Genomic DNA, 72,089 nt, shown 5'->3' with positions numbered 1-72,089 from the left:
GATGAAATAAAATAATCTACTAAATACACAGTTTGTGTGTGTGTGTGTGTGTGTGTATAGATAGAAATATAGATATATATCTATAATACTCTATCATTTAAGGCATAGTGGGATTTATGATACAAAAGAGAGGAAATATGAGCATACAAGTGAGATTTATACTGATTGAGAGTTGACAGTTCAGGAGGCTATAGTATTTGAGGTAAAAATGACAGGATGGGTAGTATTTTGATATACAGAAATATGGGAAAGGGGCACATATAAGATTTTTTTTTTTTTTTTGGTAAAGTTGCTAGAATGCAGTATACTAGAAATGAGTTGACTTTCACAATGGGGATTTATTAACTTACAATGTACAATTCTTAGACCATGAAAATTTTCCAACTCAAGGCATCAACAGAATGATACCTGGACTCTGAAGACAGGCTGCCAACATCTGGAACACCTCTGTCTATGGAGGGGCACATAGTCAGCATGTTGGTCCTTCTTTCCCAGGTTTCAGTGCTTTCAGAACCTGACTTCAGTGGCTTCCTGTGTTTTCTCTGGGTCCTCTCTTACCTTCTCTGAGGTTTTTCTATGTGAGCTTCTCTTAATCTCATCTTTTAACTTATATGTTTTATCCTCTTATAAAGCACTCCAATCAGAGGATTAAGACCCATCTTGAGTGAGGTGGGTCACATCTCAATTAAAATTACCTAATCAAAAAGTTCCACCTACAATAAACCTACACTCACAGGAATTGATTAAAAGAACATGACCTTTTATGGAGTATGTAACAGTTTCAAACTACCACAGAAAGAGTGAAGTAAATTCTAGAAACAACTTAACCGAATGTACAAAAATAAATAAAAGAATTTGTTGACAATGGGTGGACTCAGGTGTTATGGGAATAAAGCTCATATAATTTATAAGCCACTTTAAAGAAAAGCAATACAAAATTGACAATAAAAATTAGGCATGAACTTGATTATTTATTTGGAATGAAAGAAAACATCTTGACAAATTACTGGAAGTTTGGAGATTCATGACTCTTTCTTCTGAGATCTCTTTAGACAATTTACCAGAAATGTTTGCATAGAAATTCTTCCTGATTATAATCTTACCTCCAGGTCTTCACATGGAACTCTACAACACTCAGCAACTTCAAGTAACCTAGGGAACCTGTGTAAATGAGGGGTGCTGGCACATCACATTCATTAGGCTCATGGTAAATCTGGCTGTGATTAGGCACACTAAGGTATTAGTGTAGAGAAGCAAGGAGGGGAAGGGCAGAAAGTATAGGGAGAGAGGGGTTATGTAAGATAAAACTGAAATGGAGGAAAATGGAGGTCAATCATGGGATGCTTTAAAGCCATCTAAGCTCTTTGGGCTTTATTCATTGAGGGAGTCAACAAGAGGTTTGAAGAACTTAATCCTGCATAGCCATACTTTCTTATACCAGAAAGCACCCAGAAATTGATTTTCAAGGATGCATCATTTTTCCTGGAGTTAAATTGAAGTGAAATATGCACTTACATAGGAATTGCTTGAACTTCACTCTAATATAATGTGTGATATATATTGTGAGATGACTTATGATGGGTTTCAAAATCTACCTTTAGTTCTCATAAAATTGTATTTCTCATTTTCATGCTCTTAAAAAACCAAAGGTATTCAGCCAAAAAAAAAAAAGAAATTGATAAAATTTTTTATATTCCTTATCTTTCTTTGAAAATGATTATTTCAGTGACAGGTTTAGGAAAATAACAGGATTAGCAAGAGAATTTTATGATGTATTGGGGATTGGATCATGTTCCCCACAGAAGGCATGCTCAGGTCCCAAGCCCTGATCCTTTGGTTGTGAGCCCATTTGTAAAAAGTAGCTTTGAAGAGGTTGTAAGTTAAGGAATGTCCAAACAGAATGAGGGTGGGCCTTGATCCAATATTAAAAAGCAAAGGAAATTGGATACAGTAAGAGAAGCCACACAGGGTGCAGCCTGAAGCTGCACTTCCCAATAGAACTGGGAAGAGAAAGGAAAAGATGCCTCCAAGGAATCCAAAGATTGTCAGCTAGCCAGAAGATTCCAATCCTGGGAGGAAGGAAGTCTTCTGGCCTCTGAGCTATGAGCCACATGAGGTAACCCATTGCATGATATTTGTTTTAGCAGGTAGAAAGCTAAAATAAAATGCTACTTTGATGGAGACTATGCCTTCATTGCTAAGCTTCAATTTATAAAAGCAGATACACTGAATAACAAAAGAAAAATGTCAAAATGCCAAGAATCATTTTCTTAATTAAAAATAAGAGTATTCCTATTGGGGGGGGGTGAGAAATATAGCTAAAGTTAAGCAAACTCTGCTTTGCCTCTTCCTTTCCCTGTTGTATTCTGCTTTTGCCCTATAGAAGGTAAATCTTGTAAGCCCCTACAAAATGACGTTTGAAATGCTTATGTAGCTTGGAAATTATTCTTTCAGGTGACCTTTTAGTGGAGAAGCATGGTATAGTTAGCTGCTGCCAAGTCTGATCAGGCATGGGTGTTCTGTGTTTATATATTCTATAAATCTAAGACCATTCCTTTTAAGATGAGTGGGTATATTGACAATCATATTGAGATGATTTCATGTGTTCACTGTCAGCATCAGTTTTGAATATACTCATTGGATAGCAAATAAATACCTTATTTTCCCCTTATTCCTCAGCTCATCTGAGGAACCACATCTTGTCCTATGTCCCTTTTCGTCTCTACTTCTTCCACATGGAGATACCCCAGCACCCCATGCTATATGCCCTGACTCTCAGAGTGTGGTCTTCACATCCCTGCATTGAGCCATCAGAAGAATTTGTTGAAATGCAATTCTCTGGACCCTGGACTCCATACTGGGGTCTGGGAATCTGCACTTTTCATAAGCTCCCCTGATGGTTCTTATGAGTCTCAAGTTTGAAAGACTGTACATCACTACAGCAATCAGCTGGAAGTCAGAAGATGCTATTTTACCTCACCAAAATGCTTCATTTTAGAGAAAATCTATAAAATGTGATTATATTTATAATATGATTTCTATGAAACATCTAACACTAATACTCTGTAATACTAACTTAGATTCTGGTAAACTCGCTTCTTCAGCGCTTCTCAGTTTCCCTTTCTATACCATTCCTTAGTTCAGTGGTTCTCAATGTGGGGGTCCCAGGACCAGCAATATCAGCATTATCTGGGAACTTAAAAAATATGTAATTTCTTAGATATCATCTGTTTTCTATGTAACCGGGACTGCTGGTAGAGCACAGCCCTCCAGATGATTCTGATGCAAGCTAAAGTTTGAGAAATACTGTCCTATTCAATTCTTTTCCTCCTCATTTTTTGTTGCCTACTGGTAGGAGATAATAGTGCCCATTAAATTAATTCACAATGGACTGTTAGCAATACTTGTATTTCAACAGAAAGTCTTGGTATAAGAGGAAGTGCTAAGCCCACTGAAATAAAGTACTAATAGGAACATTTATGTTATATTAAAATATATTGGGAGGAAAGTATTTTGATGAGGTAGGCTGAGAGTGTCAAGTAATTATGCACTTTATACTCAGTCTACAGATGAGGTCATCTCATTTCCTTTACCTATTCCTGCTTAAATCCCCTCCAAACACACCCATCTTTTATTACCCCATCCTAGCTCTCTTTTCTATAGAGAAAAAACTCAAGGATAAATTAACCCATGATGATGTGTGATTATTTTACTTACCATTAGGTAGCTTATGATTTCATTGGGGACTTCCAGAGATGATATATTAATCCCATATGTGGGAAAATTTAAGTAGCATGGTAGATGGATGAAATAGAAAGAGAATCTCTATGAGTTGTTCTCTCTCTCCTCATAATTCTACAACCTTTTTATTTTTCCAAAGCAGAGTTTAGATTTGTACCTGGAATATCTATCTATCTATCTATCTATCTATCTATCTATCTATCTATCTATCTATCTATCTATCTATCTATCTATCTATCTATCTATCTATCTATCTATCTATCTATCTATCTATTTATCTATATATCTATATATATATCTATCTATTTAAAAGGATTCGCAGGAAATTTGATTGCTGTCTTACCTTACTTGAAAGAGAGTTTAAGTACCAAATTTACTCTGAAATTTAGAAGGAATGTGTATTTAACCTCAATGTAAGGAAGACATTTCTAGGAGTTAAAGCTGTCTATCAGTATAACTTAAGCAGCCTAAGGTAGGTATAAAAAGCACATACTTTGGAAGCAAAGGTACCTTTGGCCGTACCTATTATTAGTTACATGATTTTGAACATGTTAGTAAATGCTCTAAGTCTTAGTTGTCTCAAAAAATGATAATAGTGTCTTCTTATAGAGTTTTTGTGAAGATGGAGTGTGATAATTGCAAAAAACTTAGCAACTATCCGTACAAAGTAAACATTGAGTAAAGTAACTGTTGTTTCCATAGTTCCAAGCAGGGGCTGAATCTTTCACAGATGTTATAGAGAGTAACATGGAAGAATTTCTACTGTCGATTCTAAATCTAGGAATCTTAAAGACTAGAAACTGTATGTATTCTGTAACTCTTCCACTTGCATGAAACCATTTTTAGGCAAATAATTAAATAGAGAAAATATAAGAAAGACTTCTTCAAACAAATTTTAAGATGCATTGCAACTAGCTTATTTTTCAGGGGTCTATAGCATAAATCCCAAATTCTCTAGTTAATAACATTTTTTTCCACTCTGAAACAATTCTATGTTTAGATCATACTTTTTTCAATGATATTTCAGTCTCTTAGAGCAAAACCTAGACATGGGTGTGCAGCCACACTCACACACACAGTCTATCTTGGTCTCTTATGCTACATCCCTTGAAGCTCTGGGAACACACTAGGTTGTCCTCAAGTGCTACAGGTCTCTGGAGAAGAATCGCCTTTTCATCGTTCTAGTCTGTTTCAATATAGCTTTCAGGGATATAGCTTTCTACTCCATTTTCTACCGGACTAGATGATGGATAAAAGTTTTTATCAATCTGACAAATTATTCCCTGCCATTATTCAAAGTATTTGACATCTACAGGGTTTTAGTTTGCTCGTTCTTTAATTTTAAAAAACCATCCATGAAGACTCGGCAATGTTCTAAAATCTCTGTAAAGAAGAGTCTTTCTCTGCTGTCCCCAGAAAATATGATTTTAATGAGAATGAACTAGTAAATGTATTTTGAAAGAGTGAGGAGAATAGTTTTCCTTTTATCTCATAAGCAAGGGCTATTTTCCAAATGAAACCAAATCTTAGACTTTAATCAAATTTTAAACTATTCCAGTGCCTTTGATTATGGAGTCCATATTTTGCTTAATTAGTCTCTGTGGATTTTTTGGCACAAGTGGTGCTACAATAGAAAAGGAAAACACCTTTCAGAAGTATACCCTCTACATTTATCATTTGTGACAATCTTTTGTGACTTCATTCCCTATCACATAGATGTTCTATTAATAATTTATTTATTTGACTATTGACTACATTTGCCCTCACGCTGATGAGATCTATTGCCAATAAAGTGGATTCCAGCTAAAGATATACGGAGTCAATGATCCTGGGTCCACAGTCTAATAAATGATGTGGGCATAGGCTAGTGACTGCTCAGTGCTGGTGACTTTGGAGGAAGTAAATTTATGAGAATCAATGACGTTAACTCAGGCTACGGCTTCTGGAACCTGAAGTTTGGAATCTACAGAACTTTGTTTATTATCAAACCACTCTGGTAAGGAAAATTGGAGTAATTACATGTTCTGCTTCGTGTAAGTATGTTTCAGTATTCTGAAACCCCCTTTTACATGAAATCCCAAGGGCTGTATGGAGTCAGGAAAAGAAAACTGAACTTAAATCCAAAAATCCTGGGCACAAAATCCTTTTCCTCCATGATTATTGATAACTTTTTTAAGATAAGAAGCTATTAGTTATATTGGGTTTTGTAGCAGTTAAAGTTCTAAGAGGAGAATTTTTTATATAAATTGTATATAATATATATATTATATATCTATATATCTATCTATATAGAGATATATGATATATATATATATGAAATAGTTGATTTTCTCATATCACTTTTACAGAACAGGAAATCAAGATACAGAGAATTTGAGTAACTTGTCCAAAGTCACACAGTATGTAAGGAGGAACTGGGATTCAAACTCAGGCAGTCTGGCTCCTGGGTTCATGTTCTTAACAATTACACATACAGTCTTAGTTTTTTAATATATATATTAATAAAGAAGATATTTTTGATATCTTAATTGTATTTAATGTATATATTAATAAAGAAGATGTTAATACCTTTGATACCAACAGACTGAGATTATTGTTGGTCCCAAATATAATGATGTCACATGTAAATATTATTAGGTATTAAGCATATATAAACATATATAAAACATATATAAACATATATAAAACAACTTAATATATAGAATTATGTAAAAGACAGGGGGAACTACTGTTTATTATAATTACCAAATCAGATATTCTAAATACAATCATCTCAGCACCTCTGTAAATTAAAGTCTATAATATCAATCTCATTTTACAGATGTAAATATGAAGTTCAGGGAGATAAAGTGATTTGCCAAACATTCCATGATTAGGGAGGGGTAGGGCTGAGATTCAACTCTACATCTTTCTGACTTGAGAATGCAAATTATTTTTATTCTTTCACATTGCCTTTAATAACCACATATAACATTTCTATCCTTTAGAAGTTAACAGTTTTAGTCATTTAAAGTACATACTGTTCTTAAAAAAATTATAGTAAACGGCATGCATATTATTAGAGAGGGATACATCCTCATTTTTCCCTTTAGAGTGAGTGAAATTTCTTCAGGAATAGTAGAATTATTGCCTAATATGGAACATTATAAAACATATATCTTAATTCAACTTAATATCTAAATTGATTTTTTGGCAATCACTGAAGAGAATATGATATATCTACAAAGTGCCTTCTCCATAAGTAGGCAATTGATTTCTGCAATTGTAAATATTGGTTGGTAACAAAACCTTTATCAGCTGCATTAAGTTATCTTGAAAGACTCTGTATTTGTTGATGCCCCATGCACAAGAGATTGCTCTCTTAGTAATTGTGAATGTATATGTAGGTAAAGACTCTAGTATAGGGAGGAAGGAGAAAAAACAGACTTGCTACAGAATTCAAATCCAATTTTGAGACTTAAAACAATTGAAATCTGGTTCTTCATAGAGCCATAGTTTCAAACCATGTTGAAAGGCTTAGGAGCCAATGGATATTTGAGATGCATTTTTGTATCGCACTAATTAATTTGTATAGAGTCAGTTGAAGTCATATGGGTAGTTTAACACAGCATGGCTCATTTGACAACATCAAATAACCCACTTGCCCCAAAAGACCTCAAATCAAGTCTTTAATCAGAGGACTACTTTAAAAGCACAGATATCTAGGAGCAGAGGGCTTTGAAATCTACTCTATCTCTTGTTAACATGGAGTATTTCACCAGGTTGATTATAACAACCTGGAACTTGAACTGGAAAGAGATAGTAGAATAAAACTAGTCAGAGTGGAAAAAACAGTATTTCAGACATATAACTTATAAAGCCATGGCAGTGACTAGCAATGTAGCCCAGGTCATGAGAATAGGGCATCATAAAGTATGTTTAAAATGACATTGGACTTGAGATGTACAAATACCCTAGGACTTGTCATTTTTTCTCATGGTGTTCCTAAAAGCAAAATGCCATTTTACTATAAGTGAACTTTTTTGCTTTGAATCATCTTAAACTCTCAAATGAGAGATAGTGTCTAACCCAGAGACAATGAGACAATCCCCAAACCAGGCAAACCTCAAATAGACCAAAACCAAAGAAAATTGAAGGGTCCATTCATCTTACATTCTCCCCAAATTCCAAACTCACTTTTAAACTACAGTTTGAAATCAGGCCAAATTGTATATACGTGCTTAAAGAGCATACAGAAAAAGTAAATTTTCCCAATGCCAGTGTAGAGCTGGTTTGGTTCCTTGCCTTAGACCTTTCTCATATTCTCCTGAAAGGTCTTAGCTATGTGGGAGAAAAGAACATCTTAAGAAAGATGCCACCTGGAATAAACTTTCCCCTTAAAATCAGGTCCATTACAGTATTTTGAAATTGAAAAGCTCAGATTAACATCCTCCTACTTGAAATTAGGGCTGGAGTTGTTAGAAGCAAGAGTCTAGAAGAACATTTAATTTCTCGAAAACAGCACTATGTCCCTAATTTTTTTTTAACCCCAAAGGATTAATAGCAAAGCCCATAATCAACCAGGAGCATGAAAATACTATTTGGTAAAGGTTATCACAGGGTATCAGTGAAATCTTGCCCACACAGTCTCCAAAACTTGCCACTGCAATTTTTTTACAGGCTAATTAGTTGGGATGTTTATCCCCTCTAGAACTTAGTTCTAGAGTTCTGAAATGGTACAGGAAAAAACACTAAGTTTATTTGATGTTCAATATAAAACAAAGAAATCACCCTGAATCTTACTTTGAAATTTTCTGTTATCCAACAAAGCTTACAAAACAGAATTATCCAATGTGTAACGTCATAGCTTAAAAACACATTTATGCTAGCCATGTAAATATAGCAGCAGTGTGTTACTTGTTAACATATATGTAATTTTCTGCAATTTGAAATTATTCCCTTTATTTTCCCAAGAAAAACTGAAGTCAGAAAAATGCCCTTCCTCCTTTACTTCTTATTCTACCCAGAAGCAGTTGAACCGGTTTTATCTGCAGCAGCAACTGAAATGAGTAGAACTCCTATATTATAAAATTGGAGTGCTCTACCACCAAATTGTTCATAGACCCCAAATTTCCAAAGATCACTAAAGCCAATAAATACTCAAATACCAAACCTATATCAATAAAATTTAGAAAACACAAGCATTGTCAAGCCATTATAAAGCTTAAATGCAATATTATCACTCTGCAATATTATTCCTCAATCAAAATTAATGTTTCCTGGTTATGATATGATACAGACCTATATTGATTTTCTAGCCTCAACCCATAGCAAAGAATTAGCATTATGGGTAAAAGGAAGTAGAAAGAAAGAAAAATTAGTATAGAAAAGAATAAAGTTTCTTTGTTTTGATCTCCAGATCATATTCATTGGTGTCAGTGGTCAGCATTCCACAATTTGTACTCTTAAATTTTAATCTATTATGACAATATGCTTCCTATATCTGGGAGGAAGCAACTTCCATATATAAAAAAACTTTGTCAGAGACTGCAAACAAGCACCCTTGGTTTCTTGCATATTGAGATTTTTGTACAGTAGTCTTTTGAACTTTATTCTTTATTCTCTTAACTTTCACCCTTACAGTATATTCGGCCATCCTCTTAGTTTCCACTTTCTGTGCCCAGAGGGATTTGAGAGAGGATCTGTCTCTGTTAGGAAGCTGCACATTGACTCTGGTATGAGACTACCTTGGCTATACACTGAATGATCTGGAACAAATTATGAAAACTTTTTAAGCTTCAGTTTCCTCATCTACTGAAAGTACATAATATGGTACGCTACCTCAAGGTAGGACTGTTAAGGATTAAATGAGAAAAAGCAACATGCTTAACACAGTGCCTACCACACGGAAGGTGCGTAGAAAAATATTTGTTGCAGAATAACAGAATATATTTTCAATAGTGGTCTTTCCAAACAAATCTGACTTTAAGTTTCCCTCTTGTGCTTCCTCAATCCCAGCAGGGGGTGCTGGGATCTTGAATGGAAAGCATCAATAAGAGAAATGGGCAGGGGAGATAACGTAGATGCCAAAACCTGGGAAAACGAGATGGAGTGAATTTAGAAATTTAGAAATGGAGATATCTAATATATAGCACAATAAAGGGGCATCTGCAAGTACTATGTCATAAGTTTATACATGATGCAAAAATTTCTTTTCATGGAATTTTCACACAGTTTCATGCTATACCCCAATATTTGATATTTGATCACATGCAATACTGTTAATGTCTGCATTTCCATATGTTTTGCTTGCCCAAATAATATTGGTAGTTATTTTAAATCAGGATCCTAACTTCCTCACTTCTTTCATAATTTGTACCTTCTCTATCTAGTAAAGTAGAAGAGACTTAGTATATTTCTTACTGATTAACTAATGGAGAAATCAGATATGATTGTTGTGGCTCTACAAATTGTGAAGATATATCTGAAACCTTGTGGTAAGAAGGTGGAAAAAAAGGAGATATAATATAGGAAATGTTGAATTCTATGAAAATCTTAGGTATAACTGTGAATTTAGAATAATTCTAACTTTTTTTCCTACTTTCAATCTAGTTTGGGTTATTCTTTTCTTTTTTTTTTTTTACTTTTTATGTATTTAATGAATTGAAGAGATTACTGGTTAAGCAAAAGAACAATCTGTCAGTCATTATTCATATAGAAGCAAACCTGGAATGGTATGTCTTTGAGTTCTCAAATCAAATGAAAATAACTGCTAGATTGACTTTTATTTTGTCTCATTTGTACCCTCTTCTCTTCTCCATTGATTCAAAGAATTGAGAGTTGCCTGCATTACTTATTATGTTTGTCGTGATTATGAGGGGAGATAGGGTCAATAGTGGGCCGGGAGTAGAAATCCCATAATAGCATCAAGCGAAAAAGAAATATTACCTTCATAGTGCCAAGAGGAAAAAAATGTAGTTACATATGTTTGGGTTATTCTTTAGATACTGCTATGGTGTCAATGCTATCTAAATAAAATCTTCTCAAGAAAGAATTGGACATGAAATGTACTCCATCAAAAAGATCAACATGTGCATTTTTAGTGTCTTTCCAATAGGCGAGACACATATACAAATCTATAGCTGTTTAAGGCAATGCTTATGAAATCTATTAGATCACATTTAGCAACGAGGTAAACTACTGCTTGGTTATGCGAACATATTATAACATTGCACGGTACACGGTTCTTAATTATTTCACTTGTGATTGTAGTTTAGAGTATTTATGAGTGATATTTACTCTTATTGTGAGAAATTCTTCTATTTTGATATTGTCTCTCTGCCCTTACTCACACAAAATGAGAAAAATTGATGTTTGTACAGTAAAGCTGGGACCCAAAATTTCAGTTTCATATCAGTGTTAAGCAGTTCTTTTTTAACAGATTTTTCAGTTCACTGTTGGTGAGTCCCAATTGACCTAGTACTTGTGTTCAACTATTTTGATAACCACCCACAAATACTTATTAATGTAAGAAAGGAGATAATTATTAGAAAGTTTTCAGAAAAAAGAAGCTTTTTAACTTAAAATCATGTTGACTATAGAAGTAATTTAATATATGCTCTTAGGATTTAAATACATATTCTGTAAATTATTTAATCCCTGTTTTTCTCAAAATGCTGTTTTACTTATAGCTTATCAACTATAGTTATTTCTTTAATTAATATAAAATATATTTACTAAACATTATCAGAGAGTATCAATTAAAACTATTATAATTGTAGCTGAGCTTTACTAAAACACTTTCTGTCAAACACTGTGCTAAATACTTTGTAGTAATTGTTTCATTTATTCCTGCATAAAATATGTAATACTGAAACAGTGATAAAACTAGATGGGGAAAAATTGGAGGACAGAATGGACAGAGAAGTCTTTGGAGATGTAAATAAGGAGGAAAGATGCAACAGGATAAGAAGAGATTTTGAGATCTGCCCAGAAGTAGAAAATCAACAGCTAACATCTGATAAGTTAAATGAGTGCCCCTCCCTCCAGGGTCCTGGAGAAGTTCAGTGTGTGTGTGTGTGTGTGTGTGTGTTGGGGGGAGCTCGGCAGGAGAATGATTCCTAGGCTTCCTAGAAAGTGGAAGTACAGATGGGCTGCTTCAATGATCACAACTCACACAATGAAAAGAAGGATGAAAATCTATCAAAAAGAGAAATGGTTGGTGAATCAAAAATGGTACTCAAATGGTTCTCCCAGCTGCTTCTGAGACTCAGCACAGCCATGGTGTCTGAAGAAGGATGAGAAGTTGTACAAAAAGCAAGTGCTCACTACGTATCGTTCACCAGGCCAGAAAAAGGAATAAGTATCAGTGGATGCAGATGAGGTACTTATACTTTGCAGAATAAGGTTACCCAGGAGTCCTCAATATTTCATGCAGTCTATGCATTTAATGCTTAATATTTATAAGCAAACTGTAATTTGTTAATTTAATTTCTTAATATTGCATTGGTATGAGTGCTTCTATTATAGTCTAGATATTCCTAGGAGTCTTGAGAAAAGAAAGCATACCCCTTGGCAAGAGTACATGGAACTAGTTATCATAGGAGATTAATGAAAAGTTGCCAAGATTAGGGTGTTATATATGCAATATAACATATTGTTAGAAGACATCTGTACATAATCCACTTGTAAAGAACCCAATTGGCTGTTCATTTTTAAATATTTAAACACTAAGAGATTAAAATAAATGAAGATCTTCCTCACTCTATTTTCTGTAGCTTTTAGGTCATACTCTTAAAAATATCAATTTTCTGTCTTCTAGATGTATATTTGTTGTCCTATATAACAAGAGTCCTGAAAACATAAAAAAAACTAAGTTTATTATTAAATAAGTCTCAATTGGATTTCATCTAATGCATATATATTCAAAAGTTAGTCTAAGCACCTAAAAATGGTTTTCTAACATTATCTTAACTGAAACAGTTGAAATACATAATAAAATATACTGGTTTTGTAAGATCAACTGTAAACTCAGGTCTTTTTACAATAAAAATAAGACAAATATAAAAATATTTTATTTACTAGTTTAGACAGCTAACATAGAGAATTTCATCTCCAGAAAGGTGGAATAGACATATTTCGTGATAGATATCCCTATTCCTCCTGCTAAGTACTGTCAAAATCTCTTGAAATTATGCATAAAACAAACATAAGAGGACTCTAAAAGATGGAGAGAAGAAGGCAGGAAATTTAGGGATATTGGAACTAAGAAACCAATGACATAGTGGTGAGTTCTCTTGGTTTTCTTTTTGCTTCATACATCCCAGATTGAATTCTGAAGAAGTCAACAACCAAGAAAACACCAATGGGCACAGATGAAAATATTCCCAAGAAAACTCCACTTTCTCTAGCTAAAGGATCAGGAAAGGAACAGCCTAGCAAGGCTGAAAAATTTTAAACAAACTGGTTTATTCTAGCAAAATACAACAGAAAAGGCTGTGGTCCCACTCCTACTCCACAAATGAAAATTGAGTGGGAGCCAAGACTCCATCCTTGCTGTATGGAACAAGTTATCCACCCCACTCCATCCCACCTGCCAGTCTAGTGGGAGAGAAGGCAACTTGGAAGCCAGGATTTTTATCCCCACAAGTCATTAAGGAGATCACTCACCCTCCCTGTAGCATCAGTGGAGATCACATGGGGAACCTGGAATTCCACCTCCACCCAGCATAAAGAGATGCCCTTACCTTTCTCTGCTGGGTGGCATCAGAGGAGGATAAATAGAGTCAGCACTTTCACCGCTGCCTAGTGGTAATGCAATTACCCCCTCATTCTTCCATGTAGGAGGATGTCACATGGAGAATGGTAGCAGTAACATGGAATGCCTGCCTTCCCAAACCAGGGTTGTTATCAGTGGAGGCCTAATGTGGTTTTGAACTCTTGCCCACACTCAGCCATAACCGAGCCACATAGGTCTCAATGGAGGCTGAGTGGAAAACTTGAACTTCCAACCTTACATGGCAGTACTGAGCAATATGCACCATTTCCCCACATAATTAGTCTTAGAAAAGGCTTATTGAAATGAAAGATTTAAATAAGATCCATAATCTCATATGCAATGCCCAAATTATGAAGATTTCAATTGGAAATCATTCATCATACCAAAAGCCAGGAAAGTCTCAACATGAATGAGAAAAGACAACCCACAAATATTAACACCCAGATGACATAGATATCAAAATTATTTGGCAAGGATTGTAAAGCAGCCATCATAAAAATGCTTCAGCAAGCAAATGCAAACGTCTTTGAAACAAACGAAAGAAATAGAAAGTCTCAGCAAAGAAAGAAGATACGGAGAAGAATCAAACAGAAATTTGAAATAAAAAAAGATAGAGTACTAGAGTACCCACAATAAGAACTTACAGGATGGTGGCTGCCCATGGGGAAAAAAAAAAAAAAAAAAAAAAAAAAAAAAAACTTACAGGATGAGCTCAACAGCAGAATGGAGAAAACGGAGAAACGAATCAGTAAACTTGAAGATTGAGTAGGAATTAGCCAGTCTGAATAATAGAGAGAAAATAGATTCAAACAACCTGAGGGACCTGTGGAAATATAACAGAAGTACTAAGATTTGTGTCAGCAGAGTCTTGAAAGGAGAGGAAACTGAATTTTTATTTAACTACCAAAAAAGAAATCTTTAGAACCAGATGTTTCACTGGAGAATTTTACCAGAAGTTTAAAGAATTTTGACACCAATTCTGCACATCCCTTCCAGGAAATAGAAGAGGAGAGAACATTTCCAAACTCATTTTATGAAGCTGGTATTACCTTGATACCAAACCACAGAAGCACAATAAACAACAAGAACAACAGCAACTACAGGTTAATATCCTTGTGAATATAGACACAAATTTCCTTAACAAATATTAGGAAATATAATTCTACAATAAACAAAAAGAATTATGAACCATAACCAAATGTGGTTTATTCCAGAGATGCAAGACTGATTTGAAAATCAATCAATATGAATTACCATATTAACAGGCTTAAGAAGCAAAATCAGATGATGATATAAATTAATGCAAAAGGAAAGTGTTTGACAAAATTCAACATCCATCATGATACATTCTCTCAGAAAACTTGAATTGGGAAAATTTTCCTCATCTTGATAAAGAACATCTACAAAACACCTATAGCTAACAATATACTTAATAGCGAAAGACTGGATGCTATCTCCCTAAGATTGAAAACAAAGCAAAGATGTCCACTTTCACTGCTCTTATTCAGTATAGTGCTGAAAGTTCTAGCTAATGCAATAAAGCAAGAAAAGGAAATAAATGGCATAAAGATCAGAAAGAAAGAAATAAACTGTTCTTAATTTCCAGTGACACAATGATCTATGTAGGATATCCCAAGGAATTTACAAAACTGCTGGAATTAATAAGTGAGTGCAATATGGTCACAGGGTATAAGAGAAACATACAAAAATTAATATTATTTCTATATATCAGCAATGAACATGTGCACACAAATTAAAATACATTCTCATTTATAATCACTCAAAAATGAAGTACATATGTATAAATTTAATACAACATACACAAGACTGGTATACTGAAATTGTAGAATGATGAAAGAAATAAAAAAGATGGGTTGGAAGTCTTATCAAAGTAAATATGTCATTTCTCACTAAATTTATATTGAGATTAATGTATATTGATCAAAATCCCTGCAAATTTATATACATAGATAGATACATACGTATATAGATAGGTAGATAGATGGAAAGAGACAAAATTATTTCAAAATGTATATGCAAAGGCAAAGGAACTAGAATAGCTAAACAATTTTGAAATTGTAGTACAGAGTGAGAGGAATCACTCTGCCCAATTTTATGTCTTATTATATAGCTACAGTAATTAAAACTGTGTGGTATTGACAGAGAGATAAACATATAGATTAATGAAGCAAAATGGATAACAGAGTAGACCCTATAAGTATAGCTAGTGGATTTGACAAAGGTGCAAATGATAGATTTTTCAACAAATAGTACTGAAACAATTGGATATCTATGGGTAAAGAAATAAACTTTGACCTAAACTTCATACCTTATAAAAAAGTTAACACAAGATACAGCATAGTTTTAAATGTAAAAGATAATCTGTAAAATTGTGGAAGGAAGATAGTCAAAAATCATTGGGACTTAGGGTTTGATGAAGAGTTCTTATACATGATAGCAGAGGCATAATCCATAAAATGAAAATTGCTAAATTTTACTTCATTAAAATTAAAAACTTTTGTTCTACTGAAGGCCCTGTTAAGTGGATTAAAAAAAAATCAGCTACAAACCAGAGAAAAATACTTGAAAACCACATATCTGACAGAGAATGTGTATCTAGAATAAATTAATAAATTAAGAACTCTCAAAACTAAACAATTAAAATAATCCAATTAGAAAATGGGCAAAATACATGAAGAGACATTTCACCGAAGAGGATATAAGGATCAAAATTAAGCACATGAAAAGACATTCAAAATCACCAGGCATTGGGGAAATTAGGAGCACAATGAGATATTACTATATACCTATTAGAAACTGCTAAAGTAAAAATGTAGTGACAATATCAAAAGTCTGTGTGGATATGAAGAAAATGGATCCTAAATATACATTTACCATATGCCCTACTCCTAGGCATATTTGCCTGAGAAATGAATACATAGGGCTACACAAAAATTTGTGCTCAAATATTCATAGCAGTTTTATTGGCAATGACCAAAAACTGGTAACAAAGTTTCCTTCAACACGTGATTAGTTAAACAAACTGTATTACATCAATACCATAGACCACTACTCAGCAATAAAAAGGAACAAATTATGGATACATGCTACAACTTGAATGAATCTCCAGAGAATTATGCTTAGTGATAAAATCCAGTTCCAAAAGCTTATACATTGTATGATTCCATTTATTTAACATTCTTGAAATGAGAAAATTATAGAGATGGGTATAGCAACTGGTTAGCAATTGTTTGGGGTTAGGAGATGGGAGGGGGTTGTGACTACAGGAGCAGCATGGGGAGATATTTGCGGTGATTGATTTTCTGTCTTGATTGTGATAGTGGTGACATAAATCTGCACATGTATTACAATGGCATAGATGTATAATCACACATTTTACCAAAGCCTCTATTCCCAGCCTTTTTCTCTATTCTGCTATGAAACCAATATTCTAGCCCAACAACTTTCTTCTATTCAATACTTTGCTTTTGTGTTTTTGGCATAATACATTCCCTTCACCTTCTTTTCTTTTTCCATTTTCCTGAAAATTACAGCTTACATTCACTAACCATTCACTAGTACAAGCAAACACACTAAAACTTTACTGTGATTTCCAATTTTTAATTCTCACAATAAACCTTTCAAATAGGTACTATTATTGGGACCATTGTACACATAAGAAAGCCAAAACACAGAAAGGTTAAATTGAATAAATTCAGACACTCAGTATGGTATTAATGAAACTGGGAAAGAAGTCAAAATCCACTTATTAGTAGCATGAATGCATAGTCTTCAGTGTACGACCAAAAGGAAGTCATTAAGGTAGATTCTAAGATTACAATAATAGTATCTATTGTTAAAATGATCTAAATTTTACAAAGAGCTTTCATGTTAACCTCTGTCCCAATAAGAATATAAAGATCCTTCATTATATCCTCTTCATTACCTGTTTTGGGTTTTTAAATTTTACTTCTTAAGCAGAAACTTAAGTTTGGCCAAAAAAAAACAAGTGTGATGGAAATAAGGAGACACATTTTAAAACTTATTACTTTCATATTTGAGCACATAGATTGAAATAATATGATTATTTTAATATTAATCCTTGGTTTAATAAAAGTAATAAAATAAAAATTTTAAAGACTGGAAAGAATTTCAATAGAATATTGATCTCCTTAATGAAAATAAAGAAATCTTGCTGTTTGAAATATTTGAAACATGAAATCATAAGTTTACTTGACTATGATAAACACTGCCACCATTCCTCATGTGCATACACACACACACACACACACACACACACACACACTCATGGCCTGCCTCATTGGAGGGTGAGTTTGGTGTTGTTACATATTATCCATATTTCGTTTAGTTTTAGACTTCTACCAGTTGACTAGGATAGACTTTCTAAGATTCAAGAGGCTTTTGTTTTGTTGAACAATTGCTTTATATTCAATGTTGGGAAATAAGTTCAGCCTGCTGTGTCAATTAGCTTAATTGATGAGAACTTTAATTGGTCCTGGGGTGTGTTAATTTTCTGAGGTGAACCCACTGAGAGAACCACTTAAAGAAACTTTCACATTTGGGAAAGCTTTCAAATACATTTGACTTAATTGGAGATTGGGTTACCATACTTTTATATATATTACGTGGCCTGAATCCTTGCATCACCATCTTTGATGCTGAGACAATCTTTGTCTCCCTCTTCCTGTAATTGTCTTCATGTTTCTCCCACCCAGACAAGAGGCAAGAGATTTGTCCTGAACACTCCAAGAGGTAAAATTAAGACCAGTAGTTGGAAATTACTGTTTATTGTAAGGAAGAACATTCTCAAGGTTGTCACAAGATGACAGCACATGTGGTTTGGGGTGGGTTATGAATATACCTATGTGTACTTGTTTATGTGTGCAATGCATGCACCTGAGCAAATCCTTTACATATACAGTTACCTGTTATCCTAGCAAACCTGTAAATTACTTAGTCCCATCTTGCAAATCCAACAAAACAAGATAAGAAAAGTTAAATATATTACCCAATGTTGCAGAGCAGTACCAGGATTTAATCTGATTTCAAAAATTGTGTTCTATTTTTATACTGTATTATCTCATTAAACATAAACTGTGTAACAGCTTGGAATATATACAAAAGGGAACTGGAGCATTGTTGCTGGGGATGCACTAAGATCTTAAGGGATCTTGAAGATTAACTCAGAGTAAATTCAGGGCCCAGTTTCTTTCAGAAGAATTTTGAAATTATGTTAGTAAGATCCATAAGAATTCTGAGCTTCTTTTTTCCGTTAGCATTTCTCTTGAACACACAAAGACTGGAAACAAAAATAAGACAAGCAGTACTCTACAGCTTAACTCCTTTTGGTGTGTGCAGCTGATTGAAAGATTTCCTCCCAGCCACGCTTCTCCTTCCTGCCTGGTGCTGGTAGCCTCACACCTTAGTTTCCATGTTCATCAATATTCACCCTACAATACTTTTACACCAATTTCACTTCAATAACCCTCTTTCTAATTACTTTGAACTTTTTATCTCTACAAATGCCTGAAAACCTTTTATTCTCTAATCTCTATCTTCAGCCTAGACACCTTTCCAGGTCAACTTTTGAATATATCCATTTTCTAATGGATCTGATTGCTGGATTTTTCTGTAGTTTCCCTGTAGGATCCAAGGGTTAAAACAAGACCTGCAGGTTTTGTTGGGAGCAGCTGGCCTGAGGATGGCGGCAGTAAACTGTGGAGATTGTTATGTAGAGCAGTCTGGGAGGAAGAGAATGTTTACCCCAAATGGCTATGTTAAGTATGAAGGAAGAGAGCACTGAAAAATAAGCTCTCTGTTCTTTCAAGAAATGCATGCATGCCTTTTGTCACCCTGCAGTATTTAAGTAGGATCTGGATAAGAATAAAGTTGTCTGATGTCTGATGTAAAGTTAAGCTTCAGATCCCCTGAACCCATCTGTGTCTGTCTTTCTTTTCTTCCTTTCTTTCTCTCTTTCTCATCATTCCTTAATATCCTTCGAGCTCTGTTTCAACAGGAAGCAACACTTCCCCAATCTAAAACAAACAAACAAAAACAAAACAATACACAACAAGATCATTACTGTATCTTTCTTTGATTCTCCAAAACAGTAGCCTTAGCCAAAGTCTTCAAATTTATCTTTGTCTCCTACCATTTATCATGGTTTCCAGACGTTTCTCCCTTTCTTTTCTCTAAATCTCTGAAACTCACATCACTAATCTATCATCATCTCTCATTTTGGACTTCTGCTGCTCATCACTATTCCTCCTTTTTTGATGCTAACAATGGGTTCACTCCAACATCATGGCAACAGCAGAGAATTCTGGAACCTTTTTGAATGCTGAGCCCTGTGTTATTGCAAGGGTTGTGTGGCCATGATGTCAGTTCTGTCTTATTTCTTGAGAAATAGAAATAATCAAAAGAGACCTTTTATAATTTCCTATCGCCACACTCTCCTACCAACCGTCCTTGATGCCCGTATTTTCAACTTCCCACCTATTTTGATGAACAGTTTGTACTCCTTCTTAAGTTCCATCCTTCCTTATCTGTGCTGAATCTCCCCTCTTTTGTCTCTCTTCTTTCTCTCTCCTACCTTGTTTCTCCTAGATCACTCCCACCAGCAAACAAATATATTGGTATTTTTCCCATCTTAAAAAAATAAAACCCTCTCTTGACCCTGCCACTCAATCAAACTACACTTCATTTATCTTCCTCCTGTTAAAGCAAAACTCCCTGAAAGAATTTATTATACTTACTGTCCTCAATATCTCTCTTCACATTTTCCTTTTAATTCATTCCCATCAGGCACCACCATCCAAACCATCAGTGATTACCTGTGGCATTGCATTGCTAAATCCAATGGTTAGCTTCTGGTCAAATCCTCATTTTATTTTACTGATTGCAACATTAGAAAAGTTGGCTTCTCTCACTCCTGCCTCTCCCTTTCTCTCTGTCATTTTTGAAACACTTTTCACTTGGCTTATAAGACTCCAAAGGCATCCCTATAGTTTTTCTTTTACTTCTCAAACTACTCCAACTGAATCTCTTTTGCTATCTTTTTTTCCCATTCTCTAAATTACGAGTCCTTACTACTGGGTTCATCCTTGGCATTCTTCTCTTTAATATTTGCAGTCATTCCCTTGGAAATCTCATCCAAACATATAACATTAAGTGACATCAAAATTCTAGCGACTCCCAAAAGTTTATCTCCCACCCCAAAGACTGTTCAGACCTCTAGACTCTTATGTCAAACAGCTTATATTGCATCTCCACTTGAATGTTAAATGGGTACTTCACATTTAACATGCTAACAATGATTTATGACCTCCTCTTCAATAACAATTCATTTCTCTCTTTGACTTCCCCAACTCAGTAAAGGAGAATGCCATTACTCTAGTGGCCTAGGTAAAATGTTAGGAGTTATCCTTGACTCCTGTGTTTCTCTCACATCCACATTCAATCAGTAGATCTGTTGTTTCTTTTTTCAAAATACAACCACATTCCAACCATTTCTTAACATTTCAGTTAGACTTTTCCAGACCATGTCACCATTCTTTCTCTCTTAGATTATTGTAAGACCCTGCAAATTGGCATCTCTGTTTCTGATATTGTTTTCCACCCATCAATTCCTTGCCCCTTATCCTGTTGTGGTAGCTTGAAGCTGTATGGATCTGAGAAAAACAAGTTCTTAAATCTAATCCATTTCTGTGGTGAAAACCCCTTGTAAGTAGGAGCTCTTGATGAGGCTACTTCAGGTAAGATGTGATCCACCTCCTTCAGGATGGGTTTTAATCCTATTACTGGAGCCTTTCTAAATGGAAGCAAGACAAAGAGATAAAGCCATGGAAGCAAGAAGTAGGAAGCAATGAAATCTGGAAGAGAAGGGAGAGACCAGTGCAAGCTGCCATGTGCCTTACTATGTGGAAGAGGAGCTGTGCTGGCTTGAAAGGATTGTGCATCCTAGAAAAGCCATGTTTTAGTCCTGATGCAATCTTGTGGGAGCAACTGTTTCTTTTAATCTCTATTCAATAATGTAGGTTGGAATCTTTTGATTGGATTATTCCCATGAGGAGGGTGGAGCTTTCACTTTAGTGTTCAAAGAGAGCATGGCCACAGTGCAAGCACTTGAAAGAGGGAGGGCTGCTGCTACCTCAGGCCTGAAAGAAAAAGCATTTTCCACAGATGACTCCCAGACTTTGAATTCTGATGGAGTTCACCCTGCTGTGATTCAGAATTTTTTGGGACCCACGATCCCTGTTTTTCTTCCAATTTTTCCCTATGGGAATGGAAATGTCTATTCTATGACTGTCCCTTTTTTATATATTGGAGGCAAATAACTTCTCTACATTTCACGGTGTGGTAGGTTGAAACTCTTATGTACCCCCAGAAAAGACCATGTTCTTTTAATCCAGTCCCATGGTGTAGACCTATTGTGGGTGGGATCTTTTGATTAGATTATTTCAATTGAGATGTGACCCAGTTGGGTCTTAATACTCTAATTGGAGTTCTTTATAAGAGGAAAAAACACATAGAGAAGCCCACAGAAAAAATGGCTCCAGAGAAGCTGAGAGACAAGGAACATGCAGAAGTTGAGAGAGAAAAGCACTAAAGCTAGAAGCTGGTAGCAAAGACTTGGGAGAGAAGTACAGATAGCCTTGCTATCTGTCAGAGGAGCCAAACCTTGCTGATCTTCAGAGAAGGCATCATCCTGCTGATGCCTTAAGTTGGACACTTTCACGACATTAGAATTGTACATTTGTAAGTTTAAAAATCCCCATTGTTAAAAACCAGCCCATTTTTGGCATATTGCATTTACAGCTGTAGCAAACCAAAACACACAGGTCCACAAATGGAGTGGAATTATGTCCCAGGACAGACCACACCTATACTCAATTGTAGTGAGACTTTGTACTTAGCATGTTTTCTGAAATGACTTAAAATTTTGGGGATATAATGATGGAACGAATGCATTTTGCATGTAGAGAAAAACATGTCTTTAGGGGTCCATAGGGTGGAATGTGGTGGTTTGAAGCTATATGTACCCCATAAAATCATAATCTTGAATCTAACCCATTTATCTGAGTGTACTCATTGTAACATAGGGCCTTTTGACAAAGCTATTTCAGTTAAGGTGTGATCCACTCCATACAAGATGTGTCTTAATCCAATTGGCTGGAATCTTTATAAATGGAGACAATAGAGAAATAAAGCCATGGAAGCAAGATGCTGAAAACAACAAAACCTGGAAGAGAAGAGAGAGACCAGCAGATTCTGCCATGCATCTTGCCATGTGGCAGAGAAGCCAAGGATCAGCAGCAGATGGCTTCAGGAAGAAAACATAACCTTTATGATGCCTTGATTTGAACATTTTTCAGGACTCGAACCATGAGTGAATAAAGCCAAACTGTTTAAGCCAAACCATTTCATGGTATTTACTTTGAAGCAACCTAAGAAACTAAAACACCTGTCTAACTTCAACATTGCAGCAAAAACTATCCTATTTCTCTTTTGTCAAACCTAATTATTTTTCTGCTCAAAACCTTCCCATCTCTCCCAGGATAAATGTCAAAGTCTTTTTAAGGTGCAATTTTATTTAAGACCCTATGACTTTATTCCCTCTATTATTATGATTTTTCTTTAGTGTTTGTCTTGCTTTTCTTTTTTATTTTTCATGGGCAAGCTCCAGGAATTGAACCCAGGTTCCAGCATGGCAGGTGAGAATTCTGCCACTGCGCCATTGCTTCACCCTTAGCTTTGCTTTAAATGCAATATCTTTTCTTGTTTACTGTTCTTTCTGAATGGAATGTTATTACCTCAGATTCCTGCTTGAGTAATTCACCACCTTCTAGCCTTTATTCTAATGTTACTTCTTAATGAGTTCTTCCTTAGCCATGTCTTCAAAAATCGCCTCTCTTCAGGTAAGAGTTAGGGCTTGGGAGCTGTATTAGTCAGGGTTCTCTAGAGAAACAGAGCAACAGGAGGTATCTGTAAATATTATATTTATAAAAATGTCTCATGCAACTGTGGGGATGCAAGAGTCCAGAATCCATAGGGTAGGCCATGAGACTAGCAACTGCAATGAAATTGTTCAATGAACTCTACAGGAGAGCATGGCTGGCTGAAGAAAAGTGAAAATTCTGTCTTCTCCCTTAAAAATCTTCAACTGATTGGATTCTCTCATTGTGGAAGACACACCTTTAGTTGATCATAAATATAATCAGTCACAGATACAATCAACAGACTGATCATTTAACAAGACAGCCTTCTGGTTTATTAACCAACCATGAAATATCCTTGCAGGAAGGGTTAGGCCAGTGCTTGCCTGACCAGACAACTGGGCATTATTATTGTCCGAGTTGACACATGAGCCTAAACATCAGAGAAGGCCAGTGCAAAAATATAACTCTGGCATTCCTGTTGCTATAAGCAATAAACAGTCTTTTGTCTCTGACTTAGGAGTCTCATATTATCTGCCAATATCTATGAAACTGCCAGAGACTAACTTGCTAGCTTGCAACTAGGGTAAAATCTTAGACTTTTTGTTGTTCTTGATAAAAACAATGTAAATATTTTATATCAAATTTTAACTCTAGAAGAACGATATTGACAAAAATATTATCAAATTATAAAATACTTAGGGTTATATTTAACCAAATATGTGTAAGACCTGTACTCTGAGAACTATAAAACGTGGTTGAGTGAAATTGAAAAATACCTAAATCAATGGAGAAACTTTTCATGCTCATGGATCATATGATTCAATATTAAGACATCAAGTTTTCCAAAATTATTTTATATTTTCAATTAGAATCCAACAGGTTTTTTTGTAAAAGCAATTTTATTGAGATATAGTCATATAGCACATAATCCATCCAAAGTATATAATTGATAGCTCATAGTATCATCACATAGTTCATCATCATATCCATTTTTTTATCATTACATAGTTATATGCTCATCACATAATCATTTTAGAACATTCCACTAGGCTTTGTAAAGAATAGAAATGTATAAACTGATTCTAATAAACAATCAAAGCTAATTTGAAAAAGAATATACTTGGAAGACTTACATCTAATGATCTCAAGGTTTGTTTTAAAGTTATACTAATCAAGGCAGTGTGGTGTGGACATGAATATAACATATATATCATTGGAAAACAATAGAATGTACAGAAATAGAACCATTTTCTATAGTGAATTTTAAACAAAGGTGTCAAGGTAATTCAAAGGGGAAAGTATTTGCTTTTCAAAAAACGGTCCAAATATGGGAGAAAAACGGACATTGACCTTTTATATGATATCATACAAAAAATTTAACTTGAAATGGCTCAAAGACTGAACATAAAAACTTAAGCTGTAAAAGTTCTAGAAAAAATGTAAGAAAAAATCTTCAAAAAACTTTAGATAGGAAAATATTTCTTAGATAATATATAAACAAGCACTAAAATAAAAGGAAGAATGATCATTTGAATTTTATTAAGATATAAAACTTTTTTTCTTCCAACTATACCATCTAGAAAAGGAAAAGTCAAGCCAGACAGACAGAGATAAAATATTGACAAAGAGGGTGCATGGGTGTTTCAGTGGTAGAATGTTCACCTTCCATGTGGGAAACCCAGGTTCAATTCCTGGACCATGCACCCCCCAAAAAAACACATATTGACTAAGAATATCTATCTGGGAAATAAAAGAATCCTAATCATTCAATAACAAGAAGACCAACAATCAGATTTAAATGGGTAAGAGATGATATACAAATTGTCCTCAAGGACATGAAAAAAAATGCTCAAATTCACTAGTTAGCAAGGAAATGCAAATTAAAATGGGATGCCAGTACATACTCATTAGAATTGTTAAAAATGATGTCTGGCAGGGTGGTGCAACAACGGTTCAGTGGCAGAATTCTAGCCTGCCATGCCGAAGACCCGGGTTCGATTCCCAGAGCCTGCCCATGCCAAAAAAGGATAATGATAATAATATCTGACAATTCCAAATGTTTTTAAGTATTGGGAGCAAGGAGGGTTCTCATACACTTTTTTAAAAGCAATATTATTGAGATATATTCATATACCATATAATCATCCAAAGTGTACCATCATGTAGCTGTGCATTCAATCAATTTTTGAACATTTTTATTACTCCCCTAAAAATACATACAAGAATAAAAATGAAAATGAAAAAGAACACCCAAAACTCCCATCCCCCCTCATTCTCCCTATTATTTCTTTATTTATGTCATTATTTTACTCATCTGTCTATACACTGGATAAAGGAAGTGTCAGCCACAAAGTTTTCACAATCACACATTCACACTGTAAATGCTATATAGTTATAAATTATCTTTAAAAATCAAGGTTTCAGGTTTTTCCCTCTAGCTATTCTAATTCACTAAAAACTAGAAAGGGGTATCTCTGTAATGCATAAAAATAGCCTCCAGAATGACCTTTCAACTCTATTTGAAATCTCTCCACCATGGAAACTTTGTTTCATTTCTCTTCCCGTTTTTGGTCAAGAAGGCTTTCTCAATTCCACAATGCTCATCCCCAAGAGTCATGCCCCACATTGCCAGGGAGGTTTACACCCAAGAATCATGTGCCATATAGTGGGGAAGACAGTGAATTTACCTGCCAAGTTGGCTTAAAGAGAGAGGCCACATCTGAGCAACAAAAGAGATTCTCTGGATGTGACTCTTAGGCATAATTATAAGTAGAGTTAGCATCTCCTCTGCAGGAATAAGTTTCATAAAGACAAGTCTCAAGTCTCATGATTGAGGGCTCAGCCTATTAAATTGTTAGTCCTCAATACTTGAGAGAATATCAGGTGGAGAAGTATAATATTTTCACCTTTATCTCCAGTCCCTCAAGGAGGCTTTGCAAATACTTTTTTATTCTCTTCCCAAATTACCTTGGGGCATATCGGGGCATCACACTAACCTGTAGAAACCAACAAGCTCTCACTCCCTATTCAAGGTTGCATGTAATTATCTCACCAAAATACTTTTGATTTAGAACTTTTAAAGTTAAACATATAATTATATACTATCTATCAATTCCTTTCTTAAGTATCTACCCAAGATAAATGAAAACATATGTTCAAAAAAGTGTTGTACAAGGATGTTTATTTCAGGTTTATTGATAATTAGACCCAACTGGAAACAACATAAATTTCCATCAGCAGGTGAAGGGATAAATGAATGCTGGTATATTCATATAGGGGAATAACATGCAGCAACAAAAAGAACAAACTACTGATGCACAGTGCATGGATAAATATATTTTTTAAAATATATATGCTGAGCAAAAGAAGTAGGTCCAGGAGACTTCTACTATCTTGGCTCCATTTTATATGAAATTCTAGACAGAACAAAACTAATCTGCAGTGCTAGAAATCAGAATAGCAGTTGACTAGGTTCAGGGTTTGGGGGACTGACTAGAAAAAGGTGCCAGGAAATCTCTTTTTGTGATAAACTAAATCTTCATTGTGATAGTGTTTTACATTTGTCACAATTCATTGACCTGAACACTTAACATCAATGTTTTTACTGGAGGGTATATCTCAATACATTTGATTTTAAAACAGTACATTGGCACCTCTTGTACTGTTTGTGACAGGAGCGGTTGCTTTTCATTGTAAGTCTGCACTTAGAATTCTGTTAATTCTGTTTCTTTCTTATTTTAATGAAATATTTTGTCCATCTATATTTATACTTGAAATGGTAAATTTAGGTGTTGCTTCCTACTTTCAAAATTCCAAAAAAACATATGGTTATAGTTGTTCATCTTTTGGAAAGCCAGTTGTAAATTATTTTAGAGCAAACTTCTGACTAATAGAGGCTACTTACAGCATTGAAATCATCAAAAACTTAATTGTGCTTATACTCAAGTGCTCTCTATTATGATTTACATTAGTGTTTCTTAAATTTGACAGCAAATGTAACCACCTCAAAACATTGGAAGGGGAAAGTAATCCTGAAATAGTTGGTGTTTAAGGTAAAGAAGGAATTTTTTTTTTTTTTTTTTTTTTAAAGGAAAGACAGAGAGAAGGAAGGAAGGATAGAAGGAAGGAAAGGAGGAAGAAAGGGAAACATCTTTTAAACATTTTCTTGTTTTATTGTATTTTGTTTCTCCGTTTTTGTTACATGGGCTGGGGCCGGGAATCGAACCGAGGTCCTCCGGCATAGCAGGCAAGCACCTTGCCCGCTGAGCCACCGCGGCCCAAAAAGAAGGAATTTTTTTTAATGTAGTATCAAAATATCTTATTAAATCAGAGCAAAAAGTCTCCATTTATTAATAAACTGCTCCAATTTACCAGCTCTATCTACTCAGCCCACTTATCCCAGTGACTCTTAAGTCCTTTCCATGTGGTCATCCATTGACCCATCATCTCACAATCTAGCTACTCTAAAACCTCCCTCTAGGCTGCTGCCAGGGTAACCAACTTGGTTACTCACTATTTTAATCCCCCTCAGTATCTCCTCCTTTGAATTGTGTATTATTCCTAATAGCTCCTGAACTTAATCCTTTTCATCTATAACATATTTAATTCTACAATATGTTACATGTGGTGCATGATTTTATACAATCACTTTTTTTTTTTTACCTATAACTGTTAGAGATGTATGTATTTTATTCCTTAGAGAGTTGTACTTCTCATAAGGAAAGAGACTCTGTGTTTCTTTTTGTCTCCCTAGAGACTCTAATGGTGGTAGGTACACAGAAGGTACATATTAAGTTTGGATCCCTAAGTAAGTATGTATTTAAAGTGAAATACACCTGATAAACACCACTGGTGCCATTTCTTAGTATTTCTTATAATAAGGTATGGTATGAATGTATCTCTTATTTGACAACATTGTCCTCATGAGATTTTGTACTTTCATGATTTGGCTATAGTCATGAGAAGAGAGGATGCTAGTTTATCCCTTAGAAACTAACACTCTAGACATAGTCCATAATTCTGAGGAAAAAATACATATTGTTCTCGAGTGGTTTTATTTTATGGATATTAATATACTACTAGACAGTGCTATGTATTAATGTGATTGCCTACTAATTGTATGTGCAAAGAAATATTCCTTGCTGTGCTTAAACTCATTAAGTACTACAATGTAATATCCTGTTTGCTTTTTAAATTTATTTTTCTTCAATTCCTGCTTGTCTTGAGTTGAATTATAAGTGTAAGTCACGCATGAAAGTCTGAGTATGTGGATAAAAAGTAGCCCATTTAATAGAAGCTCCACTGAGTTATTCATTACTTATTTTACATTTGTAAAACTGAGAGACATTTCACAATATGTGACTTCTTAAAAATAATAAAATATTATGATCCGGAAAAAGAGTAGATTTTTCATTTTGCAAAGATAGGTTAATGTTTCCTGATCACAAGTCACAATTATTATATTGCCTATTCCAATGCATTAATTGGTATTTTCTACTCTAATTTTCATTGGAATTGTGAATCTCCATGTACCCTAACAATAGCGACAACAAATTAGTAGTCTATAGAAAAAAATCTCATGTCAGGAGATATATTTGTCACCTCTAAAATGGTAAGAAAGAGTTTAATAAGTAAAAAAATATATACTTACAACAGTAGACTATATTCAAAACATAGGACATTACTTATCAAATTCATTAAATCCTAAGGCTACAGATACAATTTCATTTGCCTTTACAGAGTTTTCTCAAAGAGGTAGTTTTTAAGGAAATATCGGGACTTTCAAGCAGGCCCTTAGGATGGAAGTAAAATGAACAGTTTAAGAAAGCTCTTTTAAACATATTCACCATCGAAAACTGTTGCAGTATTCACCTACCATCTTTCAAGGTAAGGGTTCTTGGCTAGAAAGGTGAGACACATTTACAACAGGTTTTCATTCTTATTAATAAAGTTTTCTTATAGCATTTAAGTATATAAATTCTAATTTCAACAGTTACAATACCATGAAATCAATACATATTGGAATCTCTCCATACATACACCAAAAAAATATGTAGTCCAGTGGGAAAGAAATTGAAGTCACCCACAGACTGTGCCTGCAGCGTAATTAAAAGTCAGAGGATACTACAAGATTAAATTTACATATAAGTATGAAAATAAGCATGCAAGACCAGCAGAGTAGAGTTCACAACTTACACTATAGCAAAGAATCAAGCAGGGATTGTACAGAAAGGAGGATACTGAGACAGGGGATCCAGATGTTGCTGAATACAGATAATATCAATGGCATTCATTTTCAGAATAAAAGGACACCAACAGACAAAGGGAACACTGGGAATGGGTCTGACACCTGGGATATTAGTGCACTGGCTATTAGGAAGCTGAAAGAAAGAGGCTTTAAAAATTCTTGCACAAAAGAGGGCAGCCTTGATAAGAGGAGAGGAAGGAGTCCTGGAGGGAAAGGTAACCCTGAGAGAGCTGGTGGCTTGCTGATTAAAGTTAAAAAAAAAAGTGTAAAATATTGAGTTAAAATATCTCAGTAAATCAGTAAATAAAAAACTGCTTCACTTTACCAAAGATAAAAATATAATCTTATCCTAAGATACTGGGTAAAATATACAAACCTTCATCCACTCATCCCCATTGTATCACCTGTATATTTGTTGGTCTAGGAAAATCCTGTACATATAAACGTGAACCAAAGAAAGAACCAATATTTATATATGATTACTTTAAGAAGAAATAGGAAATAAGAAACAAACATTTTGAACAGATAAATTTTTAGTCTGAAAAATAGAGGAATATTATAAGACAATATTCTAGTAAGAATTAAAGATAATTGCAGATCAAAGAGCAGCAGAAAATAGAAATTCAAATTCTCAGAATAAAAGTGGATCAATGCTAAGTAGATGTGAAATGGGATTTGAACTCAGGAAAGAAATTAAAAAGATAAAAATCTCCAATAAGAAAACTAAATTACAAAGAGTAGGCAAGCTGAGAATACAATAAGAGTCACAGAGGATAGATATCAAAACAACAACAACAAGAAAATTCAGTTGAAATGAAGAAAAGCATAAAATACAGAGCAGACAAAGTGATTGAGAAGATAAAGAAAACCAGAACAAAACTAACACTTAAAGCTATAATTCAAGAAAATCTCCTCAAAATAAAAGATGAACATGAATTTACATTCTTTCCCATGTACTTGGGAAAACTGAGCAGGATGGCCAACTCTAAGACTTACTTGGAAAAACAAACATCAGATGATGATAATAATAAAGAAATAATCCTCTGACTCTCCAGGAAAAATGCTTTATTACTTATAAAGGAAAGAAAATCATTTGGGCATTTATTTCTTGACAACCATATCTCATTCAAAGCAAGAGAACAATGGTACAAATTCTTATGAAGTAAGAATTTTGAATCCAGTTGTTCTGGTTTGAAAGTGTTGTGTACACCAGACTAGCCTTGTTCTTTAATCCTTATTCAATATTATAGGGTGGAAACTTTGGATTGTTTCATGGAGATGTGACATGCCCAATTGTGGGTGTGATCTTTTGATTAAATTACTTTCATGGAGATGTGGCGCACACAATTGTGGGTGTGACTTTTGATTAGATGGACATATGACTCCACCTATTCAAGGTTGGTCTTGATGAGTTAACTGGAGTCCTTTAAAAGGAGAAGTATTTTGAGTTTCTTCAGAGCCGACAGAGACTCAGACATTTGAAGATGCTTGGAGTGCTCACAGAGAGTAGACGCCTAGACATGGATATATGGAGATGTAGAGCCCAGCAGATGACACCACGTGCCTTCCCATGAGATACCAAGCAAGCCAGAACCCGGAGTTGTGTCCTGGAGGACCTAAGTGAAGACCCACAGAAGCTTAGAGAGGAAACCACTGGCATTAGAAGTTGGAAGCAAGGGAACTGGGAACAAGGACCAGCAGACACCAGTATATACCTTCCCACATCACAGACATTGGCCTTTATTGGGTCAAGCTATCTTTCTCTGGATGCTTAGTTTGGACATTTTTAAGGCCCTACTACTGTAAACTTGTGCCTTACTAATTTCCTTTTTAAAAGCCATTTCATTTCTGGTATATTGCATTCCAGCAGCTTTTAACAAACTAATACACCATCCAAGCTGTCCCTCAGATATAAAAGGGATAGATAAAAAAATCAATTAAACTTAAGGAACTCAGGGATCACGGGACTCATGAGGTCTTCCTAAAAATCTTCTAGAAGACAAGCTTCACCCAACCAAGAGATAACATCAGCAAATATCTAGTAGAAGAATAGAATATTGTATATTCTCAACTAAGACAAAAGTGGGGAAAAGGTGAAGAGATTTTATACAAATGTTACATTCTCTGGTAAAGTTAAAAAAAGAGCAGAACAAAAAAGATGGTAGGAGATGAACATAAGACAGAAAAAAATCTCGTTTGTTGCCTTATTGATTATAGACAGAAGACAAAGAATATTCTTTAACACTGTAAAACAAAAATGTAAAAGTCCAAGCAAGCAAAAGGGGAACTCAATATAAAAATACCATCAGAACTGAAATACAAGCCTTTTTAAATATCAAAATAATTCAATATTTTAAATATAAAGACAATAGACCACGTGGGAGAAAACACAATACATAGAACATAAAGTAATATGACAGAGCTGAGATGGAACAAATCAAGTACATTAGCAAATGCAAAGACTTAGTTCCTCTTTTAAGCAAATGTGTTTTCAGATCGGTTCATAAAGCAAAATACAATTATTTTGCTTTATTACTGTCATGGTTAGGGACAGGTGTCAACTTGGCCAAGTTGTGATGCCTGTTCGTCTGATTGGGCAAGCGCTGGCCTGTCTGTTGCAATGAGGACATTTCATAGGATTAGGTCATGAGCACGTCAGCTACATCCACAGCTGATTCCATTTGTAATCAGCCAAAGGGGAGTGTCTTCTGCAATTAGTGATGCTAAATCCAATCATGGGAAGCCTTTTAAGGAGGACTCAGAGGAGACAGGTTGCATTCCTGCTTTGGCTGGTGAGCCTCTCTTGTGGAGTTCATACAGGCCATCCATTGGAGTCATCGGCTTCGCAGCCTGCCCTGTGGATTTTGGACTCTGCATTCCTGCGGTCACGTGAGACACTTTCATAAATTTTATATTTGCAAGTGTTCCCTGTTGATTCTGTTTCTCTAGAGAACCCTAACTAATACAATTACATAAAAAAAAAAAAAAGTTGTGTGAATCAGTTAACAAGTTAGTGGGAAAAAATGCAGGGACCGCTGTCCTTCACAATCTTCTCCCTTCCCCCCCCCCCTTCTCCTCTGGAATGGTTCACTTTCGATAAGTTCTTCCTAAAGTTTCTCTAACCAGCTGAAATATTTGTTTCCTGAATGGCAAAAGGTCATTTAGGATTGTTTAACTTATTGGATACACAAGGAAAACTTAGATTTTTCTTAAATTTCTAACAGTATTCTTGAACCAAGGTACAGTGGTCTAAAATAATGCCAACAGCTTTTAAAATTTAAACTGTGTGTGATTGGCACGTAAAGACCAGGGATAAGTTAAAACAGATAAGCATTTGTTTATGAAGGAAATCTTTCATAATCATCTTAGAAACCTTCACAGTTCATCAATGTATATGTTCACATATACATTTTTTTTTGCATGGGCAGGCACTGGGAAGCCAACCTGGGTCTCTCGCATGACAGGTGAGAAATCTGCCTGTTGCCGTCACCCTCCCTCCATCTATTTTAAAGTGGAATCAGAACTTGGTTTTACTGCTTTACTATATAACAGCTCATTTCCTAACTTGCTTATAAAAATGTGGTTCTAGGTAAGTGCAAATACAAAGGAATTATTGCTATAGAATATATCATAACTCATGTTACTAAATGAAAGGAACATTGAAGGATTATTACAGTGTTTTATTGTCTTGCTCATCAGCAACCTACTAAAATTTTATGGCACTTTGAATTTTGTTAGCCTCAATTATTTTTTTCAAGAACCATAACTGTGTTGTTTTCAACATAGTTATTCTGGCAATTCAAGCCATATAATAATCACTCAGTCCTCAGAGAGATTTTCTTTTTTTCTTTTTTTTTAATTCACTTGCATCACATTGTAAAACACTGACAAGCTTATGGACATATTTTATTTTTAAAATAAAGGAAGAAAATAAAAATATGTACTATGCACATAGCACTGCTTTATAAGGCTCAATGAGAAACACAAACATACTTCCATTTACCCCAAGAGTTTACATTCTTGCTGTATTTAAATTGCCAATGTTCTTTAATCATTGTGTACCAAGGCCCTTGCTGAAGCATTCTGCCTTCTGCTTGTTGTCTGCTTCACTCTAAAGTCACATTTCTCCATGAAAGTTTCCGTGTGTTGTGACTGTGGTGGGTGGCTGTGGTGTGCTGGAGTGGGCTTGCAGAACCAATTGTTAAGTATACAATGATTCTGTTAGCTGATTGTTCAACCATTGGCAATGTGAAATCAACTATGTTGGAAATATTTAAACTGCAGAAATAAGTAAATACTACAAAGAAGAGCCTGTTTTTTAAAGAGCTGGTTTACCAGTATACTGTTTGACAATGTCAGGCACCTCTTGCTGAAATCCATGTTGCTGAAATCAGTAGTTATGAATGCAGCCAATATTTATTGAGATTTTATTCATGTGCCAGCACTGTGCTAAGAATTTCACATGTATTAGCTCATTTAACTCTCACAGGGTCATGAAGGGCTGGGTACAAAATTATAACAGATAAGGAAGTGGTAGAGCAGAGACTTAACCAAGCAGTTTGACTTAATTGATTTCTCTCAGGAACCCCAGGTTATGATCATTTGATTTCTGGGAGGCAAAACAACTCCATTTCTATCATCTGCTGTGAATTATTCAAATGGTAAGAGATCAATGTGCATTTACAGATTAACACCACATAGGTCTTTTGCCATACTACATTACAGATTCATCTTTGAAATAGTAGTGAGCTATTCTGAATTATAAAGTAGACGATTTATGACCCTTTCTTCTGGTTTTTTATTCTTTTCTGAACATGGCTTACTCTATCAACTCAATTTTAGCTATTAAAGCAGCTGACTTACATTTGAATAATTTCCATCATAACCTCTCATTAGCAGCACAGAAGCTGTTGCTTTCCTTTTCTGCTCTAAGTCTGAGATTTTAACCTGTTGTGGTTCACCCAGGTATCCCTGCCATCTAAAAAGTGACTGACACAGAACAGTTGATCTATACTGGTTGAATGAAGCTTTTTTTTCCTCTTTGTCCCTTCTTGCCTCTTTTCATTAGCATAGTCGAATATCACCACACTTAATGCCTCTTTATGCTTCTTCACAGAAGAAAGAGCACCTCCCTTCCTATCAGTCTCTGTGCTTGCCCTCTCCAACCACACCCATGTTTCTGGGTCCAGTAATTCTGGAGTAGCTTTTGACGTCCAGTTACAGAAACAAAAGCCACCCATTTCTTTTTAACAGAAAGAGATTAAACACATAATAGGTACTTAGACAAAATATCAACATTTTAAATAAAAACACCATTTGACATTGCACTTGTATGACTCATCTCCCTTGTTTCATCCTAATCTTGTCTTTATTAAAAATTTAATTCAAACTTGAAATTTTAGTATTATGGATTTGGAGCATTGATTTTTCTTTTTTTTAAATATTGCTTTAAAATATTTATCTGAGTACTAAGTTTTTTGGCACCTCTTAAATTTTGCACCAGAGGCAAGGACCTCACTCACCTCACCCTAGTCCTGGTCCTGAGATGCAAGAAGAGTTATCTTCCTCCTGGGACCATTTTCCTTTGCTTCTGCCAGGGGCTAGGGGAACAAACATTTCTGGAATTCCTGAGGGATTGAGGCATTATCTCAATTTCAGAGATTTAGCAAGTAGTCTTTGAAAGGTTTAGGAGGCGAAAGGGTGAGAAAGAAGAAAGGTACACCAGGAAATTTTAAGTGGGGGGAGGTTATTTCTGCACTCCTGGGCAGAACTCACCAAACCCAAGATGGAGGGAGGTAAGTGTGCACGTGGGCTTTGGCACAGGCAGCTTTTAAGGATGGAGGTCAGGTGACGTCTGGAAGGGGCAGTTCATTAGTTTCGGAAGTCAAGCTGGGAGGGGCGACACAGCCTCCGCAGCTCCAGTTGCAGTGCCCTCCCCCATTCCCCCAACCTAATATTCCAGCCTTTTTGTGATAATAGGGCGCTGAGATCTTTCTGGCTACTTCCTGCTGTAATGAGGCGGTGTGGGGTTATAGGCCGGAACCATCATGGCTAGGGGAGTGGGGAGGCTGGCTGTAGGAATCTGGTGAGGAGGGCAGGTGATGATAATGATGCAGGAGTATTTGGTTGACTGCTACCTGAGATAGTTCCTTCATGTGTCCCTGAAGGAAGTTGAGGAGGCAGGGAGCTAGGAGAAAAAAGAGACAGATTAGGATAACTGGTCCTAGTAGCGGGAGGAGCCATGTCACCAGAGGAGAAGAAAACCAGCTTAAGGCAGAGTTGGTTCCTTGTTTTCTGTGGTAGAGATCATCTCTTAGTTTGTTTAGGGTTTGAATATTTTGTTCCACCAGAGCTGAGTCGTTGACGTAATAGCAGCATTCCTTTTGGAGGAATATACACGTTCCTCCTTTTTTTGACTGTCAGCAGGTCTAAGGCCTGTCAATTTTGAAGAGTTACCTGGGCTAGTGAGGTGAGTGTACATTGTAGAGAGGAGAGGGATTCTGATGTTGATTCCAGGACTACCTGTAGTCGAGTTTTAAAGTTTTGAGAGGTTAAAATATTGTGTCCCAATACCCTTCCCGCTGTGGCTGAGGCTGCAACTGAAGTGGTTAGGTTGATGCCTAATAGGATAGGAAGAAAGGCAGCCCTTTTTGAGCGAGGAGAGGGCAGTAGCCAAGTTAGTTCGGACTCCCCATAGAGAGTCAATTGAGGAACAGTAGTTACCAGGAAGCATGGTCCTGGGGCAGTGGAGTTAAGGCACTTGGTAAGAGTTCCATTACACCAGAAATCTGGGTTTACTATGTGAGGTGGTAGGGGAGGAGTGGAAAGGGTGGAACCCTGAGCAGAGGTGGAGGCCACACATAAAGGTAATAGTAAATTTGTTTGAGGGTTTTTTATCCAATGTAGTGAAGCTCCTGATCTGGCAAGAAGATCTCACCCCATTAGTGGGCTGGGGCAAGAAGGCATTATTAAGAAAGAATGTGTAATGGGGTACCCTTCTATTAAACATGTAAGTGGTCCAGTAGTTAAGTGGCATGAAGGACGGCCGTCTATGCCCATAACCATGACCTGGGAAGGAAGGAGTTGACCTGAGTAAGAGAGGAGGACAGAAAAGGTAGTCCCTGTGTCCACTAAAAAGGAGGTGGACTTACCCACTACCTTGATTGTTACCTTGGGCTCAATGAGGGTGATTGGGGTCGCTGAGGCCGGGCATCATCAGTCGTCAGTGGCCAGGCCCAGGACTGCTAGCCGTGGGTTAGGGGTTGGAAGGACGGCCCCTCCACAGCCAGGCGCCAAGGGGCAGTCACTTTTCCAATGTCCCTTTGTACCACAGAGAGGGCGGGGTCCCTTGGGCGGTTGAGGATTGGGGCACTGGCAGGACCGGTGTCCAATGAGGCCACATTTGAAGCACGTTCCTGGTGGTGGATTGGTCGTAGCCGGCTTCATCTCCATTGAAGTGAGCCGCAGAGCCGCAATCAGGGCTTGGGTTTGTAAATTCACCCTTCAGCAGTCCCGGGATTCCTTTTCTGCCCTCTCTAGTTCATCACAAGTATTAGAAATTTTAAAGGCTGTGTTTACCAGGTCATGGATAGGGGCCTGAGGACCGTCTTCAATTTTTTGAAGTTAACGCCTTATATCTGGAGCCGATTGGGATATAAAGTGTGTGGCTAAAACAGTTTTACCAGCCTCCGAATCAGGGTCTAGGCAGGTATATTGGGAGAGGGCTTCTGTGAGCCGGTGTAGAAAAGCAGCCAGGTTTTCATCAGGACCCTGGGTAATTTCCCTTAGCTTATGGAAGTTTACTACTTTAACTGAAGTTTCTGCATGCTGGCTATGAGGCATGGAAGCATTTTGTCCTGTCTAGTCTGCCCGTTCCTCCCTGCTGGAGTGTTAACCTGATATTCCCACCCTGGCTCCTGGTCTGGCCCAGCCTCGGCCCCTACCGGCATGGTGTGGTCGGTTATATGCACCTGGTTAGCATGAGCCCTGACTGCATTGAAAATGCGATCCATTTCATCTGTAGTTAGGAAAAAAGAGCAGATTACATGAGTGTCATGCCAGGTTAAATTGTAGGCATTAGCTAGATATTGAAATTCCTTAGTATAGGCAGTTGGGTCGCTGGAGAATGAACCTAGCCGTTTCTCAGTATTAGAGAGGTCAGCTAGGGAGAAAGGGGTGTGTACTCGACCTAACCCCTCAGGTCCCGCAACTTCCTGTAGTGGACAGTAAAGAGTTCTTTGAGCGGGTATGAGAGCTTATAGGTGAGGAGGGCAAGGCTATTGAGGACAGTGGGGGACTGGATGGAGATGGAAGGGAAGGGTAAGGTGGCAGCTGGAATGCTACTGGAGTTGGGGGGGGAAGAGGGGGGTAAGATGGTGGCTGGAGCACCGCCAGCGGAGAAGGAGGAAGAGAAAGGCAAGATGGCAGTGGGAGTGCCACCTGCGCAAAAGGGGAGAGAGGAGGGCAAGATGGCGGCTGGGACATCACCGGAACAGAAGGAGGAAGAGAAGGAGAAGATGGCGACTGAGATGTTGCCAAAGCAGACAGGAGGAGGGAAAGGCAAGATGGCGACGGGAGCGCCACTGGAGGGAGGGGAGGGGAGAGCGAGGGAGAGGAGGATACAAAGGGAGGGGCGGGAGCGCAGAAGGAAAAACGCCTGGACATAAGGAATTTCAGCCCATTTGTTGTTCCTCTGGCAAAAGTTGCGTAGGTTTGTAAGGATATTAAAATTGAAAGTCCCATCCTTAGGCCCATGAGAGAGGACCTACTGCCCATGCTGACAGGTCTCAAAGGAGAAAGGACTGGCCCAGGGGGTGTCGGTGTCCCAACACCCTGAGAGAGTCCTTGGAGCTCTTACGAGTGGGGGCTCATCACCCCAGGGGATGTCTCACCCTGGTCTGAGGCCCTTTCAGGTCCTGGACCTGAATTTGGGAGGGAAATGAGAAGCAGGGCATCCCCACAGCTTTTTGAGTCCTGGGAAAGGGTATGAGGCTTGTGGGCGTCCCCGTTCACCTTAGCGCCCGGAAGAGAACCTGACGTGAATTCACGATTTTTGGAGAGTAATTAACAGACAAGCTCTCTCGGAACTGTGAGACCCGGCAGCAAGGCTAGGAGGGAAGGGACTTACCCAATCTGTGGTGCATTTAGCCGCAGGCCAAAGGATCCCTTGTCACTGGCCATGTGGAGGAAGGAGGAGAGAGAAAGCCGGAGCGCCTCTGGCCAGACAGGTGGCACCCGTGCTCCTCTCCCGGATTTCGGCACCAGATGAAAGGTTTAGGAGGCGAAAGGGTGAGAAAGAAGAAAGGTACGTCAGGAAATTTTAAGTGTGTGTGGGGGTATTTCTGCACTCCCAGGCAGAACTCACCAAACCCAAGATGGAGGGAAGTGGGTGTGCACACGGGCTTTGGCACAGGCAGCTTTTAAGGATGGAGGTCAGGTGACATCTGGAAGGGGCAGTTCATTAGTTCCAGAAGTCAGGCTGGGAGGGGTGACACAGCTTTCGCAGCTCCAGTTGCAGTGCCCTTCCCCATTCCCCCAACCTAACAGCCTTACCTGCTTATGGTTCTTTCTTGTTCCTGGCATTCAGCCTCTGAGATTCTAGAACAAATTCACCAGGACCCTACAAACTTGGTGGGTCTTGTGCTCCAATGCCATTTCTCCTAACTCTGTGTGACTAGAGTTCCATTTAGTTTTTTAGACTCTCAGGAGCTCCATCAGGAGTGGCCAAATGTACTCAGGGGAACAGCAAGCTCAAATGCTTTGCTAATTTCCCTGGGCTCCAACTCTCCAAATCCTAACACAGTAATTACTAACTATCTTGTTAGGGTTTTTTTCCCCCTCTAGATTTTATACTTGTCCTCAATGAAAGCTTTCCTCTAATGACTTGATCAGCCATCAGTGGGTATAGAAGTCCTGGATTGTTTTTAAAAGCCTAAATTATTTGTCTTAGATATCCTAGTGATAAACAAAAGTGGTAAGTTTTCAGTCTGGTGCACATAACAGCTGATCCATGTGAGTCAATCTTTCAAAGAGAGAAAGAGTTAATGCTATGCACAAAGCAAGAGAGCGGATGGCCTATGAGCCCAAAAATCTGTCTAAGGAGTTCAGAGTTTTTATGGATTCAAACAAGGGTGATGGTGAATAGAGTTGTTGCCATTACAATAGTAAGACATACCTGTGGCTAAAACAAGGCCAGAATAACCATTACAATAGCAAATGTAAAAAGGGTTGAGTCCAGGATACCACAACCAATAATAAGTAGAAACAAGGGGAGATTAGTTGAGCTTCAATAATTTCAGGTATTAACATCTGCCTATTCTACAATACAAAGAAAAACATTTATATAATGATTAAGTAATTATAATCATTTGATTCTTAATTTCTCAGTTATAATTACTACTTGAATTCTCTCCAATAATCATATGATTCCACCATGCTTTTGCTTTCTACAGACAGGTATTGGAATGGAAAAGATTATTTTATTAAGACAAAGTTTTGCCTCCAAAAAAGAATTTAAGGATTTTTAGTGGAATTTTTAAATTCAAAAGCATCAAGGAGTTTAAAAACCATAGCATCCTTCATAGTGGAACATTTGCTTATGAAAGATTTTATTTTCGAAATGACCTCATTCTTTACCTTAAAAACTCCTGGAAATCATCAAAAAGTTTCTTTCTTTACTGATTTAGTAGAAAGTACATTCAGTGGTCTTTAAATCTTTCTGGATTCATAGAATACTTTGATAATCTAATGAAAACCATAGCATTTCTTCACAGAAAAACTTGCCATGCTTAAATATTTGCATACAAATTAATAGGTTTATTGTATTATTATTGTGTAACAATATTATAGAGGTACAATTATATGAGCGTGATTTAAAGCTCAGTGAATAATATAGATTTATTTGATATTAGTGATAAGAAATTCTCATGTGGTTTGGGCTCTACAATAGCCTGGAATTTTCCACTTACTCTGCTGATCATTTAAATAGGAATATAAACATGATGTAATGGAATCAGAATAGTGGAGGAAAACTGCAAAAAATTTGGTAGGCAGCAATAAATGAGAATTATTGAAGTAGATGAAAGAGGATGAAGAGAAAGGAAAAGAGGAGGAGGAAAAGAGTAGTAGATGGGGAGGAGGAGAAGGGCAGGAGAAAGAGGAAGAGGAAGGGAGAAGCACCTGAGAAGATAAGGGGTGCCTGGTAAGAAAATCAGGGGCTGGGACTAAACATTATCGTTGCCTGATTTGGCTTCCAGATTCTTGGCCATGCTGCAAGACAGAATTCAAGGGCACAACATGGCATAGAGGAAGCAGTTGGAAAGTTTATTAAGAACACATGTGAAAGAATTTGCAGGCTCTCTTGTGAGAAATAGGGATGAAGGCAAGAGGCCTTGACACTGTGGGGCAATCTGCTTTTATAGATTTCTATTCCATTTTGTAATTTTTATTAATGTTTTACTAACTTCTCCTTTTCCCTCCTCTGTGGATGCTAGATGGTAGATAACTCACTCAGGTGGAGTTGGCTGGCTCCACCCTTCTGCATAAATGACTCATTCAGGTGGGGACATTTGGCCCCCAGGTTCTGTTCTTCTCAGAGATATCATCTTTCTCCTGGAGGCCTGACCGCTTTATAGAGTTTGCTCTTTGATTGGCCAGCCACCAGCTTAATTCTAATCCTACCTCATTAGGACATAGTCTTAATAAATGCTGAGTTAGGACTGTGTCTGCTCAATCAATAGGGTACCACTTGCCCGCAACTGAGAGTTGTGCAATACATATGTAGGAAAATTCCCCAAAGGGAAACTTGAGTGAGAGTGCTGATCAATATCTGTCTAGAGGATGAGAAATGGAAGCTGACTATGGAAGGAAAAGAAAAAAAAAGAAGACGAGAATGAGGTAGTCTAAAAGAACTTGACCCAATGAGGAGAAGAAAAGGAGTGGGAATACTTTGTTGAAGCTAAAATTTTAGACCAGGTCTTATGGGTTAAAACCAGTTCTCACACACAAAATGAGCCCAAACTTTGGAGTTTTATGTAAAATAAGGAAGGCTCCATTTCCACAGTTACCTTATGATCCCTTTGGAGCTCTCAGGGCACAAAGGCAGCTGTGAATGCAGCTCATATCAAATAAGAAATTAAATCATTGGGAGGAGTAGGTTATTGAACTTTTAACATAATCAGTATTGGTGATTTCGATTTTACATTGCCCTTTGTATACTATGTTGATCATTATACAAATTCATAAAATGTTGGGAAATTCTATTCCTGGGAAAGCCATATGTAGTTGATAAAACAGCTACATTGAGCCTAAAAGATTAAAGCAATTCAGTGTATATTAATCTCTCCTGTGCCACACAAAGCTATGGTTGATTTATCCCAGCACCACCAGAGCTTTCTTGATGCTTTCAGTATATGTAATAATGGTTGAATTTAACATCTCTTATCTTTTTGTCTGAAGACTTCACTGGATTTTGAATTTAAAAGATTGCCATCTATATTCACTGTTTACACTGTAATTTTAAAGTATATTAATTTTCTACCAGAGATTAAGAATTCCATTATAATACCCCCATGCCCCAGTAGCTTCAAAGGAAAAGAGGGGAAAAAACACAAAGCAGAAGCAAATCTCTTAACAAGTATAACAAGAAATATGCACAATAAATCACTACATAAACATTATAACTTCTTTTTCTTCACTTAAAGTGAAGATGTTCTAATTTTTTTAATGAAAACTGATAGGCTTGGTAAATAAAATTTAAGTTAATAGTAATTTAAAATGAGGAGTGGAATGACTTTCATTGAATATATCCCTATAACCAAAGCAAAAAAGCATTTGCACATCCACTCATAGAATCCTATAATTTTTGCTCTCTGAGCCTGTAGCTATACTTTTATTTAGTTAACTTTTGAGGAAAATAAAAGATTTCTCTTAGTGACAATTGCTCATCCTTCCTAAACTGTTTGAACTGTGCAAAAACAATCATATCTCTCTATTCATGCCTTAAGTAAAGAGAATATTGTTGATATATCAAGGTGTTAGATACCTTTTAACCAGGGCCTTCAGGATAGAAGGCTTTGAGGAAATGTCAGAAAATGGTATGAATTAGCCAAGTGTTATCTTCCTTAATTGGAAATGCAGGACTAATTTAGACTTTCATGCTTTTAAATTCATCATATATAGACTTAATATTTGTGCAGGTTGACAGTGCTTATTTACTTGTTGCAGAACTCACATAATTTCTTTAAAGAAAAAGTCATGAGTTTTAAAAAAATAAAACACAAACCACATATTTAATCTTAACTATCTGAGATCAGCACAAATGAGAATTACTGCAACAAAAAGTGGGGGAACATGGTTTGGGGGTATCTTTTAACATAGCTGTATACTGATTAACTTTATCATATATGCAGTTCTTACGGTTTCTTCTAGACCCAAACCTTTTAAGACAGGTATCATACTTTCATCACACTGAAATCATTCTAAGAAAATTAACAATTGTGGGATCATTAAAATGACCTAATAAGGTCTCATTCACTAAACTTACTAATGTTGAGAATAAAGAAACTAAAAAATATATTGGATTAAATGAAGGTATGGTAATAAACATCTATCTGAACAAATAGTCTTCTTGTTGTTGTTTTGTATGCTATGTGGTAGGGAGTCACATTTCATTCTTTTTCCATGTGAGTGTCCCATTATTGCAGCACCATTTGTTAAATTTTTGTTTTTTGTTTTTTGTTTGTTTGTTTTGTTTTTTATGGGGAAGTTCATGGGCTGGGAGTTGAACCTGGGTCTCCCACATGGCAGGCAAGAATTGTACCATTGAACTACACTTGCTCCCCCTGGACAAATATATTTTATGCCAGGATAATTTAAATACTAGGGCACGTGCACACACACACACACACACACATGCACACACACACACAAGGAACTAATGGAATCAACCATTCCTCTTAAAAGATTTCCATTTCACAGTGAACTGAAATGGCCGAATCTTCCCAAATGAAAGATAACAACGTACTCCACCACAAAACAGACAAAAGCTTAAAGATACAGATATAAGGAAGTGTAATGGATCTAGAGTTTTAAAAAATCCAGACTTGAATCTCTGGGTTTTCCTTAAGGAGAAGATTAAACTTCAGGACACAAACTCTACACATTCATGGCGCTTTCAATTAGCTTTTTAGGATCTTTAAAATCATCATGAAGAGAAAGGTGAAACAATAATTTAGAAAAGAACATGGGGAAGACACATAAATGTAGCAGAAGGAAACTTGCAAAAAGAACAGCTATAATTAATTTCCTTTATTTTGAAATAACAGAAGGTATTACATACATACTATGAGATGAAAATGCTGTAAAAACTAACAGAGAACAAAGAAAAACTTTTAGAAATAAAAAAAATGACTGAAAGCTTTTTAAAAATTAATTTGAACATTCTTGAAACCTTATGAAAATGGAGAACAGATTAGTTATTGTCGGGTTAGCAGTGAGGGAGCAAGAGCGAAGCAGTAAAGGGTAGCACAGGAGTTATTTTTCTGCTGATGGAACAGTTCTGGCCTATATACCTTTAAAAGAAAATAGAACCAAATGCAAATAAAATGTAATTTTCATGTCACCTAGTCATTTTATACTCGCATAATGTTCACAGTTACCTTGTTATTATTTGGAAGAATTAGGTAATTTCATATTTTCTTCAACTAATATGTTGAATATTGACATTGAAATTTTTTAGAATAGTGACCAAACACTAGATTATACACCTCTAATGGGTAGTAACAGCTTCTTTTTTATTTTGTAATTTTAGAATCTAGTATTTTTCTTAGCACAATACATGATTGTCTAATCTAATTGAAATGGTAAAAATGTAATGCACAGGGTAAATTTCCATTTCGTAAGGAAATATGAAATTAAATTCATTTGGTTTGTCTTATGAGTGAAAAAAAAACATAAAAGAATAAGAAAATAAAAGAACAAGGATGTCGTGGTGCTCTGTAGCTATATGTACCCCAGAAAAACACGTGAAGCCTAACCCATTCCTGTGCACGGGAATCCAGCGTTAAGTAAGACCTTTAGAGGAGGTTACTTCAGTTAATGGGGACCCACCTCTATCAGTGTAGGTCTTACTCCTATCACTGAGGTCCTTTTGAGAGAATGAAATTTAGGCAGAGAGAAAGCCATGGAAGCAAGAAGATGAAACCAGTGAAACCAGAAAGAGAAGCAGATGCCACCTTCTGTCCTGCTGTGTGACAGGGGAGCTAAGGATCAACGACAGCTGGTCTTTGGGAAGATGGCATCACCTTGATGATGCCTTGATTTGGACATTTTCCCAGTCTCAAAACCGTGAGTGAATAAATTCTCATTGTTTAAACTGAGCCATTTCACGGTTTTTGCTTTGAGCAGTCTAAGAAATTAAACAGACGTGCATGTTGATCCATTTTGAATGGAAGACGTTTATATGATTTAAGGCATTGAAACAAAAATAGTTAATGAGGCAGGTAAGTTGCAAGGATTAGAAATTGTCAGAGAGTTGATACATATTTTCCCAAATGAAATTTAAAAGAAAATGTCAGTGAATGGTGCAGGTAAAGGAGTTTTATTCTTTAGCCTTTGCCATTTAAGGAGCCCAATTTGAACTTTAAGAAATGAATTACCACTTATGAAGAAAGAGAAAAGAGAGAAAGTATTCTAATGTGTTCTAGGAAGGCTCTATTTGTAATCATATACCTGCTGCTCATAAGCTTCCCACACCAAAGAATATATCCATTTTTACTTCAGTGAGTTTACAGTCTTGTTCATGAGGGTAGGTTGAGATATATGTATTCATGAAATAGACAATTTCACACAAAAATAAATGCACGAAGCATCTCAGACATCCATCAGCAAATTAGTGAATGAAATGTGGTACATATACACAATGGGAGATTATTCAGCCATAAAAAAATGACATTATACTGTAATATAGAAGAAATTTGAAAAACATTACGCCCAGCACAACAAGCTAGACACATTAGAACAAAAATTGTATGACATGGCTGGAAATAGCAAATTCACAGAGATAGCAAAATAGAGGTAATTGGAGGGGTGGAGTGCTTAAAGAAATAAAAATTTTAAAAAATGGATAATAATAACAAAGCTAATTTGAAATGAAAAATGAAACCTGTGAATTTTAATTAACAAACAGAAACATGTAAGAATAAATTAAGATGTTAGAAGATCAGGTCAAGAAAATCTCTTAGAAGGCATTTCAAAGTATTCAAGGAAAATAATTTGAACATGGAATTTTTATTCTACTAAAGTAAATTTTAAGTATATCATGTAAACATTTTCAGCCACTCAGGCAGTTCATCATGCAGATATCTTTTTGAAAACAATCTCTGAGGAAGCGGCATTAAGTGAATACATGTGAGTAAATAAAGAAATTAAACATTGTCTAAGTAAGCAATAAAGATAGGAAAGGAGTAAAATACACATAAAAAGTATGGCAAATAAAGCACATACAGTAAAGAAATAAAAATATGACGGTAATTACAATAAACTAAATGGATTAAATTCATTTTTGTTTGGGGTGATAGAAAGGTTTTTAAATAATGGATGATGGTGATGTAGTACAACATACTGAATTAGTAACAATTGTATACGATAAACTAGTTAAAATGGGAAATTTTAAGTTGCATATATGTTACTAGCATGAAAAATTTAAATGCCCATAGAACTGTACAACATAACGTGTGAGCCTAATGTAAACTAGGGAATTCATTATATAATCATAATAATATGTTTCACCAATTGTAACAGAGGTACACCATAATGCAAAATTCTAATAATAGTGAAAACTATGTATGTGAAGGCAGGCTATATGGGAATTCTGTTTTTTGCATGTTTTTTCTGTAAACCTATAACTGCCCTAATATTTAAAAAATAATAATTTTAGAAAGCAAATGTATGACAGCATAGTAAACTGTTCATAATACTTAAAAATTTAAAGCAAAATGAAATAGCTACTTCAGGACTTGCTGGGAATGTAAAACTGGCTTATGGCGAAAAATACAAATAGAGAAGATAGAGTAAGTGGTAAGATAACCATCCGTTTTTTTTTTTTTTCCTGATTGACATTTAGTTTCCATAGGTACATAATTAACAATGAATTCAGTCAGGTACAATGAGAGACCAGTTCTTTGTTCCAGGCTGCTCAGATTTCCTGGATAATTGCTCATAATGAAAAGCCTTTGGGTCATTGGTGCATCAACTAGGGAGTGAAGAAAATAATTAAGGACTTATCTGTAGAAACCTAAGGTGCATGTGCAGTACTTCTTGTGCCCTTTACTTACTGTTGTCCAGACTTGTTTTTCTAATAATGATTTTCTGCTTGAATGTGCGATTGTGGTTTAGATTCCTGAAGATTGGTAATAATGCCCCCTATCTAACTAAGTTTAATTTAAAAGCCAGCAGCTGATTCCCATCCACAGCTCTCTCACTTAAAAGTTCCTGGGCATCTTAAGCTTTTGTTCAACTCTTGATCTTTGTCACCTTCTATACAAGCACAAAATGCAAGTCAGGTTAGAAATAGACTTGAAATTTTGGAATATTGTTGTGATGAACTGACCTTGAGAAGGTCTATATTGAGTTCTTTGTTTTGTACATGAGCTTCCTCAATCTGGGAGGTGTAGGAGTGTGTCCAAGCTCATAAAACCGGACAGTGGAACCAATCAGAGACTACAACCCAGTTCTCTGAATTCCAATCCATACTTTCTAATACAAACTTTCCTGAACCAGTATGGCATTGTTAGAGTAGTTAGGTGTCCACTGCGTAATTTTACAATGTGTATATGCCACTCCAAATGAAGCCATTCAATATTTTGTTTTGAGTCTAAAAAGCAGTTCAAATGAGATAAGGAAATAAAATAGTGTTAGTGCAGTCAGCTAACTGCAGCTGAATTTGATGGAGAATGAAAAACTATTTTGTTGTCACAACAGCTCTAGCTTGTAAATAGCAAAGGAAATAATTGTGGGCCTTCACTATTTATAATTTTTAGATAAGAAGTATTGTGATATAATGACTGTCTATGTTTTTCTTGCAATGTTAAAATAACCATTATCTTGGGTGGGCCACGGTGGCTCAGCAGGCAGAGTTTTTGCCTGCCATGCCGGAGACCTGGGTTCATTTCTCAGTTCCTGCCCATGCTAAAAAAACAAAACAGAACAAAAAAACAACCATTATGTCTATATTGCAACAATTTGTATCATCATCCTAAATTTATTACAAATGCATACCAAGCAGTTCACATTGCCAGGCCGTACAGAGTACATATTTTGTGAACTATGTTTTAGCAATGGAGCATCAAGATTCTGGTATTCCATTTTCTCTATATGCTAATGAATAAGCTACATTCTAGAATCACGACTGTGGAACATTTAGGTACATTCACCAAGTGTACCTTCTTTTCCATATATACAGGCAATTTGAGATAGAAAATAATCTGATGGTTGCCATTTTTTTATACAAATTGATACACGAAGTGGAATTCTGATTCACCCTTGGTTAAACCAATCTCTGAATCTATCCAGCCATCTGCTCACTAACCTAAATCTAAACTTTGATCTATTCAGACAGAAATGATTTTAAGCACAATCTATCTAAGATATCTGAGACTACATACAGGTATAAGGTTTACAAATTCAGAACATACAGTCTGGGTGTGCCCTTTGGAAAAAATTGTACTTGAAGTCTATTTTCTAATTGCTTCTTCTATTATGTTGGGTATTATCACCTTTGGACAGATACTAATTTTCCAGGTCAGTGATCCTCAGGTCAATGCCTCGAATACAAGTGGACCTAGTTTTCAATTTCTTAATCATAATTTCCGATAGAGTTTCTCAAGGAACATCAAATATTATATTAGGTGTTGAAATTTTTTCCAGTTAACATGGGCTTAAACGACTTCCTTTATTCAGGACTTAGCTCTTTTAAGTTGGGGAGCCCACAAGGAGGAAAATAAGGAAAAAAAAAACCATTGTCCTTCTGCCTGAGTTAAAACATTGAAAGTCAAAGCTATTCCTCTAAACTTATGTCAGATATTTGAAAGGTTGCTAATGACAAATGATAAGAAGATAATGAAACTTAGTCTTCTCCAAAACTTTAACAACAACAAAAATATATATATATATTATATATACAAATATATATTCAAAGTTTGTGCCTACTTCTAAATATTGAACACAGGAAGATATGCACATCTGATATTGCAGATTTTTTGCTGAATATGATTTTTCTAAGATTAAAGTAGATAGCCGGCATTAAAGTTAGTAGAAAATGCATGAAACTTAGAAATCTGGCAGGTTCATATGAAGGCAGATATGCATAATTTTATAAAGAAAGATAATTCCCTAAGTAAGGGGAGCTTAAATTGAGTATGACCTTCAAAAAAAACATCATATCCAATTCCTCCAGATTTGAAGCCACAGGGATTGGACTGAGGGAAATATGCCTGATTGACATGAGGATAAAGTAGGTCTGATAGATTCATTGTTTTCAATAAAAATACTTATGACTTTGAAATTGAGGAATCTCTAAACTTTACGCATTCATTTAACATCTAATTTAGATAAATCCTAGAGCTATAAGCTCTTTTGTAAATAATATTCTCTATAAAATATCTGCTTAATCTGATTCTTATTTGGTCTCATTTAGTGAAAATGCATACATAGAGATATACACAAACACACAAAAATTTTAGAAAACACTGCATTTCATTACTTATGCATGAAAAAGAAAAAAATGCTCTATTTAACACAGAGCAGGCATCAATCTTAAGCTTTATGATATAGTAATCAAGCAATCCAGATGTTATATATGTGATATTATATGAATTATATATATGTGATTTATATGAATTATGTATATGATAAATGCAAATATAGACAATATATTTAAAAGGACACTTTCTGCTGGTTTACAAAGTATTTGAATACTTACTGGTATTAGAAGCTAGGGGAAAACCTGAGAGAACAGAAAAACCTTCAATTCCTGAGGTGAGGAGTCATATCCATGTACTTCGTTGGACCTTACAAAAGGGGCATTTTTTATGTAAGCTTTTATGTAAAAAGATTGAGAATGTGTGGGTTTTAAGCTGTTATGTACCCCAGAAAAGCCATGCCCTTTTCCTAATCCAATCTTGTGGGGCCACATCTGTTGTTTAGGGTGGAAACCTTCGATTGGATTGTTTCTATGGAGATGAACCCACTCAGTTATGGGTGTGTTCTTTTGAATAGATGGAGATATGGCTCTACCCATTCAAGGTGGGTCTTGATCAGTTTACTGGAATCTTTTAAAAGGGGAAATTTTTTGGACAAAACTCAGAGCTGACAGAGACACTTGGAGAACAGTCATTTTAGAGCTGACAAAGGCACTTGGAGACGCTTGGAGTGCCGACAGATAGCAGATGCCTAAACATGAACGTCTAGAACCCAGTAGATATCACCGTGTGCCTTCCCATGAGATGCTAAGCAAGTAGAACCTGCAGTTGTGTCCCAGAGGAGCAAAGTGAAGGCTTACAGATGCTTAGAGAAGAAACCACTGGCAGAAGAAGCTGGAAGCAATGGAACCAGGGACAGAGACCTCGAGATGCCAGCCACATGCGTTCCTTTGTGACAGTCATCAGCCTTTCTTGAGTCAAGGTATCTTTTTCTGGATGCCTTAGTTTGGACATTTTTATGGCCTTAGAACTATAAACTTATAGAGTAATAAATTCCCTTTTAAAAGTCATTCCATTCCTGATATATTGAACTCCGACAGCTTCAGCAAACCGATAAAAGAAATAATAATGTTAGGCAACTATTTGGCTATTTGCCACTATTAAGCCATCTACTATATGGCCAGCACCAGCCCTGCCTCAGCCTTGGGTCATCAGGAGGCTACTCCCCTTATCTCGTTCCACCTGATTTCGATACTTCCGCTTTGTGTTCCATTTGCTCCTCCCATTATGGAAATCAGCCTGTTGCCAGACTTTACATTAAAACCACTCCTTAGAAATTCAGTCACTTGAAGGCACCCAACTCAACAAGTTAAAAACAAAAATTTGGGGCAGGCCACAGTGGCTCAGCAGGTAAGAATGCTTGCCTGCCAAGCCCGAGGACCTGGGTTCGATTCCCAGTGCCTGCCCATGTAAAAAAAAAAAAAAAAAATTTGTTGCATACTCATAAGTAAGTTCCACAAAATGTTTATAAGGTGATTAGCACTTCATAATTAAGTAAAGACTATTCATGAAAATTGTCATTTTCTTTCAATTTTCCCTGAATCTAGTGCAATCAGTATGAAAAAATGCGGGAAAACTAAGGAGGCCTAAAGCAGGAGTCACAACATTAACCCAGTACTTGTTGAGTGGATAAACAGACTGCTGTTTGAATGTAGGCACTGCACAAATAACTCGACCCATACATTGTAGAGCACACTCAGAATTTTAATGATGGCATTAAATTCTATAAATAAGATGGCAATACAGTCTACAAACTGAATGTGTGACCTGTCCAAGTTCTAACATTAGTTCAAGTATTCCATCTAATGTTTGGCGCTCAAGAAAGGAATTTGCATAAAGAAAATTCAAACAGGAGGGTATATATATAATATATATATATATATTATATATATATATATATATTATATATAATTAAAACTTTTATAAAATTAAATATATGCAGTTGTGTAAAACAAAACTTATATTCTTATTCCAGGATATCTATACAGTTTACAAGAAGTAAAATTCTAGGTGACCTCAAATACTATTTTAAAAGAATGTGAACAGGTAATTAAAATGCATGTGGATGCAGTCCTTTGGTTTTTTTGATATGGTTCCTGATGGATCACCGTGGAGATAGAGGATCGAATTATGTGATGTACAGTCTTAGTTCTGATGAGTCCCTCAGGATACCTCTCTCATTTCCCTCTTAAATGATGAGTTTGGCTCTCTAATATTCTGTTACATATTTCATATTTTGAGATTCTGTGGATGAAATTAACATATCTGCTCACCATGTCTCAGAGCAAATATACTGTTGAAAAGTAAGCAAATTGTTTGCATACTCATTCTTATCAATGTATATGCATTGTTAAAGGAATGAAGTATTTAATTTCAATGAGATTGATAACCAGCCTTATAATAAGAATGAATTTAATACCTCAAAGTATGTATCAACCTTAGGTCACATTAATTTTATAATTTCTTAAGCAAAGTACTATTTAATATATTACTTTTATTTTCTAAAGTTGAGATGCCTCTACGGTCAACCAGTGCTAATGTCAGTCAAAAAAGCTATTGAATTTCAGTATGCAAAACAATATGTATTCATTTGTTCCCTTCAAAAAGACCAGCAGATTGATGAATTCTTATTTCTTTCTTGCATAAATGAAAGATTAATATTTGGAGATAATTTGTTTCATAGGGCTTCCCGGTAGTCTTAGAATTCAAATGATTATTTTTTGCATGAGTAGGCACTGGGAATTGAACTCGGGTCTCCGGCATGGCAGGCAAGAACTCTGCCTGCTGAGCCACCATGGCCCACCCTCAAATGATTATTTTTATATTTTTAAAATGTCACCAGCTGCTAAAAAAAATTGAAACTATAAGAGAGAATTGAAATTTGTAAATCTCTTCAACCTGCCATAGATTCTGAGTTTATATATTTTCTGGTCTCATTTGAGTGGGTGCTTTTTCTGATGGAGTGAAATTTCCAAGTGTGCATCTACATTTTGAATTCAGATAAGTGTTTAGAGCAGTACTTGACAATGAATTAAATGCAAATTTCATACTTTTTTTGTGTGATGAAATGTAATATAATATGCTTACTTGCCAATGTCTGTATCTATTACATTCATTTAAAAATTAATCATTCAAAAACATGACCAAAAGTATGACTGCTAATAAAAGTGTAAGAATGTTTCTATTTTATTTTCATTCCCTAATTTTATTATTAATAAACTTTTGACCACAATTAGGTCTCCTCAAGCCCATTTTGTGCCTGTTGAAGTTCCTTCTCCCTATTTCACCTAACAAATACAAATTTAAAGCATAACTCTTGTGATAACTAAGAAATTTATATTTGAAATGTTCTATTTCTTTTTACATAGTGCTTATCACTGTTTACTGGGACTCAGCTGAAAAATGATAGTGATTACAAGATTATGTCAATTGAGAAGAAAAAAATGACCTTTTTTTCGCCTGAAATGAAATGAAATTGTGTTCATTAAGGTTTAAGAAGACAATAGGGAAACTATAGACATCGAGAAAGTATTTTCTGGACTCATCAAGAATGATTAGGGGAAGTATTCCAAAGTCATTTAATTGATCTTGTTCTTTTCTGGAGTTACAAAGACTTTCTCTGTAATTTGATATCCAATATTTATGGATAAAATGAACACATATGCACACACTTAAAAGAAACTTAAATCCTTTCCCAATTTCATGTTTTTAGACATTTATACACATTCTGAATTTATTTTTAATTAATTACAATTTAATCATAGCATTGCAAATTTTATGTTTGAATTTCAAAATAAATCTAAGAATAAATGAAGTGATGAAAGTTTTAGAAATATACAATATTCCCTCAAACATTAGCATTTCAGTAGTTTAGATATGCAGGAAAAGTACAGTGATAACACTGAAAAACTAAAGCAGAAGGAAGATCTGCACACAGAGTGAATGGAGATACGTATGTCAGTTGAGTATTTGGCTTCTTCACCAATGTCATGATCCTGCTTCAAAAACCCTGGACTTCCTGTAAACACATGATGTGGAAAGTATGTGGAGGTGTGAGTAAGCCAATAATAACTTTTGCTTTTCTATAGTAATGAAGGCTGTCAATACAAGTATATTAAAATCCAGAACACTGTTCCTTAATGCCACAAGATGGCGGCTTCAACTTTTGAGGAGGTATTCTAGTTTGCTACCTGCTGAGATGCAATATACCAGAAACAGAATGGCTTTTAAAAAGAGGAATTATTAAATTACAAGTTTACAGTTCTAAGGCCATGAAAATGTCCCAATTAAATTAAGTCTATAGAAATGTTCAAACTAAGGCATCCCGTGAAAGATGCCTTAGCTCAAGAAGGCTGATGATGTTCAGTGTTTCTCTCTCAACTGGAAGGGCACATGGCAAACATGGCAGCATCTGCTGGCTTTCTCTCCAGGCCTGTTTCATCAAGCTCTCCAGGAGGCATTTTCGTTCTTCATCTCAAAAAGTTGCTGGCTGGTGGATACTCAGCTTTGCGGTTCTGTGGCATTCTCTGCTCTCTCAAAATCTCATGGCTTTCTCTCTTGTTGTTCTCTAGCTTTTTCCAAAGTGCTTCTTCTTTTAAAGGATTCCAGTAAAATTAATCAAGACCCACCTGGAATGGGTGGAGACATGTGTCCACCTAATCAAGGTTAATATCTACACTTGATTTAGTCACATCTCCATGGAGATAAGCTAATTAAAGTTTCCAATATACAGTGCTGACTAGGGATTAAAAGAAACTGTTGTTCCCACAAGATTGATTAGGATTAAAGCATGGCTTTTCTAGGGTACATAAACCTTTTCAAGCTGGCACAGGAGGGAAACAGCATGACTGATGGATTATTACAATGATTGCATAAAAATTACTCTACACTATCCAAAATAGTCTAATGTTTACTGGCTTTTCTTAAAATCTTTGACGAAAATATAGCTACTATATCTTGCTTTTCTTTTATCTCTTTCAAATTGCATAGTATATGAAAATTTAAAGAATTTGCTGTTTGAGCAAAAGAATGAGTTAAATGAACCACAGAAGACGATAATTTCCTTTTAAATAAAAGGCACAAAAAACTATTCAGACATATTACACTTTTTAGTTTCTTAAGTTTTAAATATAAGAGTATAATAACGATTTCCAGATCTCCTTTTTAAAGCTCTGAAATCAAATACGGCAAATATATTTTTACATCCTCTTCTACTAAAGATATAAAATATGATAGCTAATGAAACCCAATATGTTACATTCTGAAGTAGTTAAATCCATTTAATTATACTTTCCTAAAATTTCTTAAATCAGGTCACTTCTTTTCCCTCACTGCCACCATCATCTTTGACCTGGATTACTTAAACTTTGTGATCACTTCTTTCTATTCACTGTAGCCAGAGCAATCTTTTTTTTATCTTTATATGATTATTCTAATTACATTAGAAATACATGATTATTTTATGAAAATAATCATTAAATGAAGGCCAGCAAATATTATTAAATTAAATTAAATAAACTTCAACCTAAATTTTACTATTCAGATAAGTAACCTGCTGTTCTAGTTTGAAAGCTGCCAGAATGTGATATACCAGAAATGGAACAGCTTTTAAAAAGGGGAATTCATTAAGTTGCAAGTTTACAGTTCTAAGGCCATGTAAATGTCCAAATTAAGGCAAGGCTATGAAAATGTCCAAATTAGGGCACCATAAGACATTACCTTCACTCAAGAAAGGTACTGATGAAGCCCAGAGTTTCTCTCTCAGCTGAGAGGGCACATGGCTATGTCTGCTAGCTTTCTCTCCAGGCTTCTTACTTATTTATTTATTAAACTTAACCACATATAAACACAAACATTGTTGCCATATGATCATTCCATTCTTGATATATAATCAATGACTCACAATATCATCACATAGCTGTGTGTTCATCATCACGATCATTTCTTAGAACATTTGCATCAATTCAGAAAAAGAAATAAAAAGAAAATGGAAAAGAACTCATACATACCATACCCCTTACACTTTCCTTTCATTGATCACTAGCATTTCATTCTACTAAATTTATTTTAACATTTGTACCCCCTATTATTAATTCATTTTTAATCCATATGTTATATTGTTCTGTCAACAAGGGAGATAAAAGGAGCATCAGATACAAGGTTTTCCCAATCACAGTCACATTGCGAAAGCTATATCATTATACGATCATCTTCAAGAAACATGGCTACTGGAACACAGCTCTACATTTTCAGGCAGTTCCCTCCAGTCTCTCCATCATACCTTAACTAAAAAGGTGATATCTACATAATGTGTAAGAATAACCTCCAGTATAACCTCTCGACTCTTTTTGGAATCTCTCAGCCATTGACACTTTATCTTGTCTTATTTTGCTCTTCCCCCTTTTGGTGGAGAAGATTTTCTCATTCCTTTGATGTTGAGTTCCAGCTCATTCTAGGATTTCTGTCCCACGTTGCCAGGAAGGTCCACACCCCTAGGAGTCACGTTCTGCATAGAAAGGGGAGGGCTGTGAGTTTGCTTGTTGTGTTGGCTGAGAGAGAGAGAGGACACATCTGAGAAACAAGAGAGGTTCTCTTGGGGTGACTCTTAGGCCCAATTTTAAGTAGGCTTAGCCTATACTTTGTGGGGTTGTTTCATATGAACGAACCCAAAGTTTGGGGGCTCAGCCTATTGCTTTGGTTGTCCCCACTGCTTGTGAGAATATCAAGAATTCTCCACTTGGGGAAGTTGAATTTTCCCCCTTTCTCACCATTCCCCCAAGGGGACTTTGCAAATACTTTTTTATTCACTGTTCAAATCATTCTGGGATTTATTGGGGCATCACTTTGGACAAAACTACAAAATCTCATGCCCCACTCAAGATTCCATGTACTACAGTATTCAGTTAAGCTGTCCACATAAGTTATATTAGGAAATATACTAGTCAAAATAAAAATTTTGTACCAAATAAACATTTTTTGCTTTAGTCTCACACATAAGTTAAAGCTTTAAAATATTAATTACCATATATTTTCAACACCCTGCAGTATTGACATCCCTTTGTTCTTTTTCATGCATAAAACATTTTTAAATTTGTACATTTAGCCACTATCATTATACACTCTAGGCATTCCTAGATTATACCATCTCAGTCTTTATCATCCATCTTTCTTCCTGATTTCATTTGTACCCTCAGCCCTCCTCCCTCTATCATTCTTACATTCAGCTTCATTCAGCGTTCTAACATTATTGTATTACAGTTAGATAGTATTGTGCTATCCATTTCTGAATTTTTGCAATCAGTCCTGTTACACAATTTGTATCTCTTCAGTTCCAATTACCCAGTGTTTACTCTATTTCTATCTCCTGATGGTCTCTGTTACCTACTGAAATTCTCCAACTTAATTCACTAATGTCAGTTCATATCAGTGAGACCATACAGCATTTGACCTTTTGTTTCTGGCTAATCTCACTCAGCATAATGTCTTTATGGTCCATCCATGTTGTTACATATTTCATAGCTTTATTCTGTCTTCCAGCTGCATAATATTCCATCGCATGTATATACCACAGCTTGTTTAGCCACTCATCTGTTGATGGACATTTTGACTGTTTCCATCTCTTGGCAATTGTAAATAACAATGCTAAAAACATTGGTGTGCAAATGTCCATTTGTGTCCTTGCCCTCATGTCCTCTTTCCAGGCTTCTTGCTTCATGAAGCTCCCCTGGGGGTGTTTTCCTTCTTCAACTCTAAAGGTCTCTGCATGGACTCTAAGGCTTTTTCCAAAATGTTTCCCTCTTCCAGGCTCCAATAAGCAAACCCACCTTGAATGAGTGGAGACACATTTCCATGGACACCAACTAATCAAAAGTTACCACCCACAATTGGGTGGGTCACATCTCCATGGAAACAATAAAAAGATCCCACCCTGCAATATCGAATAAGGATTAAATGACCTGACTTTTCTGGGGTACATCATAGCTTCAAACCTGCACATCTGCTTTTTTTCTTCAGAGATATATCATAAACACCTTTGTATGTCACTGCAGAGGCTTGAATTATGTACCCCAAAATAGACATGTTCTTGGTCTTAGTCTACATTTCTGTGTATGTGTAAATTCATTGTAAGTAGGACCTCCTGAAGATGTTATCTTTACTTCAGTGTAGCCGTAATCCACATTACAGAAGTCATTATAAGCAAAAGAAATTTAGAAATAGTGAGAGAAATTCATGGGGAGGAGCCAGAAGCTAGAAGTCAATGGAAGACAGACGAGAACATCACCATTTGATGGGAAAGTGAAGAAATCAAGGATTGCCTGCAGACAAAATGCTGCTGACCCTGGGAGGAAAACCTTCCAGCCTCTGAACCCATGAGCCAGTAAATTCTTTTGATTTACGCCAAAACCAGTATATGGAATTTGTAGCAGCAGCCTGAAAATCTAAGACAGTTACTAAAAACAGAATCAAATAGTCATTTTAAAGGACAACTCATAATTAAGTGCCTGAATTATTTAAACAGTGTACTATTGAAGAAAAATTGTTTTCTATCAAATTGCTATGATTTTGAAGAATGTGGAGAAAAGACTCCTATGTTTTTATCCAATTATTTTTAGGCTAAATTCCTAAAATTGGGTTACAAAAACTAGAACTGATTGAGAGCTTTTAATACACAATGCAAAAGTCTTCCATGAAAGCCATGCCAGTATATATCCTGACCTGTAGAGCAGTAGTCTGTGCCTGCTTGTTCAATTTGTTAGTGGTTTACAACCTGGCATCACATTTCAATCATCTGGAGGACTGTACCAAGCATGATATCCTAAGACAATCTGAGGTAACTGGACCAAGGGACCCAGGGCAATGTTGGCCCCATAAAATGAATTGGGGCGTGGTCGCTTCCTTCCATTTTCATGAACAGTTTGTGTAGAATTGATATTATTTCCTCTTTGAATGCTTAGTAAAATTCATTAATGAAACCATCCTGTCCTGAAATTTTCTTCATTGACAAGTTTAAACTAAAATTTTTCATTTATTTAATAGATATACAATCAATCAGGTCACCTATTTATTCTTGTGTGAACTTTGGTGATTTGTGACTTTCAAAGAATTTGTATATTTCACTGGATATGTTGAATATATGGCACTAAATTGTCCATGATATTTCTATACTGTCTTTTTAATGATGATAGGTCTATAGTACTGCCCTCTCTTAATTCCTAGTATTTGTAATATGTACTTTTTATCTTTTTTCTTGATTAGTCTAACTAAATCTAACTAAATATCCTGTTTCTGTGATTACCCCATTTTTGCATGTCCATTATTCCATTTTCTGGGTTAAACTTTTAGTCAATTGATTAATACACTTCACTTCTCTGTTATCACTTTATTTTGTAGCACACAAGTCCCTGGCAGCAAGCAGGCTCCTTGTTTACTCAAGCTACTCCCTCTTTGGAAAATCTCCCAGCCCCAAGTTGAAAGCACACGTAAGCAAAGATAAGAGACTTCTGTAGGAGCCCCTACCCCATAATCCCTCATCTGCTTTTGTAAACTCAGCTTTGCAGTCCTTCCAGGTGTGATCACTGGCACACAATCATCTCCTTCACGCATCACCAGTTACCATATTGGGAAAAACACTGTCCCAAATGAGCCATTTTGTTTATAAACTCTTATATCAGCCCCTGCTCAGGGCTCAGACATTCAGAGGCTACTTGGCTAAGCCCTATGGCCATAGACTAATAAAACCTACTTCCTGAAACTTCAGACCCTCAATCCCGGTTTGTTCTATTTCTGCATAACATTCCTGGAAGCTTGCAGCCTTGTTCCTGGTTACACGCTCCAGTCCTGTCTCCGTTTAACTTTCCTGAAGACTCTTGCAGAGCCTCATTCCTGGTTTTGCACTTCAATTTCAATTATTATTTTGTGCATTTTTTTGCTGAATGCCCTTTTTTTAAATTCAATTTGATTGCAGTATATTCACATACCATATAATCATCCAAAGTGTTCAATCAATTCCATGCAACCATGGTATTCTAATACACTGACAATACACATTAAATTAGTGAGCTATAGAAAATATAAATTTTGCACCAAATGAGCATCTCTTCCTTTGAGCTCACACAGAAATTGAAGTTTTAAAACACAGTCGGTATCAACCTTTACTGCTTAGTCTGATTTACCTTATCTAACCAGATGTGCTTCAAACATGTCTCTTTAAGTCCGATCTCTTTTTTCAACTTTTTAAACCATTACTGTATGGAGTGATGCTGAGTTTCATAACTGCAGAACTCTAGCTCTGGATCTCAGGTGTCATACAGTCACCCCAAGTTCCAGGGGCAAACTGGGTTATACACAAAGAGCTCAGCATTTCAAAATTTAGAAATAACCATTATAACTCAGGAATAGACGTGACTGCCATAAGAGTTTACAATCTAGGAACCTTTATAATAAGTCTTCCCCGATAACCTATGCTCTCAGATTCTATTTTCAGAGTTTGTACATTATACTTAGCCCATATTAGTTAGGCATTATAAATGTTTGTTTTTTCATTTATGGCTTGTTTCACTCAGCATACTGTCCTCAAAGTCCATTCACCTAGCCACTTGCCTCACAACTTCATACCTTTTTGCAGCCACTCAGTAGTCCATTGTATATATACACCCCAGTTCATCCTTCCATTCATCAGTCTGTGTACCTTTAGGCCATGTCCATTCATTGCAACTTGTGAATACTACTGCTATAAATGCCAGTGTGCAAATATCCATTCCCATCTCTGCTTTCAATTCTTCCAAATATATACTTAATAACGGGGTTGCAGGATCATATAACAATCCTATACTTAGATTCCTGTGGAACCACCACACTTCCCTCCAGAGGGGCTGCACTGTTCTACTTCCCTACTAACAGTGAATAGGTACATCTCTCTCTCTCTCTACATTTTCTCCAGCACTTGTATCTTTCTGTATATTTTTTTCAACAGTTTTGTTCACACATTGTACAATCCATCCTAGGTAAACAAGCAATGGTTCCCTGTATAATCACATAGCTCTGTGTTCACCACCACAATCTATGAGGACCATTCCATTTCTTCCACAAAGAAAGAGGAAGGAGACAGAAAAAAAGAAGACTAAAATATAATAAAATAAAAAAGAGAAACAATACCACCAACACCAAGAATCCCAAACACCTCCCTTATATTCCCCTTTAATTGACATTTAGCTTTAGTATATTGCCTTTGTTACATTTACTGAAGGCATATTACATTGTTACTGTTAACTATAGGCTCTAATTTGCAGTGATTGTATTTTTGCCACACATCATCCCATTTTCAACACATTGGAGTGCTGATATTCATAAATATTTGTTTTTGTCTTTTTTAATAGCCTCGTTGGTCTATTCTGTTTAATCTACCCACCCTCTTCCCCACAAAGAACCAGATTATTCATTTGTTCATTATGTGTAGATGCTGTTCTCCAATTCACAAATATATGCTTTTCCTTTGTCAATCATTTTATTCTGCTTTCCTTTTATTTCTTGTATTGTTATTTTCTGAATTGAATCAGATCCATAATTCCTTTACTTTCCTCTCCTCTCCCCATTCATAAAGATTATTTGAGGCAATACATTTTCTTCTCAGCACTGTTTATACTTTATAGGTTTTCAAATGTAACGTTCTCTTCACTGCTGTTTTTATGAAAGTCTGCAAATTTAGTTTTTGTTTCTGCTTTAAACCACATTCATTTATTTTATTTTTTTCACTCCTAGGAGGAAGTGATTTCTTTGTTTTCTGTCTTTCTTTTTAATATTACTTTTTTTAACTGTGAAAATAGCATTCAAAAAATCAATAAATGTTAAACCACACCATAACAATTAGTTGTAGAACAGATTTCAGAGTTTGGTATTGGTTACAATTCCATAATCTTAGGTTTTTACTTCTAGCTGCTCCAAGACAATGGAAACTAAAAGAAATATCAATATAATGATTCAGCAATCACGCCCATTTGTTAAACCCGACCTGCTCTGAATAACTCCATCTCCTTTGATCGATCTTATACTCTTTAGGAATATTTGGGCTATGTCCATTCTAAATGTTTCATGTTGGAAAGGGCTATTGATTGTATGGGATGGGGGATGGAACTAGTTGATGTGGAGAGGCTGCCCCCTCTGGGTTTCAGGACTTAAAATCTGGCCTTAATACTAACTTCTATATTTACTCTATTGTGATCAGAGACTATTTTTTTTTAACTTTACTTCCACTTTTAGAAACTTATCATGAATTTCTTAGTGGCCAAGTAAATAATTACATTTTATGAATATTCTACAAGCACTTGAAAAGAAGTGCTCTATTTGGGGTCCATCAGATTTTCGTTTTTATTTATGGTTTTAGGCCTTTAATGTATTTCTTTTTATTTCTTCCTTCAGTTGATTTTCTTTAAACTTGGAAGGCTGAGTTTAAATTTCATGTGTCTCCTATAACTTTATTTAAGTTGCCATTATGTGATATGACTCATAGACTTTACCAACTGTTAGGAATTTCGATTTAATGGACGCTTTAGCACTAAAGTATGGGCCCCTTTGCCTCATGTAATCTTTTTTGTGTCGGATATCTACCTCATACAATATTAAAATCATAATCTCTGACATCTTTTGTTTGATTTGCTGAGTAAAATGTTGACTTTGCTCATTTTCTTTTTAACTGATTGGAATTTCTTTATTTTAGATGTGTCTCATAAATACATCAGATTTGGTTTTGCTTTATGATCTTATCTTAAGATCTTTCTCAAATGAGAATAGAGGACATACACCAGTTTATATTTAGTGCTGTGACAGACATGTTTCCTCTTAGTTATAGAATATTTTTATGTCATGATTTTTGTGAGCATACATAAAAAGTTTAAAGACTTTCATTAGGAGATCTGCTTTCTTTGACTTAAAAATATTATTTCTCAGATTCTAAAAATGACAGATTATTTGGCAGTGGGATGTAGGGCTAACCTTCCTACAGATAAAAATATATGAGAAGGTACTGGGGAAAGATCACAAACAGAAACAGTCTATGCTTGAAAGGTGAGATTTTGAGTTTATTTCTTCTTGCTGGAAGGCTGTCCAAAACTTTCATGCATGCCAGTGCAGAAGAAACTTTCAATCTTACTGACCATAAGTAAGAACAGAAGAGCTTCTGGGCCTTAAAGGGAAGTCAGATATGTAGGGGGAGGATCCTAGAAGGGAAGGAACTTTAGAAGCAATAAATCCCAAGTGTGCATAGAAACTGCAGAGAACCTATTCTAAATCACACATGCTGGGGGAAGACTTTAGTGGGCTTGGCAAACAGCAGCAGGAAGTTAAAATAACTAAGAGATTTCAGCTGTGCTCCTGATAAAGGAGCCAGAGTCTTGTATTTATATTTAGACAAATTGCTTGCTAGAACAAACTTCTTCAGAGGAGCATAACAGACTCCAGAGAATGTACTATGTAATACTTATACAGTCCAATGTACATTAAAAATCATTAAACATGAAGAAACAGAAAAATATGACCTGTATTAAAAGAAAAGGCATGAAATAAAACAAGTCTGAGATGAACCTGTGCTGTAATTATGAGACAGGAACTTTCAAGCAGCTATTATAAGTATATTCCTGAACTTAAAGAAAATGTACTTGTAAAGTATGAACAGATGGAGAGTATCTGCAGATTATAAAAAAGTACCACATGGAAGTTCTGGAGCTGAAAATAATCAATAACTGAAGTAAAAAACTCATTTTATGTTCCTCATAGCAGATTGGAAATGACAGAAAAAGAGACAACTTTTAAAAATAGATGACAGATCAATAGATAGATACACATTATACCCACATGTATATTTGTGTATATAAAATAATCTAAAGAACAAAGAGCAGAAAGATTGAAGAAAAGTTAATGGAGATTCAGAAACCTGTGAAATAAATATTAAATAGTCTGTTATATATGAAATAAGAGATGCAGAAGGGAAAATAGGGAACAAAATATATGTGAAGAAATAATGACATAGTCCTAAGTTTATAGAACCAAGAATCTCAATAAACCTCAAGCAAGATGAGAACAGCAAAATATGCAATTAAAAACATGCAAAAAAGAGAAAAAACTTGGTAAAGCTAAAACTCAGCTTTTATATTATTAATGAAACTGATAAACTGTTAATAAAGGGAAAGAGAAAGAGAAGGATTTACCAGTAATGTATCAGGAATGAAAGAGGGGATATGACTAGAGATCCTTAGAAATCTTTAAAAAAACAATAAGGGAATACTGTGAAGAAATTTTAGTAAACTAATACAACAGAGTAAGTGAAATAGAAATTTGTTTTAAAAGATAAATGGCCAAACTGACACAACTAATACCCAAATATATGTGTAACAGGGAGTTGGATTTAACCAGATTTGGAGTGTGGCCAATTGTGTAAAAAAAATGAGTTGAAAATATATGCAAGAGAATAATTATATTGATGGAATCTGGAATCTGAGTTGGACAGGAGATAATGAGGATATAAGGGTGGTAAGGTATGTAAAATGGCAGATCAGCAGATTTGCAGGAACTGGTTTGAGTGAAAGAATTATTGGAATTGCACTACTAAAGGGAGGGAGCTGATGATAGGAAGGAATCATCAGAGAGTGGTATGAATGAAATGGAATACTCTGAAGAGGTTGTGTTTGTTTGTAATGACAAGATCCAGAGCAGAAGCACTGCAGTGAAATAAGGGACTGAGGTAGGGTGAAGGACCGGATCATTTGAGGAGATGAAGGAAGTTGGGTTACTTCATGACCAAGAAGAATCACACACATGGACACTGAAGTTACCAAGGAATATAACAAGTATAGTGTTGGAGAATGGAAGGAATCATCTGTAGATGTCTTCAGCTATTTGATTACCTGTGATTCAAGGATGAATGATGTGAAGGAGTGATGTGGGAAGATGGTCTGGAAGCAGAATGTGGAGAAAGTGGACACCAAACATAATACCTAGTGAGTGCCAGGGAGAAAAGAGTTACCATTGCAAGGCCAATGATTCAATCTTTTGGACTTTTGTGAAGACAGATCCAATTGGGATTGGCTGCATCTACGCTACTGAGTTTATGAAGGACAACTCTGTGTACTTTTTCAGCAGCCTGCAGGTTAAAGCTGCCAGGAGGGATTGTATACTGGTGGAGCTTCAATCCTCAATTAGGATAGTTCTACTGCACCTCCTTCCAATTGACTCTAAAGACACTCTACACCATCTGGTTATTATCTGAAATTAGACATGTGGAGAATTATGTTAAAGGTTCCTCCTTAGGAATGGCTTTTCTCACACCTTGCCCTAGACCATAATATAATTTAATTAAGCTTAGCCACCAGAAGTGTGAGTTGGGAACCAGCTATTTTTTTTTTTTTATTAATTAAAAAAAGAATTAACAAAACAATTAGAAATCATTCCAATCTACATGTACAATCAGTAATTCTTAATAACATCACATAGTTGCATATTCATCATTTCTTAGTACATTTGCATCGATTTAGAAAAAGAAATAAAAAGAAAACAGAATAAGAATTAAAACAATAATAGAAAGAAAAAAAAACAAAAAAAACAAAAACAAAAAACCTATACCTCACATGCAGCTTCATTCAGTGTTTTAACATAATTGCATTACAATTGGGTAGTATTGTGCTGTCCATTTCTGAGTTTTTATATCCAGTCCCGTTGTACAGTCTGTATCCCTTCATCTCCAATTATCCCTTCTCTCTTTTTTTTTTTTTTTAATTAACGGAAAAAAAGAAATTAACCCAACATTTAGAGATCATACCATTCTACACATGCAATCATTAATTCTTAACATCATCACATAGACGCATGGTCATCATTTCTTAGTACATTTGCATTGGTTTAGAAGAACTAGCAACATAACCGAAAAAGATATAGAATGTTAATATAGAGAAAAAAATAAAAGTAATAATAGTAAAATCAAAACAAAACAAAACAAAACAAAACAAAAACCTATAGCTCAGATGTAGCTTCATTCAGTGTTTTAACATGATTACTTTACAATTAGGTATTATTGTGCTGTCCATTTTTGAGTTTTTGTATCTAGTCCTGTTGCACAGTCTGTATCCCTTCAGCTTCAATTACCCATTGTCTTACCCTGTTTCTAACTCCTGCTGAACTCTGTTACCAATGACATATTTCAAGTTTATTCTCGAATGTCCGTTCACATCAGTGGGACCATACAGTATTTGTCCTTTAGTTTTTGGCTGGATTCACTCAGCATAATATTCTCTAGGTCCATCCATGTTATTACATGGTTCATAAGTTTATCTTGTCTTAAAGCTGCATAATATTCCATTGTATGTATATACCACAGTTTGTTTAGCCACTCTTCTGTTGATGGACATTTTGGCTGTTTCCATCTCTTTGCAATTGTAAATAATGCTGCTATAAACATTGGTGTGCAAATGTCCGTTTGTGTCTTTGCCCTTAAGTCCTTTGAGTAGATACCTAGCAATGGTATTGCTGGGTCGTATGGCAATTCTATATTCAGCTTTTTGAGGAACCGCCAAACTGCCTTCCACAGTGGTTGCACCCTTTGACATTCCCACCAACAGTGGATAAGTGTGCCTCTTTCTCCGCATCCTCTCCAGCACTTGTCATTTTCTGTTTTGTTGATAATGGCCATTCTGGTGGGTGTGAGATGATATCTCATTGTGGTTTTGATTTGCATTTCTCTAATGGCCAGGGACATTGAGCATCTCTTCATGTGCCTCTTGGCCATCCGTATTTCCTCTTCTGAGAGGTGTCTGTTCAAGTCTTTTTCCCATTTTGTAATTGGGTTGGCTGTCTTTTTGTTGTTGAGATGAACAATCTCTTTATAAATTCTGGATACTAGACCTTTATCTGATATATCATTTCCAAATATTGTCTCCCATTGTGAAGGCTGTCTTTCTACTTTCTTGATGAAGTTCTTTGATGCACAAAAGTGTTTAATTTTGAGGAGTTCCCATTTATTTATTTCCTTCTTCAGTGCTCTTGCTTTAGGTTTAAGGTCCATAAAACCGCCTCCAGTTGTAAGATCCATAAGATATCTCCCAACATTTTCCTCTAACTGTTTTATGGTCTTAGACCTAATGTTTAGATCTTTGATCCATTTTGAGTTAACTTTTGTATAGGGTGTGAGAGATGGGTCTTCTTTCATTCTTTTGCATATGGATATCCAGTTCTCTAGGCACCATTTATTGAAGAGACTGCTCTGTCCCAGGTGAGTTGGCTTGACTGCCTTATCAAAGATCAAATGTCCATAGATGAGAGGGTCTATATCTGAGCACTCTATTCGATTCCATTGGTCGATATATCTATCTTTATGCCAATACCATGCTGTTTTGACCACTGTGGCTTCATAATATGCCTTAAAGTCAGGCAGCACGAGACCTCCAGCTTCGTTTTTTTTCCTCAAGATGTTTTTAGCAATTCGGGGCACCCTGCCCTTCCAGATAAATTTGCTTATTGGTTTTTCTATTTCTGAAAAATAAGTTGTTGGGATTTTGATTGGTATTGCATTGAATCTGTAAATCAATTTAGGTAGGATTGACATCTTAACTATATTTAGTCTTCCAATCCATGAACATGGTATGCCCTTCCATCTATTTAGGTCTTCTGTGATTTCTTTTAGCAGTTTTTTGTAGTTTTCTTTATATAGGTTTTTTGTCTCTTTAGTTAAATTTATTCCTAGGTATTTTATTCTTTTAGTTGCAATTGTAAATGGGATTCGTTTCTTGATTTCCCCCTCAGCTTGTTCATTACTAGTGTATAGAAATGCTACAGATTTTTGAATGTTGATCTTGTAACCTGCTACTTTGCTGTACTCATTTATTAGCTCTAGTAGTTTTGTTGTGGATTTTTCCGGGTTTTCGACGTATAGTATCATATCGTCTGCAAACAGTGATAGTTTTACTTCTTCCTTTCCAATTTTGATGCCTTGTATTTCTTTTTCTTGTCTAATTGCTCTGGCTAGAACCTCCAACACAATGTTGAATAATAGTGGTGATAGTGGACATCCTTGTCTTGTTCCTGATCTTAGGGGGAAAGTTTTCAATTTTTCCCCATTGAGGATGATATTAGCTGTGGGTTTTTCATATATTCCCTCTATCATTTTAAGGAAGTTCCCTTGTATTCCTATCTTTTGAAGTGTTTTCAACAGGAAAGGATGTTGAATCTTGTCAAATGCCTTCTCTGCATCAATTGAGATGATCATGTGATTTTTCTGCTTTGATTTGTTGATATGGTGTATTACATTAATTGATTTTCTTATGTTGAACCTTCCTTGCATACCTGGGATGAATCCTACTTGGTCATGATGTATAATTCTTTTAATGTGTTGTTGGATACGATTTGCTAGAATTTTATTGAGGATTTTTGCATCTGTATTCATTAGAGAGATTGGTCTGTAGTTTTCTTTTTTTGTAATATCTTTGCCTGGTTTTGGTATGAGGGTGATGTTGGCTTCATAGAATGAATTAGGTAGTTTTCCCTCCACTTCGATTTTTTTGAAGAGTTTGAAGAGAATTGGTACTAATTCTTTCTGGAACGTTTGGTAGAATTCACATGTGAAGCCATCTGGTCCTGGACTTTTCTTTTTAGGAAGCTTTTGAATGACTAATTCAATTTCTTTACTTGTGATTGGTTTGTTGAGGTCATCTATGTCTTCTTGAGTCAAAGTTGGTTGTTCATGTCTTTCCAGGAACCCGTCCATTTCCTCTAAATTGTTGTATTTATTAGTGTAAAGTTGTTCATAGTATCCTGTTATTACCTCCTTTATTTCTGTGAGGTCAGTAGTTATGTCTCCTCTTCATTTCTGATCTTATTTATTTGCATCCTCTCTCTTCTTCTTTTTGTCAATCTTGCTAAGGGCCCATCAATCTTATTGATTTTCTCATAGAACCAACTTCTGGCCTTATTGATTTTCTCTATTGTTTTCATGTTTTCAATTTCATTTATTTGTGCTCTAATCTTTGTTATTTCTTTCCTTTTGCTTGCTTTGGGGTTAGCTTGCTGTTCTTTCTCCAGTTCTTCCAAATGGATAGTTAATTCCTGAATTTTTGCCTTTTCTTCTTTTCTGATATAGGCATTTAGAGCAATAAATTTCCCTCTTAGCACTGCCTTTGCTGCGTCCCATAAGTTTTGATATGTTGTGTTTTCATTTTCATTCGCCTCGAGGTATTTGCTAATTTCTCTTGCAATTTCTTCTTTGACCCAGTCGTTGTTTAGGAGTGTGTTGTTGAGCCTCCACGTATTTGTGAATTTTCTGGCACTCTGCCTATTATTGATTTCCAACATCATTCCTTTATGGTCCGAGAAAGTGTTGCGTAAGATTTCAATCTTTTTAAATTTGTTGAGACTTGCTTTGTGACCCAGCATATGGTCTATCTTTGAGAATGATCCATGAGCACTTGAGAAAAAGGTGTATCCTGCTGTTGTGGGATGTAATGTCCTATAAATGTCTATTAAGTCTAGTTCATTTATAGTAATATTCAGATTCTCTATTTCTTTGTTGATCCTCTGTCTAGATGTTCTGTCCCTTGATGAGAGTGGTGAGTTGAAGTCTCCAACTATTATGGTATATGAGTCTATTTCCCTTTTCAGTGTTTGCAGTATATTCCTCACATATTTTGGGGCATTCTGATTCGGTGTGTAAATATTTATGATTGTTATGTCTTCTTGTTTAATTGTTCCTTTTATTAGTATATAGTGTCCTTCTTTGTCTCTTTTAACTGTTTTACATTTGAAGTCTAATTTGTTGGATATTAGTATAGCCACTCCTGCTCTTTTCTGGTTGTTATTTGCATGAAATATCTTTTCCCAACCTTTCACTTTCAACCTATGTTTATCTTTGGGTCTAAGATGTGTTTCCTGTAGACAGCATATCGAAGGATCCTGTTTTTTAATCCATTCTGCCAATCTATGTCTTTTGATTGGGGAATTCAGTCCATTGACATTTAGTGTTATTACTGTTTGGATAATATTTTCCTCTAACATTTTGCCTTTTGTATTATATATATCATATCTGATTTTCCTTCTTTCTACACTCTTTTCCATATCTCTCTCTTCTGTCTTTTTGTATCTGACTCTAGTGCTCCCTTTAGTATTTCTTGCAGAGCTGGTCTCTTGGTCACAAATTCTTTCAGTGACTTTTTGTCTGAGAATGTTTTAATTTCTCCCTCATTTTTGAAGGACAATTTTGCTGGATATAGGAGTCTTGGTTGGCAGTTTTTCTCTTTTAGTATTTTAAATATATCATCCCACTGTCTTCTAGCTTCCATGGTTTCTGCTGAGAAATCTACACAAAGTCTTATTGGGTTTCCCTTGTATGTGATGGATTGTTTTTCTCTTGCTGCTTTCAAGATCTTCTCTTTCTCTTTGACCTCTGACATTCTAACTAGTAAGTGTCTTGGAGAACGCCTATTTGGGTCTAATCTCTTTGGGGTGTGCTGCACTTCTTGGATCTGTAATTTTAGGTCTTTCATAAGAGTTGGGAAATTTTCAGTGATAATTTCTTCCATTAGTTTTTCTCCTCCTTTTCCCTTCTCTTCTCCTTCTGGGACACCCACAACACGTATATTTGTGCGGTTCATATTGTCCTTGAGTTCCCTGATACCCTGTTCAAATTTTTCCATTCTTTTCCCTATAGTTTCTGTTTCTTTTTGGAATTCAGATGTTCCATCCTCCAAATCACTAATTCTATCTTCTGTCTCTTTAAATCTATCATTGTAGCTATCCATTATTTTTTCTATGTTTGCTACTTTATCCTTCACTTCCATAAGTTCTGCGATTTGTTTTTTCAGTTTTTCTATTTCTTCTTTATGTTCAGCCCATGTCCTCTTCATGTCCTCCCTCAATTTATCGATTTCATTTTTGAAGAGGTTTTCCATTTCTGTTCGTATATTCAGCATTAGTTGTCTCAGCTCTTGTGTCTCATTTGAGCTATTGGTTTGTTCCTTTGACTGAGCCATATTCTCAATCTTTTGAGCGTGGACAGTTATCTTCTGCTGCTGGCGTCTGGGCATTTATTCAGATTTCTCTTGGTGTTGGACCCAGCAAGGTTGTAATATTTTTCTGTGAAATCTCTGGGTTCTGTTTTTCTTATCCTGCCCAGTAGGTGGCGCTCGTGGCACACGTTTGTCTGCGGGTCCCACCAGTAAAAGGTGCTGTGGGACCTTAAACTTTGGAAAACTCTCGCCGTCCTGGGGGTTCGCTAGCCAAAGCGGCTTGAGCCGGCCCGGGGTCCGAACGCAGGGAGGGTGTCCGAACGCAGGGAGGGTTGCTGGTCGCCACAGCCAGGGAAAGAGCCCGTCCGAATTTCCTAGTCGGCCCTGGGCAACAAGCGTGGCGGGAGGGCGCCAGCGGCAGCGGCCCGCCCGAGAGAGTGCACGTTCCCCGGGAGTCACGGGGTCACCGTTCTCCGCGGCCTGGGGGTTTCCGATCCAATTCTCTCAGTTGGTCCGGGGGCTGCGCGTGGTGTGGGCGCCAGTCGCCTTGGTTTCAGGGGACCACCTCTCCAATTCTCTCAGCCGGCCCGGGAAGGGGGAAGGGAGTAACTCCAGCCGCTTGCCACCCCGCCCGGTAAGGCCCGCGCGCCTCGGCGATCTCACCTGAGCTGCTTCTCTCAGCCAGCCAGCCGTTCCAGGATGGGGTACGCTGTCTTTTTTATCTCTGTTGTGGCTTTGGGCGCTTTCTGTATCGTTTCTACTCCCCTAGTAGGTGTCCTGGAGAAGAAACTAAGATCCGCGCGTCTTACTAAGCCGCCATCTTCCAGGAAGTCCCGGAACCAGCTATTTTAAATCACAGATTTTCTCATTTAGCCGCTAAATGCTCCTAGAGATAAAGAAGTTTGCATTGCTACCATATCTCTCCCAAGCTCTCTTTGGAGATGGGTTTGTTTCTCTCTTGGGAATTTTAGATGGCAGCTCTGCTGATTGCCAGGAAAGGGGCTAGTATCAATGAGCTATGATTCTTTTCAAAGGATATGGATCAGGTAAAGTAGATCTGAGGTCATAAGAGGGTCAGTTTTCATACAATATCTAAATTTTGTGCTCTTTTTAAATCTCATGGTTGCAGTCAGGTCAGTTTTTTATGCTCAGAATGTGACCCTAACCATTTTTTTTTTATTGAAGTGATGCTTATGTAGAGAGGGTAGGAAAGTATTCTTTCACTGATGGTTATTTTATAGCAAAAATGAGGAGTATAAAAAAAAACACATAGAAGAAACTCCTAAATTATTTTTTTTAACTTTCAACAGGAAGGGTTTCCAGTATTTTCACCTTAGTGATTATAATATATTTTAAAAATTATACTTCAGAATCAAGAAAAAGCTGAAATTGATTTGAAGGTACAGATAGAATTCAAATATCTAGAACTACTTTGAAATTCCCTTTAAAACACCACATAATCATTTTGATGAGCATTACATTTTCAAGTGCACCTCTGGTATAGAAAAATAGACAGCACATCAACCTTGAGAATGACTACTACAAATATAACCAACTTTCATCAAAACAGCAATTTAGTGTTGTGCAGGTCCGTTTTACTTCTTTATTTACTTAGGAGGGAAAAAATGAGAAGTAAAAATGCATAGGCTCTCT

This window comes from Tamandua tetradactyla, chromosome 5, assembly GCF_023851605.1.
Source record: "Tamandua tetradactyla isolate mTamTet1 chromosome 5, mTamTet1.pri, whole genome shotgun sequence".
In the NCBI taxonomy this organism is placed as follows: Eukaryota; Metazoa; Chordata; class Mammalia; order Pilosa; family Myrmecophagidae; genus Tamandua; species Tamandua tetradactyla.
The sequence above is the reverse complement of the archived record's forward strand: the minus strand, read 5'-3'. Positions refer to the sequence as shown.